The following is a 72,089-nucleotide window of genomic DNA, read 5'->3' on the forward strand; positions in this document are numbered from 1 at the left end:
TGGCAAACTAGTCTGGGCATGTTCAGGCTATGATGAAGTGCTTTCTCTTTGTGCCAAATCAGGAGGAAAATCACAGAAAAGTAATCACAAAAAGAATAGGAAAAAATTTATATTGAACTGACCATTTCAAGTTATATATTGCATTTTATCTTTTTTGGATTATTTTAATCGTTATGAGGACCAAACATTAACTTTTAAAACTTTGAAAGCATTATATATTTTGTGTATAATGTTATTTATAATACCAAATAAAGCCTAAGTTACCCTAAGAAAAACTTTTTTTCATCTTCAGTTGTGTTTTCCAATAAAAGAGTTTTTTTCCTCTCTGTACTTAGATTTTTTGAGCTGTGAAAAGTTAATTGTATGAATTAAACTTAAAACACACATACTCATACAGATAATCACTCAAGCATGCATTGAAGAGAGTCTGTGAACAGAATAAAAATATTTCCCCTTTTCTCTTTTTGTTTCCACTCTTTCTGTAGTTTTGACAACATCATTAATGTTGACATGCAAGCACAAACCAGTTGGATTTTCTTACAGTTACAGTCCCATGGTTTTGGAGATTCCTCAATTCTACTAACAATAACGATAGAAATGGTTAATGTGCCAGACACTGGGCTGCATGCTTTTTGTGCAATATTGGATAGAATAAAACAACTCTATAGGAAGAAAGGGCTGGTGATCTCCTTTCCAAAAATCAGCCAGTGAAAACTTTATGGACCCCAGTGGTTCAATCTGCCACGGATCAGCCAGTGTTTTTGTTCCATTGTGCATGGTATAACCATGAGTCGGGGCCAACTCGAAGGCAGCTGAACACAACAACAAATGATGTGATTATCCCCATTTTACATCTGAAGAAATGCAGGCAGATGGAAGGGATGTGGAGAAATTGAAACCCTCATCCATTGCTGGTGGGAATTCAAAATGGTATATATAACTGTTGTGGAAAAGTCTGCCAGTTCCTCAAAAAACTAGAGGTAGAGCTATCATACCAAAAACCAAAACCCACTGTTGTCGAGTCAATTCCGACTCATAGTGACCCTATAGGACACAGTAGAACTGCCCCATAGGGTTTCCAAGGAGCAGCTGGTGAATTTGAACTGCCGACCTTTTGGTTAGCAGACATAGCTCCTAACCACTGTGCCACCAGGGTTTCCATATGTATATATAGGTGTATTCATATGTATATGTATATTTGTATATATGTAGATGTATATGCATCTTTGTGACTATGCTCATATAGTCATATATATAATAAATCACAGTTACAGATACTACTGAGGCATTGGATTTCTGGGTTTGAAGGATTAAGACCATAGTCTTGTGCGACATCTCAGTCAATTGGCATAATATAGTTCATAAAGTTATGTTCTACATCCTAGTTTGGTGAGTAGTGTCTCGGGTGTTGAAAGCTTGTGAGCAGCCATCTAAAATACACCTATTGGTCTCTATTCATCCACAGCAAAAGATAAAGAAGGAAACCAAAGACTCAAAGAAGGAACTTCAGAACAAATAGTCTACATGAACCACAGCCTCATCTACCCTGAGACCAGAGGAATTAGATGGTGCCAGCTACCACTACCAACCATTTTAATCAGGGCCATGATAGATGGACCCTGATAGAATGGGAGAAAAACATGGAACAGAACCTTGGGTTCCTAAAAACAAACAAAAAACCCCGACTTACTGGACTGGTTGAAGCTAGAGGACTCCCCACACTACTGCTCTGAGATACTCTTCAAACTTTAAACCAAAATTAACCTCTGAGATCACCTTGTAGCTAAATAACAGAATGGCTTACAAAAGAATGAATGTCACCTATAAGTACTGTGCTCCTTTAAAAAATCATCTCTATGAGACCAAACAGTCAACAATTACTTTAAAACAAAGGTGAGAATGTAAGGTGGGGGAAGGGGGCAGGGAAATTAGAATAATGGAAACAGAGCAACCAGAACAGAAATGAGAATGTTCATGCATTGTAAAGAATCTAACCAATGTCACCGAACACTTGTGTAAAATTTGTTGAATGGGAATCTAAACTGCTATGTAAATCTTCACCAAAAACACAATGAAATATTATTTTAAAAAAAAAGAAAGAAAGAAATGCAGACGCCAGAGGTTTTGATAGTCATTTGACCAAGGCCACACAGCTAGCAAATAGCAGAGTCATGGTCCCCTTCCAGATATCACTGGCTCCAAAGCCCACAGGCTGATTACTACAGAATACTGTCTTTCAATAAATCAACAAAACAAAGAAAGGGAGATATTATCACATTTAGCAGATTCCTAATAGAAAAAAGGAAGGAAATCTGACTGCTTTCTAAATCTAATTTATTTAACAAATTGCATCCCTAAGTACTGGGTCTGTAGAGATGATGACCTGGACTCCCGGTTCAGATTCCAACAGGCGGGACAGGCATGCAAACAAATAAACGTAATTTATTTTGTCAGGAAAGTAGGGGTCCACAGAGGAAGGCACTTTCCAGCTAAGGGAGGGAGGGGAAGTAGGGGAGAAGTGATTGCTGTAGCCAGGACCAAGCAATGGGAACAGGAATGGCATCAGGAGGGCAGGTGAGCTAGCCTTAGAAAGGAGTCATCATAATATCGATATCAGCCTGTACATATTGAATATGTATTATGGGCCAGGTACTATGCTAAGCATTCACTTTCTCATTTATTCTTCTCAACAACCTATGAAGTGGATACCATTATCACCTTTGCATTGCACACGAAGAAACTGAGACAGGTTACCTAAAATTCCCAAGGTCCCCCTGCTAGTAAGCATTGGAACAAGTCAGGAACACAGGCCATCCTACCCTGCACCACTGTACAACAGTCTCCTCTTTTTCTTCTGAGAAAGAAAGAAATGAGGGAAGAGTGGGAAAAGACAGAGATATGTTTGTCTGTGGGGAGAAATTCACTTAACGATGTCTGTTTCTCTATGAAGTTGGAAGCTATTTGCCTGAAATGAGGGAATATAATTGGGTGGGTGACTTGAAGAGAGTCATAAGTATTCATGTCCAGCTAGGAACCCACCGGAGAAGAGTAAATGGTTTGCAGCACCTTGAGGAAGAAGCCCTGTATTTGTAATAGAACTCATAAATATAGAACCCATAAACAACAGTGATTGGCCAAGACACACTCAGACTAGGATCCACTGAGGAAAACTCATGGAGATAGGAGACATAGACACCCCCACCACTCATCTCTCATTTCATTCTATGACAACATAAAGAGATCTAGCTATTAGGGGAAAGGACCTGAACTTTGGGCTATACAGGTTTTAAGCTACTCCATTAGAAAGCATCATCCCTCTCCTGGTATGATCAGAGGCCAGGATACAAGCGCTTCACCAGTTCTTTCCCTGGTGTCATCAGGAGTTGAAGTCCACATTTTGCACTTACAGCTGTATGAAGTGGCAAGCTATCAGCATTTGAGTTGTGCAGCACCAGTCCCTCCCCTGGGATGATGGGGAAATCCTGGACTCCCAGCCTTGTTGCTGACCAGGAATGATCGATTGTTTCAAGAACCAGTCTGTTTCCATGGAGCTCTGCAGGACACCAACTCCTTTCCAGGGAGGCTAGCTAGCAGGAGATCAGTCTTAGACAAGATAAGCTTTACCTGTTGTTTAATTTTCTTCCCTAGTGAGAGGTGAAGCTGAGGGTGCCAGGGATTAGTACATTTACAATGATTCATCTTAGAGTCTGGAAGAGGAATCTAGAGGAGCCTGTTGACAAGAATAGAGGGGGTTCTAGTACCCACAGACTCCCATCACCATTGTCAAGTGGTTGTGCAAAACTGTAGCTTAAATCCACTTATGTTCATCAGCTGCTGGTACCATTAGTTTTTTTAATTTACTTTTTAAATAGCTTGACTGAGGTATAATTGATACACAGTGAAATGCAGACATTGATATTGTACAGTGTGAAGAGTTTGGACATATGTATACATACAGTAAACCAAAAACCAAAACCATTGATGTCAGGTCAATTCCAACTCACAGCCACCCTATAGAATAGAACTGCCCCATAGGGTTTCCAAGGAGTGACTGGTGGATTCAAACTGCCGACCTCTTGGTTACCAGTCTGATCTCTTAACCACTGCACCACCAGGGCTCCATACATACTGTAGCCCCCCACTTATCCACAGCTTCGCTTTCCGACGTTTCAGCTACCTAAGGTCAATCGCAGTTTGAAAATATTAAATGAGTATGTACATAGCATGATGAAATCTCATGCCATCCCGCTCCATCATTCATGTAACTTTTATTACAGTATATTGTTATAATTGTTCTTTTTTATTATTTGTTATTGTTATTAATCTCTTACTGTGCCTAATTTTAAATTAAACTTTATCATAGGTATGTATGTATAGGACAAATCATCGTATATACAGGGTTCAATATTATCCGAGGCTTCAGGCATCCACAGGAGGTCTTAGAAAGTATTCCCCAGGATGAGAGGAGACTACTGTATGAGAAACTATCACCACAACCAAGATAATGAACATACCCATTGCCTCCAAGAATGTCCTCATGGCCCTTTGTAATCTGGCCTATCTTTCACCATAGCAGATGTTGAGCGCCTTGATTTGGTCCTTTCACCTTTTTTGTTTTATGACTTAGGTGCTTGTGGTTTTGAACAAGTTACTCAGTTTTCATTTTATCATCTTCATAATGAAGATAAAGTTACCTTCTAAATTGGCATATTCAGAGGATTAGTGCTTGTAAAACTAAGGACTAAAGACGCAACCATTATTATAATAAAACCCCAAAAACCAAACCCATTGCCGTCCAGTCAATTCCAACTCGTAGCCGCCTTGTAGGACAGAGTAGAACTGGCCCATAGGGTTTCCAAGGAGCAGCTGGTAGATTCAAACTACTGGCCTTTTTGTTAACAGATGAGCTCTTAACAATTGGCTACATACTGAGAAGCCATTAATCTCTAAGACAGAAGCTTTGGGTCAAATTTCCACAGCAGGTTCTATGTAGCCTCTAATAGAAGTAGCGAGGAAGCCTGTCCTTTACAGGGAGTACTTCCAGCCTCCTGTTCTTTTGTTTCCATCTCAAGTCTCCATGCCTCCATTGGTAGGCTCAGATCAGCCCACCCTCAGACACAGGCCCTGGCCCTGTGCATAAGGCACAAAGACTTCCTATACTCAAATTCTAAGCTCAAAATCAAACCTCATTTTTGCTGTTGGTATCAGCATCTGTCACCTACAGAAGAGGCTCCCTAATCTTTCTGGTCTCAGTTTCTGGCCTTAGGTTGCCCAAACCTATGACTCCCCAATCTCTTATTCAGAGTCCTCTATTCCTACTGCCTGAGAACTCTTCTCTTTGCTTGGCTCATCTCCGCAGCTCAACACCTTTGCCTAACCATCGCTGCCTCACCTGAGTTACCTTGTCCAGCCTCTGATACACAGACCACTCAGCTCCCACCCTATACTAACCTCTTTGGGCCTGCCTGGCCTGCCACTGAACATTCAAATCCCAGCATGACAGTTTAATCTCCATGTCCATCTTCCCCCGGCCTAATTAATTTTGCATCTACGCAGCTTCCATGATAAATAATACTTTTTTTTTTTCTTCTTTTGTCCTCAAGAGCCAGGGCAGAACCTAGTAAAATACAAGCAGGATTCTTCCACTTAAATCCAGGAAATCTGGGGAACCCAAAATTCTGTCTTTGTACATCAAAAATCATCTATATATATTCAGCTAGTAATGCAAGATGAATTGGAAACAATAATCTCTGAATCTCATAAAAGACATGAGTGAGAACGAGATGAGTAAAAATGCCACTCTCTAGCCCCTTTTAACATGTGTACTCTTCAAAAGTCCCTGGGTGGTGCAAACAGTTAATGTACTCACTGCTAATTGAAAGGCTGGAGACCCAAGTCCACTCAGAGGTACCTTGGAAGAAAGGCCTGGCTCTCTACTTCAGAAAAAGCAGCCATTGAAAACCCTATGGAGCACTGTTCTACTCTGACACACATGCAGTTATGATGAGTTGGAACCTAATCAACAGGAACTATTTTTTTCTTTTTTTATTCTTCAACTACTGCAGATAATATAGCCCCAGTGTACTTTATAAAAGGACCCCTGGTGGTGCAGTTGTTAAAGCGACGGACAGCTAACTGAAAGGTCGGCTGTTCAAAACCACCAGCTGCTCTGGAGGAGAAAGATGTGGCAGTCTGCCTCCATAGAGATTCACAGCCTTGGAAACACTATAGGGTTTCCGCTATGAGTCAGAATCAACCCAATAGCAGTGGGTTTGGTTTAGGTGCTTTATAAGTTGGGCTGTAGCTGTGTGTGAATCACAGAAGACTACAAAAATATGCCATCTACAGTATAAAGTTGTGGCTGTATACCCCAAAGAAGGCCAAAGAACAATTGATGCCTTTGAATTATGGTGTTGGCAAAAAATATTAACTATACCATGGACTGCCAAAAGAATGAACAAATCAGTTTGGAGGAAGTACAGCCAGAATGCTCCTTGGAAGTGAGGATGGCAACACTTCATCTGACGTACTTTGGACATGTTGTCAGGAGGGATCAGTCCCTAGAGAAGGACATCGTGCTTGGTAAAGTAGAGGGTCAGCGAAAAAGAAGAAAACCCTCAAGGAGATAGATTGACACAGTGGCTGCAACAATGCTCAAGCATAACAACAATTGTGAGGATGGTGCCAGACCAGGCATGTTTCGTTCCGCTGTACATAGGGTCACTATGAGCTGCAACTGACTCGACAGCATCTAACAACCCCAAACAAAAAAGAAGTCCTGGGGGACAGTGGTTAAGCACATAGCTGCTAAGTAAAAAGTCAGCTCAAACCCACCAGTCGCTCCACAGGAGAAAGATGTGGTCATCTGCTTCTGTAAAGATGACAGCACTGGAAACCCTATGGGCCAATTCTACTCTATTCTATAGGGTTGCTGTGAGTCAGAATTGACTCAATGGCAACGGGTTCAGTTTGGTTTTGGTACCCCAAAGAAATGTTATCTATAATTGCTGAAAAACACAAAACTTCTGTTATTTACCCCCACAAAGAATGGCAACAAGAAAATTTAAGTTAGGCACATGGAAGAACTTTGAAACAGTGACAATAGTTAAACCAAGGTAGGCCTTCCATTTCACCAATGACATGGAGAACATTTTTTCTTAGATGACTTTGGAGATAACATTTGTAGACTGGAGGCTCTCTTTGGGCTATGGCAATGATTCTAAATTGGGGGAGGATTATCCTTGTAGGTGATGTTCTAAAATGAAAGTTTCCACTGCAGGTGGAAATGCATGGTTAAGAATAGGCACTTATCAATACAGGTGAATGAATTACACAAAGCTCTAAACCCTAGACATTTTTCAATTTGTGACTATAAACTTGGACATCTGTACAGGAACTTGATGTTATTCGTTCAGATTCAGGTCAGGATATTTCCACCCTAAGTGGAAGAGGGATTAAAGACTAGAGAAAGGAGAACCACCTCTTGTAACCCCAAAGGTATTCTGAGCAGAGTGGTTGTTGGCAGTTTCACCTCTCATTGGTAAACTCAAAGAGAAGGAATTGCAAATTCTTTAGGGCCACCTCTAGTGGGTTTTCTCAGTTGGTTGGAAAACCTCAAAGGTAAGGATTTAATTAGGAATTTAACATTGGCTTCGAAAAATATCTAGGTATTTCACACAGGGGAGAAGTCAAGTCACTCACAAAAGAGCTTCCTGCTGAAAATTCTTCTGTGGCATCAAGTGTGGTTCACTAATTGGGGTGATGGCCAAGATGACGCCAATGGCCAGCCCTTTGCCCAGGATGGCTGCCTCCATTAGGAATGGCAATGTGCCCTTTTTGTGCACTCTGAAAGACACCCAGTGGGGAGGCCTGAAGAGCCACTGGCGGCCTTTGTGGAGAGGGCAGGTCTGGGCAGGCCTCAGGCCAGCAGGGCTGAGCAGCCACCTGCTGACAGGGCCTTTCTTCCTCATGAATGAATCCAGGGGATTCCATTAGAGAAAGTGCTGCTTCAAGCAAGCTGTGGCCACCTTTAATAATTTCCAGGGAAGGAAATGAGTCTCCCAAATCAATTATAACACTCAATTAGGTTATTTAAGCTGATGATTCCCAGTGAAATCAGAGAATGGGATGCGTGATTCAATGGCCTGCAACTTTCTTGGCTTCAGGGCCCAGGGACTGCCCAGTTTGTATTTTGCTAATATTCCTATTGTACCTTTGTACCGCAGTGCTTAGTATCAGTCCAGTCTTCAGCACAGAGTAAGTGCCTATGAAAAATGGCTGAGTATAAAGCTCAATGCCTCTCTTCTGTCTGAGCATTCACGTAGGCAATCGGTAATGCTTTGTGTACACATTTTACATAATGAAAGAGTGCCAAACCTCTCTAGTATACAGTCTCTTTATTTCTTTACTGATTTAAACTAGTAAATCACACAGGTGCTTTCTCATAGTAAAAATATCCAAATAATTTGTTTTTATGAGCCATGCTCACTGAGAAACAGTACAGATGACGATCTTCTGAAAGAAACAAAGGTGAAATACATATACAGGAGCCAAGCAATTCCTAGGAGACAGTACCCATAGCATCTCCCTGTAATAGAAGGTGACCCACAAAGAAGTGCAAAGTTTCCGTGTACAAGTGTCATTGAAAAGCCTGGCCCATGATCAAGAGGTATTTCCCTAATACACAACATGAAGATTTCCCTGTTGTTCTGTAGCCCCTTTGGGCTCCCACCCCATGCCTCTGATTCTAACACTGTATCTAGTGTCCTCAGCCACCAGAGGTCTTATCAGTTCAGGGCTGCTATGACTGGTTGTGTCAGTGTGTCCAGCAAAAATACACCCAATAAAGGAGGCAGCATGGGTACTAAAACCCCCCTGCACCCTTCTCCCCAAGCCATGCACCATTCTCTCCAAGCCATGCTATCTGCTCACTAAATCAGTGCAGGCTATATTCACCTGGAGAGGGTGCTTTATTCTAATTAGCACAAAGGCACTACATGACCTAGCAGAGGCTCTGTAGTTATTCTTATTGCATTATAATTGTTGTCCGTGGGCTACCTTATACTTAAAACAATCCAGTAGAGCTTAGATAGATGTTCATCAAAAGAGCTTAGATAGATGTTCATGCCTGCAGACCTGTACTAGGGCAAACACTATAAAGAGATACAAAAGAGTATAGAGAAAGCCAACATCCAAAATAAAGACTCAGAATTTTCTAGAATTGAGGAAACATTAATTCACAGACACAGGGAGCATGATACATGCTGTGATGGTAAAGGTTGTGTGTCAACTTGACTGGGCCATGATTCTTAGTGGTTTGGCAGTTATGACATAGTTTGGCAGCTATGTAATGATGTAGTCATCTCCATGACGAGATCTGATATAACGTAATCACCTTCATCATGAGATCTGCTATGAGCAGCCAATCAATTGAAAGGGACTTTCCTTGGGGGTGTGGCTTGCATCCAATATTATATGGACTTTCTGGCAAAGTTCCCTGGCTTTTGCTCTGCTCTGGATCCTGCATTCAGCTCATCATCATCTGGCTTCCAGTTCTTGGGGCTTGAGCCATTAGCCTGCCATCTTACCTGCCAATCTTGGATTTGTCAGCCAGCAGCCTGCTATCTGACTTGGGGATCTTGAGTTCGTTAGCCCTTGCAGCTGTGTGAGTCAGGAGAAGCCTCCAGTCTGATGCCTGACCCATGGACTCGGGACTTTCCAGCCTCTACAATCACATAAGCCATTTTTAATATAAGTTTCTCTCTCTCTATATATATATGTATGTATATATGTAGTATATGTATATATATATTTATATATATGCTTCACTGATTTTGCTTCTCTAGAGAACCTACCCTAAGACATATGCCAAGTAAAAAAAAGAAAAATCCTCACTTGGACACATTTTAGTGAAACTGTGGAATGCCAAAGACAAAGCAAAAATTTTAAGAGCAACAGGAAAGAAAGTGATCCACAAATTACTGATAGACTCTCAACAGCAATAAGGGAAGCCAGAAAACAGTGAAATAATATTTTCAAAGTGCCAACGGAAAATAATTGCCAGCTTCCATGCTCAACGCAACTGTCCTCAAGAACAAAGTCAAAACAAAGATATTTTGGGCAAACGAAAGTTGAGATCATCCCTAAAAAAAAAAAAGACCTTGACAATAGGAACTTCCAAAGAGTGATTATCAGGAAGAGGGAATATGATCCAGGAAGGAAAATCTGAGAGATATACAGGAAGAAAGTTGGGCAAACAAATGTTTAAATGTAGAGGTAAATCTAGACAATATAGCTTGCATAAAACAGTAATAACTTCTCATTGAGGGCTTCAAGATGGGAGGAAGATGATTAGAACAACAACAACAACATGGATTCAGGTTCTCTGAATGCTTCCAGAGAGAGGCTGTGGTATAGATTACTGAACAATGGAATTAAGTTTCAAATCAATACATTAAGCCTACTTACTAAATTTCAAGGGTGATCGCTAAAAAAGAAAAAGAAGTAAAATGAAAAACTTTCAAACCAATAAGGGAAAAAATTGGAATAAATAAGTAAATATTCAATCAATCCCCAAAAGGCAAAAAAGTAAATGAAAGAAGAAAAAAAAAAGAAAAGTGAAACAAATAAAAGGGACAAGGGAAGATGATAAAAAAAAAAAAAGCTCAAATATATCAGTAACCAGAGTAAATGTAATTGTATTAAACCTGCCAGTTAAAAAGTTAGTATCAGACTGAATTTTTTTTAAAATCCAACTATACGTTATTTATAAGTTATGTACCAAAAACATACCTAAGGATTATGGAACAACTGAAAATAAAAGGGCAGAAAGAGCTAACCATGCAAATACTAACCAAAATACAGCTAGGATAGCTATAATAAAAGCAGATGAGAGACTTGGAGGCAAAAAAAAATAATAATAATTCCTGCGGGTAGAGAATGTCCCAACATAATGACAAAAGTTTTAGCTCTCCAGGAAGATATAACAATTCTAAAATTCCATACAACTAATAAAATAGCTTCAAATTATATAAATCGAAAGTTGATAGAACCGCATAGTGGGAGATTTCAACACTTGTCTCTGAAATCTTGATAGGCCAAGAAGATGGAAAAGAAAAAAAATAGTAACGATACAGTGGCATTTTTTGTCCAATAATTTATTTTTCTAATTTACTTTTGAAAATGTATGTAACTCTGAATATAATAACTTGATCTAATACCAGTGAGAAGCCTCATTCTTGTTGTATATATAACTTTTAGGAGTCATTTTGAAATTTTGACATTGTTTAGAGATATTCTACATTGCTAACTCAATCTGAGCCACTGATCTAGAGAAACCATACACTTTAAAGATATAAATATAGAAGATTTGAATACAATTCATAAGTTTGATTTAATGAACATATAGAGAAATCTGTATCTAATAACTAAAGAATACACATTCTCCTGAGGAACTTACGGAATATTTACAAAAATTCACGAACTGGCTCACCATAGAGCAATTCTCAAGACATTCCAAACAGTCTCTAACCACAACGGAATTAAGTTTAAAAATCATTGTATAAAAGTCAACTACATGTCTGTATTCAGAAGTAGAAAAAATGTAATTACCAAAAAAATCATTCTATTTCTCTTGAAATGGAATAACAAATAAAAGGAACCTAGGGATAAATAATACTAGGAGCTAACACTTAATATGGTTTTTACTATTTTCCAGACCTGTTTCTATATTCTTTACGTATATTAGCTCATTTGATATTTACAACCACACTTTGAGTAGAGTATAATTATCATCCCCATTTTAAAGATAAGGAAACTGTGGCACAGAGAGGTTAAAGACATATAACCAGTAAATAAATAAAAAAAAGCAATATTAAAATCCAGGCAGTCTGATTCTTCACTTTTAGCCACTGTTCTTTACTACTTTTCAAACAACATGCAAGATTTTTTGGGAGGGAGGAATCTATAAAGCTTCACTGAAAGACATTCAAACCTAATAAATAGATGAATTACCACATTTATGACTAGAAAGGCTACAAAACACTAAGATATCAACCCCTTCCGGAAAAAAAAAAAAAAAACTGTTCCTTAAATGTAATACAGTTTCTATCAAAATCTCAACAAGGTGTTACAGGAATTCAACAAATTATTTCTAAAATTTATAAGAACCAACAAACCGTTGCCATCAAGTCGAACCCAACTCATAGCAACCATATAGGACAGAGTAGAGCTGCCCCACTGAGTTTCCAAGGAGCGGCTGGTGGATTTGAACTGCCAGTCTTTTGGTTAGCAGCCGAGCTCTTAACCACTATGCCACTGGAACAGATGGTCAATAAAACTAAGAATCTCGGAGAAGAATAAGGAGGTGGGGGAGAGACTTGTGCTCCCAGATATAAAGGCTTATAATATTTACGCTATATTAATTACAGTAGTGTGGTAGTGGCACAGAAATAGATAAATTTAACCAATGGAACTGAATAAACAGCCCAGAGAGAGACCCACAAAACAACTGACACATACGACAGAGGTGGCATTGCATATCTTTGTGAACAGAATGAACTGTTCAATAACTGGTGCTTGGACAATTGGTTAACCATATGAAAAAAATATCATCTGCATATCATCCACAAAAATCAACCCCATGTGATTCAAGGCTTACATGCACAAAAACAAAAGAGTAAAAAATTTGGAAGGCAATATAGGGGAATATTTTATTGGCCATATGGTATGAAAGAATGTCAAATAAAACACAGGAAGTATAAACTATAAAAGAAAAAAATTGGTTAATCAACTACATTAAAATAAACACTTCTGTTTAGCCATGAAAATTTGAACACAGATTGAGTGTTAGATGATATTAAGGAATTATTAGTAGGTTTTATTAGGTATGATAGTGGTATTGTGTATGTTACCTGTTAGAGATACACACTGAAATATTTCCTAGTGAAATAAAATGATGGTGTGGGGCTTGCTTTAAAATACTCCAGGAAAGAAGAGGGGTGAGGGGAAATACATGAAACAAGATTAGGGGAAAATATTGGTAATTATTGAAGCTGGGTGATGGTATGTGGAAGTTATTTTACAATTCTCTCTACTTTTGTATATTGTTGTTAGGTGCTGTGGAGTTGCTCTCAAATCATAGTTACCTTTATGTACAACAGAACAAAACTTTGCCCAGCCTTGCACCATTCTCATAATCATTGCTATATTTGAGCCCATTGTTGTACTTTGTCAGTACATCCTGTGGAGGGTCTTCCTTTTGTATATGTTTGAAAATCTCCATAATAAAAAGTAAAAAGTGGAGGAGGAGGGAAAAGAGGAGAAAGTGAAAGCTAAGAATTCGTTCATCAAAAGGCACTGTGTTTGCATAGACATAAGCATACCCATGTTCATTTCAGCACTATTCACAACAGCAAAAAGACAGAAACAACCTAAATGCTCATCAACAGATGAATGCCTAAACAAATTATGGTACATACACACAATGGAATACTATGCAACGATAAAGAACAATGATGAATCCGTGAAACATCTCACAACGTGGATGAATCTGGAGGGCATTATGCTGAGTGAAATAAGTCAGTCACAAAAGGACAAATATTGCATGAGACCACTATCATAAGAACTCAAGAAAAGGTTTAAACACAGAAAAAAAAAAATTCTTTGATGGTTAAGAGGGTGGGAAGGGAGAAGGAAGGGAAATCACTAACTAGATCAATCACTAACAAGGATCAATTTCAGTGAAGGGAAGGACAACACACAATACAGGAGAAGTTGGCACAACTCGATCAAAGGAAAAACAAAGAAGTTTCCTAGACACACAAATACTTTGAGGGAGAGAGTAGCCAGGACTGGGCCCTGGGGACCATAGCTTCAGGGGATATCTAGGTTAATTGGCATAACATAGTTGATAAAGAAAACATTCTACATTCCGCTTTGGTGAGTAGTGTCTGGGGTCTTAAAAGTTTGCAACCAGCCATCTAAGATACATCTATTGGTCCCATCACACTCAGAGCAAAGGAGAATGAAGGAAACCAAAGACACAAGGAAAATACTATCCCAGAGGACTAAAGGACCAAATGAACCAGAGATTCCACCAGCTTGAGACCAGAAGAACCAGATGGTGTCTGGCTACTACCAATGACTGCCCTGACAGGGAACACAACAGAGAGTCTCAGATGGGGCAGGAGAAAAATGTACAACAGAACTCAAATTCACATAAAAAGACCAGACTTAATGGTCTGACAGAGACTGGAGGAACCCCTGAACCTACGGTCCCCGGACACTCTATTAACCCAGAACTGAAATCATTCCTGAAGCCCACTCTTCAGACAAAAATTAGGCTAGACTACAAAACAAAAAACAATACATATGAGGAACGTACTTCATAGTTCATTCAGATATATAAGACCAAATGGGCAGCTCCTGTTCAAAAGCAGGATGAAAAAGCAGGAAGGGACAGGAACTGATCAAGTGGACACAGGGAACCCGGGGTAGAAAGGGGGAGTGTGCTGTCACATTGTGGGGATTGCAACCAATGTCACAAAATAATATGTGTATAAATTTTTGAATAAGAAATTAACTTGAGGCATAAACTTTTACCTAAAGCACAATAAAATTTTTTTAAAAAAGACACTGTGTTAATCTGGGTCTTCTAGGAGATAGGTGACAAGATAGATGTCCAAGACATGTATTGGAGGAAACACCTGTGAAGAATGAGAGTGAAAGGGAGTAGAAGTAGGTGGGGGGAGATTCAGATTATGATGCAGGTCTGACACCAGTGAAGGACATTGGGAAAGAAGGAGGATTGGGAAGGAAGAGCCTCAGACTACAGTGCTACAATGAGAAAGACCTGGCCAGGCCAATAGGGAGCACTAAAGCAAAGATTACCCATTAGACAAGTCTCACCTCGGGCAGGTATAACCTGGCTTTAGGACCTCCACCACGCTCAGGTTTTGGCTGGTAGCTACTTGGGGGGAGTGTGAATGCTGCAGTGAATCCGCAGGTGCAGCTGAAGGTTGTCGCTTAATTACATTCCTCACAAGTTCTCTCTGACCAGCACACTCCATGGCTGCCATAGACACCAAAAAGGACGTGAAAAGACAATTACTCTACTAGTTACTTAGTGCTGTAGAAACAATTACCGCAGATTTATAATCTTACTATTCTGAAACCCTGGTGGCACAGTGGTTAAGATCTATGCTGCTAACCAAAACGCCAGCAGTTCAAATCCACCAGCTGCTCCTTGGAAATCCTATGGGGCAGTTCTATTCTGTCCTATAGGGTCATGATGAGTCAGAATTGACTCGACAGCAATGAGAGTTTTTTGGTATTGTTTTGTTTTATTTGGGATTTGGCAGGCTACAATCTTTTCTGGAGGGTCTAGAGGAGAATCTCTTTCCTACTCATTTGCATTGTTGTCAGAATTCAGTTCCTTGTTGAATGACTGAGGTCTCCATCTTCTTGTTTGCTGGAAGCTAAGGGCGGTTTCCAACTTCCAGAGGCCATCACATTCCATGGCTCATAATCTCTTCCCTCTATCTTTGAAGACAGCAACGATGGGTTGAGTCCATCTAGAGTTGCATCTCTTTGACCCACTCTTGTGCCTCCCATTTCTAATTTTAAGGACTCAAGTCATTAGATTGGGGCCTCCTGGAGAACTCAGTATAGACTCCCCATATCAAGGTTCTCAACTTTAATCACAGCTGTGAAGTCCCTTTTGCCATGTAAGGTAACATACTCAACAAGCTCCAGGGATTAGGACTCGGACATCTTTGGGGGAGTCATTATTCTGCTTACTGCAACATCATAAGGAAACTTTTGCATATGTGCACCAGAGACATGATCAGGAATGTTCATAGCAACATAGATATTTTTGTGTGTGAAAATACACACAACAGAACATACACAAATTAACACTTTTTACCATAACAGCATAGTTTATAATAAAAAACTAGAAATAGCCTAAGTATTCATTAATGGTAGAACAGTTGAATAAATTATGGTATATTCATAAAGTAGAAAACTGTAAGTAATGAAATAAGGAATGAACCACAGACACATGAAATAAACTGGTGAAATTTAAGATATATAATAGTGAGTGAGAAGAGCAAGTCCCAGAAGACTTCTATAGAATCCACCTTGGCAAAACTCAACAGCAAGTTAAAATGAAAAATACAGTGAAACCTGTGAGACCTGGAACTCAATGGAACTGCCTTGTTTTTCCAGTCTTAAGTTTTACTGCCTTTGACAGGGCACAGTCTTACCACTTTTCTATTGCTCGTTTTAGTGAAAAATATTTGAGTTTAGGAAGAATGAAGAAAGCTAAACATACACGGAAAAGATTAGTCCAAAGGACTAATGGATCACATCTTCCACAGCCTCTACCAGACTGAGTCCAGTACAACTAGATGGTGCCTGGCTACCACCACTTACGGCTCTGACAGGGATCACAATAGTGGGTCCTGGACAGAGCTGGAGAAAAATGTAGAAAAAAATTCTAACTCACACAGAAAGACCAGACTTACTGGCCTGACAGAGACTGGAGAAACCCGGAGAGTATGGCCCTCAGACAAACTTTTAGTTCAGTAATGAAGTCACTCCAGAGGTTCACCCTTCAGCCAAAGATTAGACAGGCCCATAAAACAAAGTGAGACTAAAGGGGCACACCAGCCCAGGGGCAAGGACTAGAAAGCAGGAGGGGGCAGGATAGCTGGTAACAGGGAACTCAAGGTCGAAAAGGGAGAGTGTTGACATGTCGTGGGATTGTTAACCAAGGCCGTAAAGCAATATGTGTACTGTTTAATGAGAAACTAGTTTGTTCGGTGAACCTTCATCTAAAGTACAATAAAAAATAAATATAATATTTGAGTTTTCCTTCTCTGACAGCTTTCCACCTTACATGGGTTCTGGCTTTAGCAGGTTTTACTGTACATTGTTTAGCAATGCATACAATGTGGTTTAAAAACAGGCAATGGAATAATAACAATATTCAACATAAAGATTATTTCCGGTGGAGGAAGCAATGAGTTAAGAATGGAAGGAACACATATGTAACCTAAATGGTATTGGTAATATACAAATTCTTAAGGTGTTTTGAGGTGTTTATTTTATCGTTCAGCTGAATCATGTTTGTTTTATACATTCTCTTTTTTCTGTATATAAAATGTTACGTGATTTAATTTTTTTTTTTTTCAAAGAGCGTGTTGACAAAAGAGAAGGGAAAAGCTGCAGAAGTTGAGAAATCTAAAAAACATTGACCTACAGTGTGGAATGAGTCATCAGCACAGACAACGAGGCTACCAAGCATATTGGTGGTTCTATAGATGATTCTTCCTGTTTCTTCACCGTTCTTCTGGAAAGATGTTTAAGTCATCAGTGAGTGCAGAGGAATGACCAGGAGATGACAATAATATAATAAGTTGGAGGAGAGTAATCAGATGACATGAGCCCTGCCTACACCCTGGCCTTGAAGACTGCCTTAGAAACCCACTTCATACAAACAGGCTAGTCCAGGAATGCAGGCCCATCTGATGTTATACCCTGTCTATCTGATCCCTATCCTGGAGCCTGACCCTAAATTCTCCTTCATTGTTGCCTTGCTTGTCGCCTTGTGTGGCCTGCCGAACACTTCCTCCCTGCTGGCCTTTCACCAGCTACCCAACCCCTTTCTTGGCCCACGAGAAGCCCTTCCTCCCTATCGCAGGGTCCACCCCCAAACATCTGATCTCTCTAGCCCTGCTGCTTCCTCATTCCTGTGCTTATCCAGAGTGCGGCTTAGATAGAAGCTGTTTTAGTTAAACTAGTGCTGCTATAGGCATACCGTAAGTGGGAAACTTTAACAAACAGAAATTTATTTTCTCACGGTTTAGGAGGCTAGAAGTCCAAATTCAGGGTGCCGGTTCCAGGAGAAGGATTCCTCTATCTTTTGGCTCTGGAAGAAGGTCCTTGTCTTTTCTTGAGCGTCTGCTCCTGGGCAATTTTCATGTGGCTTGGCATCTATCTTTCCCTATCTCTGCTTCCCCTGTCTTGTTTAATCTCTTTTATATTTTAAAAGGGACTGACTCAAAGTATACCCTACACTAATCTTGTCTCATTAACATAACAAAGACAATCCATTACCAAATGGGATTATAACCAGGCATAGAGGTTAAGATTTACAACACATTTTAGGGGGACACAATTCAATCCATAACAAGAGCCCATAGGAGTAGCACGAAAAAGACTTCTAGTCTTTGTGGATTTTTTTTCTTCTATATGTTGGACAAAAAGACACTGCTTTTGTGCATCCATCAGACTTGCACCTTGATCTGTTAGCTGGACTCTCAGCCTAATGCCTATGACCATTGCAGAGTTTTAATGAGGAAAAAACAAATATAACACATGTAAAGAGATAACATACCACCCAGCCCATAGTAATTGCTCAATAAGTAGTAGATGTAGTGTAGTTATTATTTCATTTTAAAAAAACCAGTTGCCATCGAGTCAATTACAACTCATGGCGACCTCCTGTGTGTCAGAGTAGAATTGTGCTGCATAGAGTTTTCAGTGGCTGATTTTTTGGAAGTAGTCAGCAGGCCTTTCTTTCGAGGTGCTTCTGGGTGGACTCAAACCTCTAACTTTTTGGTTAGCAATCAAGTGTTCGCACCCCTCTGGGATATAATGATTGTTATTACCTGGTACCCCTGTTTCAGTGGAGTATGTCTCTCTACGCTTACAAAAATAGCTTGAATGCTGCCGCTGAAACCCATTGTTTGAGCCTCAGCCCCAAAGACTACCAAACAATCCATGAGGACCCGAGGCTTACCTTCAGGACTTCAACCTGGTACCCTCAGTCAGACCCCCTTTCTGCCATGCTCTCCCTGCCTGTCTCCTAGAGACTCTGAAAGCTTTCCTCATGCAAGACAGATTCTCATTCGGATCCCTGCAGATCGACCACCTCAGGATGCTTCAGCTCACCTGTGTAGGCCTAAGAAGTATGGCCTCTCCCTGTCTCTAAGTCTCCAGTCCTTTCCTCTCTGGCGCATCTTGCTGTCAATGGCAACCATGTTATGACTTCTGTCAAGTAAAAAATATAATGTTAACACATTGCTCCATGATCATAAACAAAATGGGTTTAAAATTTGAGGCTAAAAGGTGAGGCAAACCTTCCCAGTTTCCTCAGAGGGACCCCAGCCTAGTCCAGAGCCACAAACGTGGAGGGGGTCTCATTCATCCCAGTCATCGCATAATCCACATAGATAAAGGGGCGTGATTCTCTGGAGGGATTTCCAAGGTCCTCCTTAAAGTGTATTTCCCTCACTATTGTGGTTCTAAACTATGGCCACAGGCTCAGGACCAAATTACAGCTTTTGGCAGCTGGTTTCAGTCTGGTGGTTACGGCAATGAATTTGGAGTCAGGAATCCTGGAGTCTCGGCCAACTATTCCCTGGGTAACCACAAGCAAGTTAACTGCCCTTGTCTCAGTTTTTCTATCAGTCAAATGGGGTAATTTTTCCTTTCTTCCACCTACTTCAAAAGCATATATTATGACAATTAATTACCCCATGACCACAGTAAACTTGGAAATTTCTGCGCAGTAACAATGCTATTGTCAGCTTTTTTCTTCAGAGCATAAGAATTTAATCCTGGGAATTACTTTAGGTTTTGGATGCCTGTCACAGCCAGAGGTTCATTCAGGGGAGATTTTCCCTAGGGTTACTGAGCCACATCCCCTATTGCCTTAGTGCTGACTGATAAAAACAGCATCTTCCTAAACATGAAACCAAAAAGCCTGGATTCAGTCCAAGAGAACAACATTGCTAAATCACACTGGTGGCTTTCTTAGGCTTACCCATAATACAAGCATCTGATACCATTTGAAAAATATTATAAAGAACATAGCTTGGTAGTCACAGGTAAGTAAAGCCTGGTGAAATGGTTCCCATCTCTACTTCTAGTCCTTGTGTGACTCCAGTGTCTTTCTTTATCTGACACGTTTCTATCACTTTTAGTTCTAAAGGAATACTTCTTTCACACTCCATGTGTTTAATGTTTCAACACTGAGAAATTCTATTAGCTCCTTCATATAACCATTAACAGATCTATGGGGATGGGGGTCCCCTTCCAAACACTACTTTTAGAGTAGCTTTAAGAAAGAAATAACTTTAAGTTTCAGTTTCTATAGGTGAGAAAAGTGATAGTCAGTGGGAAAAGAAGAAAATTGCTAATTTTTCCTTCTCTTTAGTATTGTTTTACACAATATCACTTCTGAATAAAAAGAATGTAAACTTTGATGATTTAGCAGAATATTAAAATGTCCCCAGATAATGTACGATATGAATACATTATACTCTGTTTTACGGAATGCTTAGCTGACAACTGAAATAGGGGGAAAAAACAAAAAACCCATCACACTCATTCTTTCCTGCTATAAAAAAAAAAAAAAAAATTATAGTATTGGGACTTCTAGCCAATTACAGGTCACAACCTTAAATAGAATGCTTCAGATTAATGCTTAAATATGTATGTCTTAAAAAGGACTCAGTGAAATTCTGTGTGGCATATACATTAGATATGGGAGATTAAGTCAGTTTGAACACATGTGGTATAGTGGAAAAATTATTCCTCAAACACTCAGAGGCCCAGCAACCAGGTTCTAGCCTTGGTTCTGCCATTAACTCTCTTTGTGACTTTGGTGAGCCCTGCATCTTATTGGGATCCAGTTTCCTAATCTTTAAATTGAGAGTGGGGACTCTGAAAACCTCATCAAGTGATACTTTTTTTATTATTCTAAATCAGAGGTCAAGAAAATTTTTCTCTTGTAAAGAGTTAGAAAATATGTTAGGCTTTGCAGGTCACATGGTTGCAATTACTCAACTCTGCCAACATAGATAACACATGACTGTGAATTGCCTATAATTTTCACATGACACAAAATATTATCCTTCTTTTCATTTTTTTCCCCCACGATTCTTAGCTCCTAGACCATACAAAACCAGGCAGGGGGCTGGATTTGGTCTGCAGGCTACGGTTTCTGAACCCTGCTCTAAGATATTCTCAAATGGTCTACTCACTTGGAAGAAATTGCAACAGAAAATCAATATGCAGCCTTTCACTCAGGACACATCAGTTGCGCAGCCTGTCTTGCTGCGGATGATAGTAATTGTATTCATGTAGCGATATCCCTTTATAAATAAAAATATTTTTTATAAAATCGTCTGAGAATTGTATTTCAAGACGCATGGTAGAGTAGTAGCTTTTAAAAAAAATCATTACTTTATCTCTTTTACTTTAGTGGTCAAAGTTATTTTAATAGTAGCACAAAGATTAATAACAAAGTCTATCACTATTTAGGAGTCCCTGGATGGTGCAAACCATTAACTTGTGCTCAGTCGCTAACTGAAAGGTTGAGGGTTTGAGTCCACCTAGAGGTCCCTCAAAAGAAAGGCCTGGGGGTGTATTTCCAAAAAAAATTAGCCATTGAAAACCCTACAGAGTACAGTTCTACTCTGGCACACAAGAAGTCACCATGAGATGGAAGTGATGCAATGGCAACTCTTTATTATTATTCATTGAGTACTTATAGGGTGCCAGGGGATCCGCTAACTGCTTCACACAATTATCTCACTAATCCTTACAATAACCCTGCAAAAAAGTACTCTTATATTCCCTTTATAGATGAGGCTTAGAAAGGTTAAGTAACATGCCGGAGGCCACACAGCTAGTACATAACTCAGCCACAAATAAACCTCAGGTGATTCTGACCCCAAGGTCCATAATTTAAACCATTTTATATGCTATTGTTAATGTCTTATTATGGTTAATTAGCAAAATTTCCAATATCAAGAATCTATAATTAATAATAAAAGACAACAGATAAGGGAAAAATGTACTTCAATCTACACACTAAATTAGATGATTTCTGTGTCTCAGATACTGGAATTACAAGAAGAAGTGACCCAGACTTAGTTAAGCTACGTAGCTCTGGGGAAAGTTTACAGTACAATGTTCAGTATCCACAGTAAAACTAGATACTGCTTATAATACACTATTTTCTTACCACCCAATGAAAGAACAGGAGGGGGAAAAACTTGACCTGTTGATAGCATATGTGATTAAGTTCCTGATTCCAGTATATTGACAGATGGCAGAAAAGAGAAGAAAAGAGATAGATGCCAGGGAGACGGAGGAGGGTGTAATCAAATACAAAACCATCTGGATCCAGTCCCTGTGTGACCTAGTGTTTGTGTTTAAGTTAAACCTTTTGTATCATCACCTGACAGATCACAGACTGAATGTCTAACCCAATGCCTTCTTTAGGCAAGCACAGAGGAGCAAACTATTCTTTGAGAAAATTATACACTTCATCTATATAAAGGTTAAGTCAATGAAATTATTAAAATGGTAGAATGGGATTTGAGGGCTTAACCCCTAAGGATGCCATCATGCCTGGCACACAGAAGGCAGACAGTATGTCCGATATAAAACATCCACAGAGTACAAAACCAGCAATCTGCTTTGTGTTACTTTCTAATAAATGTCAGTGGGGAAAGCGTGTCTATAACTTGAAATATAGGGGGGGAATCCAGTAGCTTGCCACATGGGAGTACCTCCTCCTTGTCGAATCCAGGAAAATGTCAAATCAGTACAATTGCTCCAACACGCTTGGTCTTCACTGCTGCGTTGATTAAGCTGCATGCACTACGTTTTTGGCATAATGAGCTACATTCATGGTATGTTGACATCCAATGGCTCAATGAGAATACCAGGCCCCAGAGATTTCAATGAACGGAATAGTCACAGCTATTTTGCAGCTGGGCAAATTAAGACACATCAAATAAACAACCTGCTTCACAACAAGCTAGAATTGAAAGTCAGAAATAAGATTCAAGTTCAGCTTCAGTGTCTTCTATTTACTTCTGCAGGATGGCTGGATTATGGTGCTTAATTCGGTTCCATTGTTTCATGATGGTTTCATAGTAACAGTTCTCATTTCCAAAGCTACAATAGAATTACAGAAGTTTCATTAAGTTTTATTGGAGGCCAGCTTTTACCCATTTAATTTGGTTCAGCTGACATTATTAAGAACTGTACTAGATCTAAAGGTGAAAAGATAGCCCTCACCCAAGAAAACTTTACATTTTAATGACAGGAGAAAAACAAAAAACCTCAAAACAGATAATTTCAATTAAATTTTACACAAGTTAAGGATAAGATGGAGTACCTGGGAGAGCAAAGAGTTAACATACTTGGCTGCTAACTGAAATGTTAGTGGTTCAAGTCCATCCAGAGGCGCCTTGGAAGAATAAAGTCCTGGAAATCTATTTCTGAAAAATTAGTCACTGGAAACCCTGTGGAGCACAGTTCTACTCTAGCAAATGGACTCACTGTGAGTTAGAATTGCCTCCGGGCCAGCTGGAGTTGGAAAAAGACAAGATAAAGGTATTCATCGAGTTCAACGGAAAGCTAAAGGAGCAGCACTGACCCAAACTTGGGAGTCAAAAAAAGCTTGCAGGAGAGAGTGACACCTAAAATGAGACCTAAAGGAAGATGAAGAGTTAGCCAACAGAAGAAACGAGGAAAGGGCATTGCAGCCTGGGGAAACAGCATGAGCAAAGCCAGAGGCATGAAATACTGTGGAGCTCTGGAAAACAGAGCTCCCTGTAGACCAGAATTACTAACCTGAAACTCAAATAAATTGCCATCCCAAAAAGGAAAAAATAAGTAGCTGGACAATATTATAAAACAGTTTTAAATTCACAGTATACACTACAACTGAGAAAACCTATTGTTATTATAATGCCCATATGAGCATGGAGAATCTGATCCTAAAAATGCCTTTTATAAAAATGGACTTAATTTTAGAAAGCCAAAATACTCCCTTTGTCTCATGACTCATGCTTGTTCTAAGGTCAGTGCCCATATTGGGTGAAAGCTTGTGGTGACTCCAGGTAAGACAAATAGAAACTCAATGACCTCTCAAGTATAATTCCCTAAAAATTATTTACACTGAACATCCTACAAACCCAACATTCCTTCCCAGGGCTCCTACGTGGTACTTTGCACTTCTATTCCAGAGTCACTTGCTATGAGGAAAGAACACAAGTGGGCAGGAAAGCAAGACCAGTGCTCTCTCTGCCTCAAGGTCACTGTTGGACACTGCGCTGCAGAAGGTTGCAGGCAGCCCACATATGTTTTCACCACATGCATATGCATAAGTCTCACCCCACACCCATCACAGACACACATACACACACACGAGGAAAGGGTGGAAAATAGATAATGTTTCTACCTGTGAGAAAGGAGATGATAAAACTTGGAAACTTTCTCCTTGCTCTGGAGAAAAGTGTCCTCTGGGCTCAGTACATGGCAGACTATAGAGAATCAAAAGAAATAACGGTTTTATAACTAACATTAGTTTTTAAGTATTTCACTATAAACAGTCACTGGAGAGTCTTCTTTCCTAGGTCATCCATTTCTGCCATCGCGTCTATGTATAGAGACAAGGACATGCACAAAAACATTGGGTCAGGAAAACTGGCTATATAAGTGCCTTTAGTTCTAACATTTTTTATGTCACTGTCTTTAAAGCAGTTTTGTATAGGAGCTTGGACTAGGTAATACCATTAGCAGATATTAATACCTACATCCTGTAACAAACATTTATTATTTTGTAGTTATCTAGCATCCAATCCTCTCCACACATACACTAATAGCATCCCAATCTTCCCTTAGGGATAATTCAAATGATGTGTGGTCTTAGTGGGAGGACACTAAGTACCACCTCTCACTGCCACTTCCCACTTTAGAAGCTGGGGAGCCTGTTCCTTCCTCCATCAACTCCCTGGAACAGCCAGGAGGACAGCAAATCAGACATTACTTCTGGAACTGTAAACCCTGAGTGAGTGATGCAAAGGGAGAGATCATGGGCAAAGGTCAAATCTACTGCAGCAGCACTGGGGGCCTAAAGACTAGCCTGTTCCTCGTCAGGAACTTGGGTTAACTAAGGTCCTGATGCCAGAGATGCCTTAGTTTTTGTCATTTTCTCAGCTTCTTCTTGATCTGTGGACCCCAACATCCTGCCAATAAATTTCCCTTTAACTTAAGAAATTTAGGGTTGGTCCCTGTTGCAGGCAACCAAGAACTTGAACCAGGGATGTATATACAGGCATAGGTTGTAATCTGCATGAGAGTACCCAGCAAAAGAAACCATGAAGGCTAAAATCTAGCCTGTGCTCTGCCTGCCAAACTCATAGGACTACATTCTCCTGGAGGGAGGGGTGGCTTTTTCCAATTTATACAAAGGCACTTGTCTTAGTTATCTAGTGCTGCTATAACAGAAATACCACAAGTAGATGGCTTTAACAAACAGAAATTTATTCTCTCAGTCTAGGAGGCTAGAAGTCTGAATTCAGGGCACCAGCTCCAGGGGAAGGCTCTCTCTCTGTTGGCTCTAGGGGAAGGTTCTTGTCATTAATCTTTCCCTGGGTCTAGGAGTTTCCCAGCACAGGGGCCCCAGGTCCAAAATATGTGCTCCACTCCTGGCACTTTTTTCTTGGTGACGGAAGGTCCCTCTGCTCGATTCTTTCTTTTGTATCTCAAAAGAGATTGTCACGGATTGAATCATGTCCCCCCAAAAATCTGTCAACTTGACTGGGTCACGATTCCCATTATTGTATGATTGTCTGCCATTTTGTCATCTGATGTGATTTCCCTAAAAATATATATATATATATATATATATATATATATATATATATATATATATATATATATATGCTGTAAATCCTATCACTATGATGTTAAAGAGATGGATTAGTGGCCATTATATTAATGAGATCTACAAGATTAGATAGTGTCTTAAGCCAGTCTCTTTTGAGATATAAAAGAGAGAAGTGAGCAGAGAGACATGGGGGCCTCACACCACCAAGAAAGCTGCGCTAGGGGCAGAGTGCATCCTTTGGACCCGAGGTTCCTACATAGAGAAGCTCCTAGACCAAGGGAAGATGACAGGGACCTTCCTCCAGAGCCGATGGAGAGAGGACTTACCTGGAGCTGACGCCCTGAATTTGGACTTGTAGCCTACTAAGACTGTGAGAGAATAAATTCCTGTTTGTTAAAGCCATCCACTTGTGGTATTTCTGTTACAGCAGCACTAGATGACCAAGACAGAATTGACTGACTCAAGATACAACCTAGTCCTATAGATGGTGCCCTGCCTCATTAACATAACTGCCCCTAATTCTGCCTCATTAACATCATAAAAACTAAAAAAAAGCTCATTGCCATCAATTTCATCAACATATAGGATAATTGCATCAGATCACAAAATGGAGGACAACCACACAATACTGGGATCCATGGTCTAGCCCAGTTGACATACATTTTGGGAGGACACAATTCAATGCATAACAGCACTGTGTAGGCTGGCTGTGACCCTCCCGATTTTCCAGCTGTTAAACAGAGACCCAGAGATTAACACATAAACTATGATTATGGTAGCACAATGATATTGCATTGGGCTATTCTGTGTCCTTTCTCTTCATCTGTAGATTGAGCCATCTCTTTATTCCTGCAAGAAAAATGTGAAAGCACAAGGTATGTTCTTCCAACAGTTCATCCTTCTATGATAAGGCCCACCATAGTCACAAGTACCTAGAATGTGCCTCCAATTATTTAAAAAGTTGTAATTTAAATTTAGAATATATTTACAAATATCTACGTGCTACACGGAAACCCTACTGGTGTACTGGTTAAGTGCTATGGCTGCTAACCAAAGGGTCAGCAGTTCAAATCCACCAGGCGCTCCTTGGAAACTCTATGGGACAGTTCTACTATGTCCTATAGGGTCCGTATGAGTCGCAATTGACTTGACTACAGTGGGTTTGGTTTTTTGGTTTTATGTGCTACACTACAGTTATTAATACTTTATATTAATTACCACTGGCAGAAAAAGAACTCAAGTTTTCCAAGAATCTTTGATTTCCTACAAGCTACATTTTTTTACAATTTTATAGAAGGATATAGAAAGGTAAAGGTCTCAAATTATGCTGTCCAATAGCCTATGGTTATCTTTCCAATTTTCCATGATTGTTTTACATTTCCCACATTTCATTTTCTCCCAATTTAGATCACAAATTTATCCAGAGGGGCTGTGGGCTAGTGTATACCACACCTAGCACGTGACCAGCATTCACTGTTAAAAAGGAAATTAGAGAGTCACCACTCCTTCCATTAGGAATCTAACAGTTATGCTTTCTTTTCTTTACAAAGTTTCCTTTCACCATATTAAATCCTCCCATCTTCCTTTCATGTTACTTTAAGACACTGATCAAAATCTTTTGTTCCTATTTCTCCTCCCCATAAACGAAAATTAGGTTGGTTTTCAAGCTTTAATCCTGCTAAGATAAAGTGAATCAGCTCTGTTTTCATTACTGTCCAGTCAGTTCCATCAATCACTGAAGGGAATCACTAAAAGCAATCAGTGAACAAGGTCAACAGCACTCAGCAGAGGGCCAGCACAGTGGTACTTTAGCAGATCAAAATGAAGACTGGGAAAAGGATGACAGTGCTTCACAGCCCTAAGAGACCCACTATGGCTTCTTAGGAAGTCTCTAAATGGGAAAGAAGAAGATAAGTGATAGAAGGGAATTATCTTTATTGTATAACAGGTCTCCTGATACCAAGCTTGTTAATGTAGCAAAAGACTAAAAGGCTTATTTGGGGGTTAGGGTCATCTTTTCTCAGTAGAGTGATTCAGGATTTGGACTTTGAGATAAAGAGCCCAAACTTTCATATGCCCTGCTCTTTTATAGCAGTTCATGTTGTCACATCAATAAAGACTCACCATCTCTTTCACAGATGTAAGTATCAGTTAGACTTAACTGGTTGAAGCAACAGAAACCAACTTTGGTTAATGTAAGCCAAAAAGGACTTTACTGGAAGGGAGTCAGAAAAAAAAAAAAAATTACGAGAATCAAAGATGAAGTTGAAGAGGTACACTTGAAAAGGACAGGATTCAAGATGTTGTAGTGGGGAGAGCGTCCCAGAAGCACAAACTACTCAGTGCTTTGGACAGGATAAATTCTGACAGATTTTCCATCCTTATATCCCTCTGCTTGAGATGGAGAATTCCAGGAAAAAAAAAGAGTTCAACTGACCTAGCACTACCCATATGCCTTCACCTCCTTGGTTAGGGCTGGATAGGAGACCTTGATTTTTAAAAAATTAAGGTGAGGGTAGGAAGGTGGTGGTATTAATTACCCATAGGAAATCTGAGTGTTGCTATCAATGTAAAGTGGCAATGTACTCTGGGTAGCCAAGATAGAACCAACATCCACTATCCTGTTAAAACAGAATTTGTGACTATAAAACCCTAGAGACCAGGAGTCTTCTATTTAATTTGCATTAACGAACACTGCAGAAAGCACATATAGATTTTTCACATGTAAGCTAAACAAATTAGTTTCAATCAATACCAAACTACCTAATGTATAGTAATTGCTCAATATTTGTTGAATTAATTTGTTCTCCAATGTTATTTGTTCTCATTCTTTCCTTTATGCCATTCATATTTCCTAATATCTAATAAATATTCTATATTCAAGATTGATGAAATAAGATCCCTAAAAAAGAGAAAGCTCAGTGCAGTGGAAAGAGTAGTGGATTAGAATCACTTATTGTTTCTACTAAATGTGATCTTGGGGACAGTCACCGCTTCTTTGGGTTTATTTCATCATCTGTAAAATGAAGTGGTAGAGGTAGATGCTCTTTAAGAAGCTGTCCAACTCTGTAAGTCTAACATCATGGTCACAAATGTATAGATGACAGAGACTCAGAAAACTAAGAAAAAATGTTTATAATTTTCACAGTATGAAGTGGCTGTACCCTGAATCTGGACAGAAAGTAAAACCTAACTTACTCGGTAGTATTTAGGAGAAATTGCCAATATTGTAGAAAATCTAGATCACTGTTATCAAACTTTAAACGAAAGGCTGCAGAATCAATTTTTCAAATAAAATCTTACATTGAATCCCAATGTGTAAAACAAATGAAGGTCAAACTACTCCAAGTATAACAAAGAAGGGGGTGCCTGGAGCCCATCCATGTACCTTTTCACACAAGTTCTGGGGAACATCATTTGACATTAGTCATCTAATTACTATCGCTAGGTTTTTCTGTACCTTGTCATAGTTCCAAAATGAAATTTACAATTTCATTCAGACAAAAAAATTAAGGAAAAAGCTTTATAAGGAAAAGTATATATGCCTTTTTTTAATGGCATTAAAAAAGACTTACAGGCATTTTTGTTAGTCTATCGTGAATTTCAACTTGAAAAACAAAATCTAACATCATTTAATCTCCTACACTACTGACAACTAGTATTATATACAGTAATAGTATATATAGAAATAAACACAGACTAACTGTACTAAACAGTGAAAATTTAGCTTCTAAAATATTTTGCTAGGATTATTTAACAAGTTAAATTGTAAAATATGAAGAAGCCTCTCCAATATATAAATATCATTTAAAATTTTACTTGTAATTTTGATAAGTTTTAGCAAGTCATCTTTCTCTTCCATAATTTTTTTTCTCCCACAAAGGAATGATACATACATCTCCAAAGCCAAAGCAATTATCATAGGCCCTTTTATTAGTCACCAAAGGGGAAATTACTAAAAAATATTAAATGCCATAAACATAAATTGTCCTCTTTGAAGCAATTGCTCATTTCATAAAGTCAGTGTTCCCTCCATTCCTCCACTTAGAAATATCATAATCAAAATCATTAAGACACATCGTATTAACTTTGAGCACGTGTTTCTATACACAAAACGCCAATCATGAGTCTTTGTTTCTAAGTATAAACTTTGCGAAATTCAAACGTCTTTATTTATATATGAACGTTAATGTCTAGATAAAAACATAACAGTTCACCTCAAACAAGGGGTTAATCTTGAAAATGTAAACAATATCCATGCGATCTATGTATTGAATAGCTATTGAACTTCAATGATGTCAGAGTTGGGTCAAAGCAAAGACTTACTGAAGATGTTTCTGCAAGATATTTTTACTGCAGACAGCAACAAAAAAAGCATATTTCATAGTCATTGATGATCTTCCTGATTTTTGGCAGGGCATAATGTTTGAGTTGTCTAGCTATAATCAGTTAAATACAACATGCCTTATTATATGGATTTGTGGCAGTCACGGAAACCCTGGTGGCATAGTGGTTAATTTAAGTGCTACAGCAGCTAACCAAGAGGTCGGCAGTTCAAATCTGCCAGGCACCCCTTGGAAACTCTAGGGGGTAGTTCTACTCTGTCCTATAGGGTCGCTATGAGTTGGAATAGACTTGACAGCAGTGGGTTTGCTTCTTTGGGTGGCAGTCACAGCTCTGAAAACTACTTATCATAAAAGCCTGATATGCCTTATAAATAACAAAGAAGGCAAAAGGCATCTGTCCTTATTATAAAGGGTCTCTCCTATGTTTCCAAAGGAACCCTGGTGGCACGATGGTTAAGTGCTCAGCTGCTAACCTGTGGGTCACAATTTAAACCTGCCCACCACTCCATAAGAGAGAAGACCTGGCAATCTGCTCCTGTAAAGATTTAGTCTAGGAAACCCTATGGGGCAGCTCTACTCTGTCCTATAGGGTCACCACAGGGCCACTGTGAATTGGAATCAACTCAATGGCATACAACTATGCATCCTGATTTATGCTGCTTCAGCCAATTTTTCTTCTGGTTTCCTAATCAATTGTTTCCAGATTCAGTTTATAGCAAACATTTAAGACACATAATATCCTAGAGATGTAGAAGATGGTGTTGGTGTCCTGCCCTTATCTCATCACTTACCATTTCTTAGGCAGAACAGCTCCATTTCCAATTTCCAGCACCTATGACTCAGCCTGAAGCCTTTCTCTTGGCAGCCAGAATCTGCTCTGCCTGCACAGAAGCCAGGTTGGAAGTTGCTGGGAAATAATCTCCCTCTTCACCTCCCCTCAGAGTAGCCCTCAATCAATGACTGGAGTTGGTAGATAAATACCCAAGGTTCCATTGCCCCTTGTATGGGATACTGTGAGACACATAGTATATGGTATCCCGGAGCAGTGGAAATAAACCAGTGGGATTAAGTTAGCGGAATTAAGGTCTAATTTTCTACAATGCTTAAAGTGGCTTCCCTCTCTTTCCTGTCTCACTTCCCCACACTCCTATCACCTGAGCAATAAACTACTCACACTCAAATCCTTATCTCTAGGTCTGCTTTGTAGCGAACCCAAACTAAGACAAAGGCATATAAAGATGGATACAATAGGGATTCTACCTTCAAGGAATTCACAATGTAAAACAAGAGACCAATAAGAAACAAAACAAACAAACAATGGTAACTAAGAAAAAAAAAAAAAAAGCAATATTACATTGTAAAGGTGTCCTTGCCAAGGTGAAAAATGAGTTTTGAATGTTCTCTGCATGATTGAAATGTTACCTGACAGTCATTTCTGCAACTCTAAATATTAACCTTCATTAGGAAAAAGCTTCAAGACTATCTCTAATAGTTACCTAGTTTATGAAGTCATCATACAGTGCTGCCATCCCTGATATTGTTCTAACATTTCTTAAATTGTAGACTATAGTAAAAGGGTAACAAAGAAGGGTATAACCTTCATTCCATTCCATGCCAGCTATGGAATGAAAGGAAGAGGAGTCCAGAATGATAATATAGTGACCGTACTTGTGTTACCTGAATAAGGTTTTTGCCTCTCACTGGTCAAAAATGAGCAGGTAAGAGGCGGAGCCAAGATGGCAGAATAGACAGAGGCTGACGGCAAGCCCTCTTTACAAAAAAAAAAAACCTGAAAAAGCAAGTGAAACGAGTATATTTGTGACAAGCTGGGAGCCCTGAACATCAAAGGCAAGCTTAGACAATGAACTGAGGGGCAGTGGGAGGAAGAGACCATTCAGAAGTGGAGAGGAGTTAACGAACCTGAATTGTGGGGAGCCATCAAGCACCATTCCGAAAGCGGTGGCAGTGGTGGGCTGGTACTAGAGTTTGGCCGCAGTTTCCTCAGGGAAAAGCAACCAGCCACACAGCCTACTTAAACCTCCGAAACCTGAGGAGAATGGTGCTCTCAGCAAAAGCTAAGTACTTGCGAATATTTTACCAAGCCCCCCTGCCAACCCCAACCAGCTTCAGCGGCTTAATCCCTGGGCCTGAGACAGACACTGGTGAGCACCTACAGCCATCCTCCTGGCCTAGGGGAAGGAAAAAAATTGCAATCGGAGGGAAAAGATAATTTGCTAGCTCCATTAACCGGAGGAGCTCAGGACAGAAATGGCTCCTGTCCAGGCATAAACCGTCCGTGGACCTTGAGCGCCTTTCCTTTCTGCATGGACCTGTGTGGGCCTATTTTGGGAGAATAGGCCCTTGTTGGCAAACTCCAACAATTTCAGCTGTGCGGTACAGAGGTGGGTGTTTGACATTTGACATTGCTTTGCCTATTAAACAAGGTCCTCAACTACCCACATCAGGGACCTAAGGACTGGTAGCTCCACTCAGGTCACCCAGCCACCCACGACAGGGATCTAAAGAAAACTGCTGCTTCCTAGTCCTTACAACCAAAAACTTTGGGTGCCCATAGTCCCTCTGCAGAACCCACCCACCGGCATGCTCTAGGAAACAGAGACTTATTTTCCTCAGACACTTGGGGGTAGGTTCTCAGTCCCCTGCCTTGTTCAGAGCGCGACCCCCTGCTGCAATCAGATACCGGTATATATGCCAATCACCCCTACCCCTCTAAGACTGTAGGACAGAGCCTGTACCACACACTTGATGATCAGCTACCTAGAAACCTGAGCTGAATTCGTACAAGAAAACTGAATGGACTCCTAGACTGATATACCTGATAACAGCTCTAGTCAGCTGGGGACAGGACACCAGAGCTCCAAAGGTGAAAATAATCATGCTAGCTCACTCAAGCAAGCCATAGGGGTATACCAAAACAAAACAAAGCAAGCAGCTATGACACAGTAAGCAAGCATAAACTAATACAATAACTTATAGATGGCTCAGAGACAACAGTCAATATCAAGTCACATAAAGAAACAGACCATGATCACCTCAACAGGCTCTCAAAACAAAGAATCCAGGAATCTTCTAGATGAAAGTGCCTTCCTGGAATTACCAGATGCAGAATACAAAAGTTTAATATACAGAACCCTTCAAGACATCAGGAAGGAAATGAGGCAATATGCAGAACAAGCCAAGGAACACACAGATAAAGCAACTGAAGAAATTAGAAAGATTATTCAGGAACATAATGAAAAGTTTAATAAGCTGGAAAAATCCATAGACAGACAGCAATCAGAAATTCAGAAGATTAACAATAAAATTACAGAATTAGACAACTCAATAGACAGCCAGAGGAGCAGAATTGAGCAAGTAGAAGCTAGAATTTCTGAACTCAAAGATAAATCACTTGGCACTAACATATTTGAAGAAAAATCAGATAAAAGAATTAAAAAAAAGGAAGAAACCTTAAGAATCACGTAGGACTCTACTAAGAGAAATAACCTAGGAGTGACTGGAGTACCAGAACAAGAAGGGATAACAGAAAATACAGAGAAAATTGTTGAAGATTTGTTGGCAGAAACTTCCCTGATATTGTGAAAGATGAGGAGATATCTATCCAAGATGCTCATTGAACTCCACATAAGGTAGATGTTAAAAGAAAGTCACCAAGATATATTATAATCAAACTTGCCAAAACCAAAGATAAAGAGAGAATTAAAAGAGCAGCAAGGGATAAACAAAAAGTCACCTACAAAGGAGAGCCAATAAGAATAAGCTCGGACTACTCAGCAGAAACCATGCAGGCAAGAAGGAAATGGGATACCATATATAAAAAATCGAAGGGAAAAAATTGCCTGCCAAGAATCATATATCCAGCAAAACTGTCTCTTAAATATGAAGATGAAATTAAGACATTTCCAGGTAAACACAAGTTGAGGGAATTCATAAAAACCAAACCAAAACTACAAGAAATACTAAAGGGAGTTCTTTGGTTAGAAAATCAGTGATATCAGGTATCAACCCAAGACTAGAACACTGGGCAGAGCAACCAGAAGTCACCCCAGACAGGGAAATCCAAAAAAGCAAAGCAAGATTATAAAAACAAACAAACAATAAAGCCCAAAACAGGGTATCAGTGATGTTATTACAAAAAAGAAGACAACATGAAAATAATAAAAAGGGACTAAGAAATGCAATCATACACCTTCCATAAGGAGAGAAAGATACAGCGATACAAAGAAATAAAAGACGGTTTTAAATTTAGAAAAATAGGGGTAAATCATAAGGTAACCACAAAGGAGACAAACTATCCTACTCATCAAAATAAAATACAAGGGAAAAACACAGACTCAGCGGAAACAAAATTAACAACAACAAATATGAGGAAAGGACAATATATGAAGAAAATCTATTCAGCACATAAAATCAAGTGGGAAAAAGAAACTGTCAACAACACACAAAAAAGACATCAAAAGGATAGCACTAAATTCATACCTATCCATAATTGCCCTGAATGTAAATGGACTAAATGCACCAAAAAAGAGACAGAGAGTGGCAGAATGGATTAAAAAACAAGATCTGTCTATATGCTATCTACAAGAGACATACCTTAGACTTAGAGACACAAACAAACTAAAACTCATAGGATGGAAAAAAATATATCAAGCAAACAACAATCAAAAAAGAGCAGGAGAGGCAATATTAATTTCTGACAAAATAGACTTTAAAGTTAAATCCATCAGAAAGGATAAGGAAGGACATTATATAATGATTAGAGGGACAACACACCAAGAAGATATAATCATATGAAATATTTATGCACCCAGTGACAGGGCTGCAAGATATATAAAACAAATTCTATCAGCTTTGAAAAGTGAGATAGACAGCTCCACAATAATAGTAGGAGACTTCAACGCACCACTTTCGGTGAACGACAGGACATCCAGAAAGAAGCTCAATAGAGACATGGAAGATCTAAATGCCACAATCAACCAACTCGACCTCGTAAACATATACAGAACACTCTAACCCAACAGCAACCAACTATACTTTCTTTTCTAGTGCACATGGAACATTCTCTAGAATAGACCACATATTAGGTCATAAAGCAAGCCTTAGCAGAATCCAAAACCTTGAAATATTACAAAGCATCTTCTCTGACCATAAGGCCATAAAAGTGGAAATCAATAACAGAAAAAGCAGGGAAAAGAAATCAAACACTTGGAAACTGAACTAGACCTTGCTCAAAAAAGACTGGATTATAGAAGATATTAAGGATGGAATAAAGAAATTCAGAGAATCCAATGACAATGAAAACGCTTCCTATCAGAACCTTTGGGACACAGCAAAAGAGGTGCTCAGGGGTCAATTTATATCAGTAAATGCACACATACGAAAAGGAGAAAGGGCCAAAATCAAAGAATTATCCCTACAACTTGAACAAATAGAAAGACAGCAAGAAAAGAAACCCACAGGCACCAGAAGAAACCAATAAAAAATAGAGCTGAACTAAATGAAATAGAAAACAGAAAAACAATTGAAAGAATTAACAAGACCAAAAGTTGGTTTTTTGAAAAACTCAACAAAATTGATAAACCACTGGCCAAACTGACAAAAGAAAAACAGGAGAGGAAGCAAATAACACAAATAAGAAATGAGATAGGCAATATTACAACAGACCCAATGGAAATTAAAAGAATCATAACAGATTACTATGAAAAGCGACACTCAAACAAATTTGAAAACCTAAAAGAAATGGATGAATTCCTAGAAACACATTACCTACCTAAACTAACACAAACAGAAGTAGAACAACTAAATAGACCCAAAAGAAAAGAAAAGATTGAAAACGTAATCAAAATACTCCCAAGGAAAAAAAAAAAAAAAGCCCTGGTCCGGATGGCTTCACTGCAGAGTTATACCAAACTTTCAGAGAAGAGTTAACACCACTACTACTAAAGGTATTTCAGAGCATAGAAAAGGACGGAATACTACCAAACTCATTCTATGAAGCCACCATATCCCTGATACCAAAACCAGGTAAAGACACCACAAGAAAAGAAAATTATAGACTTATATCCCTCATGAATGTAAATGAAAAAATCCTCAACAAAATTCTAGCCAATAGAATTCAGCAACATATCAAAACAATAATTCACCATGACCAAGTGGGATTCATACCAGGTATGCAGGGATGGTTCAACATTAGAAAACAATTAATGTAATCCACCACATAAACCAAACAAAAGACAAGAATCACAGGATTTTATCAATTGATGCAGAAAAGGTATTTGACAAAGTTCAACATTCGTTCATGATAAAAACTCTCAGCAAAATAGGAATAGAAGGAAAATTCCTCAACATAATAAAGGGCATTTATACAAAGCCAACAGCCAACATCACCCTAAATGGAGAGAGCCTGAAGGCATTCCCATTCAGATCCGGAGCCAGACAAGGATGCCCTTTATCACCACTCCTATTCAACATTGTGCTGGAAGTCCTAGCCAGAGCAATTAGGCTAGATAAAGAAATAAAGGGCATCCAGATTGGCAAGGGAGAAGTCAAAGTATCTCTATTTGCAGATGACATGATCTTGAACACAGAAAACCCCAGGGAATCCTCCAGAAAACTACTGAAACTAATAGAAGAGCTCAGCAGAGTATCGGGATACAAGATAAACAAACAAAAATCGGTTGGATTCCTTTACACCAACAAAAAGAGCATCGAAGACGAAATCCCCAAATCAATGCCATTTACATTAGCCCCCAAGAAGATAAAATACTTGGGAATAAATCTTACCAGAGATGTAAAAGACTTATACAAAGAAAACTACAGTAGACTTCTGCAAGAAACCAAGAGACTTACGTAAGTGGAAGAACATACCTTGCTCGTGGATAGGAAGACTTAACATTATAAAAATGTCTATTCTACCAAAAGCGATTTACACATTTAATGCAATTCTGATCCAAATCCTGAGGACATTCTTTAATGAGATGGAGAAGCAAATCAACAACTTCATATGGAAGGGAAAGAGGCCCCAGATAAATAAAGCATTACTGGAAAAGAAGAACAAAGTGGGAGGCCTTACTTTACCTGATTTTAGAACCTATTATACTGCCACAGTAGTCAAAACAGTCTGGTACTGGTACAACAACAGATACATGGACCAATGGGACAGAATTGAGAATCCACACATAAATCCACCCACATATGAGCAGCTGATATTTGACAAAGGCCCCATAACAGTTAAATGGGAAAAAGACAGTCTTTTTAACAAATGGCGCTGGTATAACTGGATATATGTCTGCAAAAAAATGAAACAAGACCCATACCTCACTCCATGCACGAAAACTAACTCAAAATAGATCAAAGACCTAATAAAATCTAAAATGATAAAGATCATGGAAGAAAAAATAGGGACAACGTTAGGAGCCCTAATACATGGCATAAACAGTATACAAAACATAAATAATGCAGAAGAAAAACTGGATAATTGGGAGCTCCTAAAAATCAAACACCTATGCTCATCCAAAGACTTCACCAAAAGAGTAAAAAGACTATCTACAGACTGGGAAAAAGTTTTTAGCTATGACATTTCTGATCAGTGCCTGATCTCTAAAATCTACATGATCACTGCAAAAACTCAACTGCAAAAAGACAAATAACCCAATTAAAAAATGGGCAAAAGATATGAATAGACACTTCACTAAAGAAGACATTCAGGTAGCTAACAGATAAATGAGGAAATGTTCACGATCATTAGCCATTAGAGAAATGCAGCTCAAAACTACAATGAGATTTCATCTCACTCCAACAAGGCTGGCATTAATCCAAAAAACACAAAATAATAAATGTTGGAGAGGCTGTGGAGAGATTGGAACACTTATACACTGCTGGTGAGAATGTCAAATGGTACAACCACTTTGGAAATCGATTTGGCGCTTCTTTAAAAAGCTAGAAATAGAACTACCATACGATCCAGCAATCCCACTCCTTGGAATATATCCTAGAGAAATAAGAGCCTTTACACAAACAGATATATGCACACCCATGTTTATTGCAGCACTGTTTACAATAGCAAAAAGATGGAAGCAACCAAGGTGCCCATCAACGGATGAATGGATAAATAAAGTATGGTATATTCACACAATGGAATACTACGTATTGATAAAGAACAGTGAGTAATCTGTGAAACATTTCATAACATGGAGGAACCTGGAAGGCATTATGCTGAGTGAAATTAGTCAGTTGCAAAAGGACAAATATTGTATAAGACCACTATTATAAGAACTTGAGAAATAGTTTAAACTGAGAAGAAAACATTCTTTTGTGGTTATGAGAGGGGGGAGGGAGGGAGGGAGGGTGGGAGACGGGCATTCACTTAGTAGATAAGAACTACTTTAGGTGAAGGGAAAGACAGCACACAATACAGGGGAGGTCAGCACAATTGGACTAAACCAAAAGCAAAGAAGTTTTCTGAATAAAATGAATGCTTCAAAGGCCAGCGTAGCAGGGGCAGGCGTCTGGGGACCATGGTTTCAGGGGACATCTAGGTCAATTGGCATAATAAAATCTATTAAGAAAACATTCTGCATTCCACTTTAAAGAGTGGCACCTGGGGTCTTAAACGCTAGCAAGCAGCCATTTAAGATGCATCAATTGGTCTCAACCCACCTGGATCAGAGGAGAATGAAGAACACCAAGGACACAAGGTAATTACGAGCCCAAGAGCTAGTAAGGGCCACATGAACCAGAGACTACATCATCCTGAGAGCAGAAGAACTAGTTGGTGCCCGGCTACAACCGATGACTGCCCTGTCAGGGAACACAATGGAGAACCCCTGGGGGAGCAGGAGAGCAGTGGGATGCAGACCCCAAATTCTCATAAGACCAGACTTGATGGTCTGACTGAGACTGGAATGATCCCAGCGGTCACGGCCCCCAGGCCTTCTGTTGCCTCAGGACAGGAACCATTCCTGAAACCAACTCTTCAGACATGGATTGGACTGGACAATGGGTTGGAGAGGGATGCTAGTGAGGAGTGAGCTTCTTGGATCGGTCAGGTGGACACCTGAGACTATGTTGGCTTCTCCTGCCTGGAGGGGAGATGAGAGTTTGGAGGGGGTTAGAAGCTGGTGAAATGGACATGAAAAGAGAGAGTGGAGGGAGAGAGCGGCCTGTCTCATAAGGGGAAGAGTAATTGGGAGTGTGTAGCAAGGTGTATATGGGTTTTTGTGTGAGACACTGACTTGATTTGTAAACTTTCACTTAAAGCACGATAAAAATTACTAAAAAAAAAAAAAAAAAGAATGAGCAGGTAACATGGCAACCATTATTGAAGAGGCTCGCAAGCAGAGGTGAGGAGGGCCTAGAGCAAGGCTTACTCTCATCTCACAGGGCAAAAGACAGGCCCGCATTTTTAAAAGTTCCTGGGTAGGAAAAGATTCATGTTTATTAGGGACACAGGCGGGGATATGTTAACTAAGGTGCCTGCAGCAGCTTTCCAAGATGGCTCCTGTCCTAGAGGCCTCTGGGATTCGTAGCAGGACTTATTATGGGGCGTCACGCCTGCGCAGTCTCCCGCTCCCTGTGTTCGATTCCCTGGCTGGGGCTGCAGCCCCTCACTGCCCCTGGTGGAAGGTCACACAGCCGTTACAGGTAGGTGCTCTGCACATGTCCCTGGGCCTGGTTTTCTCTAGCTGCTTCTGAAAGGCAACTTTGAAGAAGTTTGCAGGCTATTTTTAGATACCCTGTCCTATTGTTCTGGGGAACACCTTTGTTTCTGTGCCCTGGCCCATTTCTTATTACTTTTTTTGCGATTTGGGGGCCCCTCTGTTCCTTGTCTTACTAAGTCTCTAGGTTCTATACTCAACCCCCTATTACCTACCTGATAAAAAAATAGTCTATTTCTCTTTTACTTGCTTCTCCTCTAACCACACCGGTCTCTTCGTTATTTTTCAAACAGGCACCCTCTAATCTCAGGGCCTTTGCTCCCTGTCTTACTTGGAATCACTTATAGCTACAATAAAATGAAATTTATTCTTGCATTAACCTTTGAACAGCCCACCAAACCAATGCAGCTATATGGAGAGCAAAACCTAATCAATATTCCAGCCATTATTTGCCAACAGTTTCTGACACAGGGAAATAATCATTCGTAATGCAAAATTAATGCAAAATTAATAGACCAAAAAATCAGGTAGTACTGCAGAGCATTTTTTAGATGAAGTGTTGTAGAGTAACTGGGTGGATGCCTTAGACTGGTTCTCCGGAAAGACCTGGTTTGTGAGGATGAGAGCAACCACACCTGGGAACAACTCGTAAAAAGGCCCCTGGGATATTCAAAAACAGCATGTAGCCGAATAACTTTTTAATTAGGTGATTGATCTTTGATTTACTCTTCACAAGTGACCAAAATATGACATTACTGAATATCAAGTGCTGTGAGTCAACAAGGTAGGCAGAAGGCAGATCACGCAGGAATTTATAATCAGTTTAGATTTTACCCTACTACAAGAAGCAACTGTCAACGTGACCTAACTTTTAACAAGATCCCCTGGCTATTTTTTCCCAGAAGATTGTAGGGCAGCAAAAACTGAAGTAGGGAGACCAGTTAGGTAATCATTGCATTAGACCCAATTGGGAGATGGTAGTGGTTTAGGCTAGGATTTTATTAACAGTGGGAGTAGATAGATTCTAGATATATCAGTTAAGATATTTCTGCCTTAATTAAGGAAATTTGTAGGTATATTTTACAGGAAGTCTACTGCTAGAGCAGGGTTCAAGATAGGTTAAGTCAGCAGCTCAATGATATCATCAGGGAGTCATGTTCTTCCAGACTTTCTAATCACTTTTGCCCTCAAATTAGAATGGGTATTAGATGATTGCCACTATCAACTGAGACTAGAAGTCCCTGGATGGTACAAACAATTAAACACTAGACTACTAATTGAAAGGTTGCTGGTTCAAACCTACTGCAGAGGTGCTTCTGAAGACAGGGCTGGTGATCTTTCAAGGTCATAGCCTTGAAAACCCTGCAGCGCAGTTCTACTCTGCACACACAGGGTCGCCATGAGTCAGAATCAACTCAACTGCAACAACAAAGCAACTGAAATGGGGTCCTTCTTATTCATATCCAAAGGGAGAGACTAGTTTTAATTGGCTATTTTACAAACCAAGATTCTTTTTTCCTAGATGCCCCTATTTCCAGTCTTTGTTTAATTGGCCCAAATTTATTTAACCTTGTTCATCCTTTATCCAATCTTTGCAAGGAAAATGGGGTTATCACAATTGGCTTATGATTAAGCAGAGCTCACCCTGAGTTAGGAATGGGGTCTGAATCACATGGTCTAAGTAAAAGGAAGGCTATCTGGAAAAAAAAAAAATTTCAAGGTTCTCTTAGGAAAGAGGAAGAAGGAATGGATGATGAGTTGGCAAGCAGTGGTATCAACTAAATGGAATATGCTTTAAAAGTAAAGCTGACACGGTTAGCTAGTAAATTGAGCACTGGGGGAAAGAGAAAGGGAAGACTGAGAAGAGTTCCTGTGTTTTTTTGCTTCAGCAATTGGATAGAGGATAGGAGTATTTACTGAGATGAGGAAGACTGGAGGAAAGAACAGGTTTGAGGAGGATAATCAAGGCTTCTGCTTTCACCAAGTTAATTTCGAGAAACCCATTATACCATAAAATTCTTAGAACAAGAAGCAGGGGCAACACTGTCAGGCCTAGCTTGCAACAATGGATTATCTAATATAATTTTTTAAAAAGCACAAAGAGCAAAAGACAAAATAAATGGGACCTCATAAAAATTAAAAACCTTTGCTCATCAAAAGACTACCAAAAAAGTGAAACGACAAGCAACCAACTGGGAGAATATCTTCAGAAATCATATATCCAACAAGAATCTAATAATCAAAATATATATAAAACTTCAACTGAACTACAAAAAAGACAACCCAATCATAAAATGGGCAAAGAACTTTAACAGACATTTCACCAAAGAGGGCATTCAAATGGCAACTAAACAGATGAAAAGATGCTCAATGACATTAGCTATCAGAGAGATACAAATCAAAAGCACAATGAGGTACCATTTCACTCTCATTAGGATGGCTTAAAAAAAAACAAATGTTGGCGACAGAGAAATTTGAACCCTTATCCATGGCTGGTGGGAATGCGAAATGGTACAACTGCTGTGGAAAAGTCTGGTGGTTCCTCAAAAAATTAAAAATAGAACTCCCATCCCACTCTACTGCCGTCGAGTCAATTTTGACTCATAACGACCCTAGAACTCCCATATGACCCAGTAATTCTAGTCCTAGGTATGCACCCAAAAGATTTGAAAGCGAAGACTCAAAATAAGGCTTCTATACCAATGTTCACTGCAGCACAACCCACAACAGCCAAAAGGTGGAAACAACCTAAATGCCCATCAACAGATGAATGGATAAACAAAATGTGGTACATACATACAATGGAATACTACTTAGTAGGAGAAGTCTTGATATATGCTACGGTATGGATGGAGCTTGAAGACATTATGCTGAGCAAAATAAGCCAATCACAAATACCATATGACCTCACCTATATATATAGAGAACAAAGTTTATTAGTAGTTGCCAGGGGCTAGGAAGAGAGAGAAAAAGGAAGTAAACGGTGATGGAAAAAGAGCATTAAGGGTAGGGTTGCACAGTCAATTATAATTGCTATCAGGAAGTTGTACACCTGTAAAAAGTTGAATTGGCAAAAGTTATGTGATATACCTGCCGAGACTGCTTATGTACAACCAAAAACCTCATGGGATTTCGTTCCATGGTTTGAAGGTTTATGGTCATAGTTTCGTGGGACGTCCTGGTTAATTGGCCTAATAACGTGTTTAGCCCTTCTGTCCTACCTCCTAGTTTGTTTGTAGTGCCTGCGGTCTTAAAAACTTGCAAGCGGCCATCCAAGGCACAATTGGTCTGTATTCACCTGGAGCAACACAGGAAGGAAAGCCAGGAATAAAAGCAGAATATGGAATGTGTGGCTAATTGCCTCCATGAAAAACTGTCTCCCTTGCCATGAAACCTGAACTAGATGATGCCCAGCTACCATTACTGAAGACTTTGATCAAAGATTCTACAGAAGAATCCCGATCAAAAGGGGGAAAATACATAACGGAATTTCATATTTTCTTGGACTCCAGACTTCCTGGAGCCATGAAGATTAGATGAACCCCTGAAACTACTGCCCTTAGATAACGTTTAAACCTTAAAACAAAGATATCACCTCAAGTCATCTTAAAACCTAAGAATAGATTAACTAGTAAAAAAGGTCTGCCAGTGATTATTCTACCTTTTTAAGAACTATCTATATTGGATCAAATTGACAGCGGCAATTTGAAAGACTAGGTAGGAACCTTAGGGGGAAGTGTTTATATTAATAAGGGAGGAACACCTCAGAAGAGAATGAGAATGATTGCATAACTTGAAAGTAATCGATGTCACTAAATTATACATGTAGAAACTGTTGAATTAGTGTATGTTTATCTGTGTATATTCTCAACTATGTGTTTGTGTGTGTATATATACATATATAGCAAAAAAACAAAAACAAAAACTTAGAGAGGCCGTGAAGTTGTGAGTTGGATATATCAGCTTGGAGCTTCAGAAAAAGGTCAGAACTGAGAACAGAAATTTGAACTCATACAGACGGAGTTTTTTTGTTTGTTTGTTTTGTTTTAAGGAACTGAGACTGGATGAGATTTCTAGAGAGAATGTATGGATAGAGAAAGTAGGCCCAGGGGGGAGTCTATACTGGTGGCAAGATTTAGAGATGAAGTACATAGAAGCCATTAAAGCAGCAACAAAACCTGAGTCCAACCTCTCAGCATCATGCCTGTGGGTGGATAGTGGGTAGTGCAAATCGTCAGCTCTCTGCCAAAAAGGTGGGAGATGTTCCCTCTTTCAACTTGGGTCAAAAAACCAAACCCAGTGCCGTCGAGTCAATTCCGACTCATAGCAACCCTACAGGACAGAGTAGAACTGCCCCATAGAGTTTCCAAGGAGCACCTGGTGGATTCGAGCTGCCAACTCTTTGGTTAGCAGCCATAGCACTTAACCACTACGCCACCAGGGTTTCCAACTTGGGTAGTGTAAGACAAATAGGATATGAGCATTTGTAAAAAAAAAAGATGATAATCGATCGATCATGACATGCCATTAAAAATGTAAGGCACTATTACCAGGCTTTCAAAAAAACAAAAACACTGACCACTAGCATAGCTACAATCCAAATTCAAACTATTTCCAATGGAATTATGACTATGGAAAATTACAAGGAAAAAAGCAACTCATCAGTAACAGAAACATGTATGTATACCAATAAAAACTCCTCCCACTACTGGAAGCAAATCTATAAACTTAATTTCTCTATCCATCCACTCAATTAAAACTTAAGGAGCACTAATGTGGAGGAGACTACATTTAGGTGCTGTTGAAAGAGAAATTCAAAGTTGTATAGAATTTTCCTATCCATAAGTTTATTACCACTTCCTAGTTGAGTGGCCCTGGACAAGTCACTTAGCCTCTTTATGCTTCAGTTTCCTCATTTGTAAAATGCAGATGACAACTTTACCATTTCAGGGTTGTTGCGAAAATTAATATAAATAGCTTAGAACAATGCTGTGGTACCTAGTGTCTTAGTCACCTGGAACCGCTAAAACAGAAATAGAAGTGGGTGGCTTTAACAAGCTGAAATTTGTTTTCTCACAGTTCAGGAGACTTAAAGTTCAGTGTGTTGACTTTAGCGGGGGGCTTTCTCTTAGTGCTGGGGGAAGGTCCTTGTCTCTTTTTAGTTTCTATGCCTTGGTGATCATGGTGATCTCTCCCTGTGGCATGGCATCTATCTTCCCCTAATCTCTGCTTGCTTAATCTGCTCTTTTATATCTCAAGAGATTGACTTAAAATACATCCTACACTAATACTGCCTCATTAACAAAGAAACCCCATTCCCAAATATGATTATAACCACAGGTATACCTGTTGCTGTCCAGTAGATTCTGACTTACAGCAACTGCACAGGACAGAGTAGAACTGCCCCACAGGGTTTCCAAGGAGTGCCTGGTGGATTCTAACTGCCAGCCTTTTGGTTAGCAGCCATATAGCTCTTAACCACTGTGCCACAACACATACTTGTGGGAGGCATAATTCAATCCATAACACACAGTAAGCACCGTAATAGCATTAGTTATTAATGGGTGGTAAGGAAACTTCCCTAGTTAGTAGCATGACCTAGGACAGGTAAGGACCTTTTAGTGATCACAGCTATACTGCAGGCACACTTCTAGAAAATTCAAGTTATTTTAGTTCAGCTCCATGCAGGTTTTCTCTCCATTTTAAAGAACAGAAAAACTGTCACCATGCTATTCTGAAACCTGCCTAATAGACACCTAATAAGTGGCCCAACTCTGAATCAAACTTTGATGACACCCAAAACTCACACGCTTTCTGAAGTTATCATGCAGAAAACTTAAGAGTCAGAAACCCTAATTCTGTATCTGCCATCTTCAGCTATTTAACCGTGGGCCTTTTCACTTGCTAACTTATTTTCTAAGAGATGCAGCTTTCTATTTGATAAAATGTTTACAACAGACAAGCCCTAAATGCCTGCTTCACAGGGTTGTTGCAAGTGTCAAAGTAACCTATAAACTGTAAATCCTATATAAAATTTTCTTCAGCTGCCTGACTTGTTCAATTCCTACCTCTGATGTGCTTCATCATCCCGATGCCAAATACCAATTTTCAGTACCCAATCCTTAGAAGAAAAACCACCAAAACTAAAAATTTGATATTTAATTAAGGGCATAGCACTGGATAATTAGAGGTAACTCACTACAGCCTCTGCCCAATTCCTGAGGTTTCAAAATTGTATCTCACTAATTTAAACACAGTCACATGAGGTGGCCACCACGCTGATATCGTCAAGGCAACCACTGATACGGAGACTCTGTAACCGCTTACCAGAATACTGAGACATCAATACATCAAGATATTTCTTAACATGTTACATTAACACGACTGTCTGTGCTTTGGTATGTGATTACAAAAATATCACTTCTATGTACAATGGATTTATATTTTCCAAAGATCTTTCATGTTACTTACTCCATTTGATCCAGAGGTTCTGGAAGGTAGGCAAGGAAGGTTTATGGTTGTCTTAGGAGGAGGAAACTTGTGTTCACAATCATTTGGGGACATAACTTAGATTTCAGGTCCTCAACTCCTATTTTGGTGTCTGTACTACATCATGTTACATAAATTTTACATGTTAAATTACTCATCAGTAGTGATGATTCTACTTCTCAATGAGGGCCATTCAAGTTTGAAAAGTATTTCTACTAAAAGCTGTACATCAGCTTCTTTCCTTTATCAGAAAGAACCCTTTGCAAACCAAATCAAATCTCCCACAAAAGTAGATGTGGCAAGAGTAATTAATTTGCAAAAACTGACTTGTACTAAATGAATCTGCTATGCAGTACCTGAGAAATACACAGAAGTTGATAACGTATCTTGAGTACGCCTCCCCAGTTTTATCAGAGGATGCTGCTCTTAGCACTATGGTGAAACTGCTCTGGCCATTAAGTATTAGTAATACTCTATTAACCATTGATATTATTGGCTCAAAAACTAAGTAAATTTAAAATGGTTAATATTTAAAAACATAGGTTTCAAAGGGTCACCTTAGAAATTTCAGTAAATGTTGCCTAAGCTATCAAAATACAGATGAGATGAAGTTTGATGTGATATGAAAGTACCTTATAAAGCAGGACGAACACTGAATCAACATGATTTAAGAAAAATACTGGATTGGTATCAGATGCTAGTTCCAGATCATTTAAACTCTCTGAGCCTCAGTTAACATTTAAAAAAAAAAAAAAAATCATGCTATGAAATTTAACTGTCACTATATAATAAGTTCTGGGAAATCATCAGTAGTATGAGAAAATTTATGATTACAGGCCAAAGATCAAGACTTCTTCACCAAAGCAAGATTAGATCAAAACATTTATTTTTTGTGTTACAAGAAACAAAAATAAATCCAAGCAGATGCTGAAATAAACATTTTTTAAAGTGTCCCATCCTGGGTTCTCGGTCCTAGAATTTAGTTAACAGTTCAAGTTTCATTTGCTTCAGCACTTCTCCTGGATGCTATGAGGTCTCCATCTTATAACCATGTTTCTCTAATTCAGCTCTATAATAAAACACACAAAAGAACAACATCAGCAAGCATTCATGATAAATTAAACTTTTTCAAAAGAAATTACATAATTAATAGATTAAGTCAATGAGCTAAGCCTGGGCATCAATTTACAATACTATCTAATAACTTTACATTAGTCCCTAAAATGAAACCCATATAAGGAGGAAACTGGATAAGTCAATGTAACACTCATTAAATTTTGCTTTTTCCATCAATAAGCTTATCTTTTATCTTTAACTTTCTTAAGAATAGAAGAACTGTGAGGGACTTATTGCTATCTTCCAAATACCATACAAATGTTTTGTTTCTATTAGATACTTAAAAATAAAACTTGAGAATCATTAACTTTATGGCTAAGAACACAAGACATCCATTTCAAATCTTTTAACCAAAACGCATTGCCATCGAGCCGATTCCGACTCACAGCGACCCTACAGGACAGAGTAGAACCGCCTCATGGGGTTTCCTAGGCTAAAATCTTTATGGGAGCAGATCATCAAGTCTTTTCTCCCCCAGAGTGGCTGATGATCTTTTGGTTAGCAGTCGAGTGCTTTAACCACTGCACCACCAGAGGTCCTTTTCAAATCTTTAGAAATTTTATAGTCATCATAACAAGTATACCCTAGACAGAAAAAAACAGATTGTTTTTCATATTGACATGTATACATTACTCCAACCAAAAAAAAAAACTAATAAAATTTAAGGGTGGGTGAGAATTATTCTGCCTTATATCGATGGCAGTGGGTTTTTGGTGGTTTTAATTATATGTAGACAAATACATTAAATAAGTTATATAATGTTAAATAAGACTTTCCTAAATTTGGAGTCCTGGTGGCTCAATGGCTAAGAGTTCAGCTGCTAACCAAACAGTCGGCAGTTCGAATCCACCAGTCGCTCCTTGGAAACCCTATGGGGCAGTTTTACTCTGTCCTACAGGGTCATTCACGATGAGCTGAAATAGACTAAACAGCAATGGGGTTGTTTTCGTTTTTTGTTTGTTTGTTTGATCCTAATTTTAATGTAGATGAAAATGTCAAAGTTACACATTGGTATAGACACAACACATATAAAAAAGACACTTTTAATGATTTTAAATAATTTATTCAACCTGAGGTTTCAGTCACACTTTGAGAATGCCAACCGCAATTGCTGATCTGCCTTATATAAAACATTTCCAGTAAAAAAGCTTCGTCCTGTAATAAGCTTCAACTATGTAAACTAGCATTCCAATATATCACCAACAACTCATCTACAATCCAGATTTTATAAAAGTTTAAGAAAACTTATTGGTGGGCAAGCCTCTGATAAAATATTGTATAAATATGAAGTGTGATTAATGTACACTAAATCATTACATCCAGTAAGATAAAAAGACATTTGTTCTCAAGTATAATTTGGCTCAGAAACCATCACACTATCCAGTGCAAACATAATGCAAAAAATACATGGAAGGAATGATGTATAGTATTTGTTATTCATTTCTCCAAACTTCTTTGCTTACCTAAAACTCTAACAGTTATTTATAATTATTGACCTAATTTTCATAAATAGTATTAAGGTCAGAGATTATTCAAATGAATCATCCTTGTCTTCTGCTCAGGTATAGAACGCAGTATGAGTTGGTGCTATAAACACTGGTTAGGAGTCAAGAAACTAGTGCAAGCCTCTGACTGTGCCTCTCCTTTTGCTAAGTTCAACTAAATTGCTTCCTTTGGACTTCCCTCACTTAGGAAAATGATTATAATGTCTGTCTTCATGTATAACAACATATCTCCTCCTTTGTTGTCAGGACTAAATGAGAGAAAGTTATATGAATATGATGTAGGAATAATGTAAGAACTTACGGTCAAAGGGAGAGATTAAAAGCATCCATTTGCATTTACCACAGAAAGCTCCTCAAATATTTTCCGCAAGAACTGGTTACCAATCTTTAGCGAATATGGCAAGTCTTTGAATTTCATCTCACACTAAAATTTTATACCTTTCCTATTTAAAATGAAAATAATTTTAAAGCTTTCTTAAGACCTAAGTTTTCTGCTGCCTTTTCAAAACCAGTGTAGATTATTCACTTTCTCTTATTTTAACAAAACAAACCTAAGTTTCAACTAAGATTTAAGTAACAGATACACCAAATTTGTTCAAGGTTTGTGTCTGTCTCCCTAATAGTAGATGGTCACCAATTATGTTTATAAATTGTTTATAAACACCAAGAAATGATGAAGTGTTTTCTATTAGCTAAATGGAAAGTTATTTGCTAGAATTTATGTAAGAAACCAAAAGGAAAATAAATTAAGGCCACTAAGAACAAAACACAAAACAAAACAAACACTAACATCAGGAGGCTGGTGAATGGAAAAAAATCAACAAGAAAGAGGGAAGAACCTTGGTACAAGGAGAGCACCACAGGTATAAGACATACATCATGCATGTAGACTATCTGAAGCAAAAGCAGCAGCACTCCTTTTGTAACAACACAAGAAAAAGGCTAATAACAGTCACTTGTAGGTTTGAGGCCTCCTCTTTACCATCCAAGAAAGTACTCTGCTGATTTTATGGTGGTGGCTTTATCCCTGACATGGTAAATCAGGAATTGTACTGGCTTCTTGGAGTTTTTAAGTACGATGTGATGCAGGGTCTGGGAAATCTCATAATGCTACCTATTTCTACTGATATGTAGAAAGAAAAAAAAAAAATCAGAAGCAGCAAAAAAGAATGACTTTTAGAGACATGCAGACACAGGTGGTCTTTTTCTTTTTGCATCTACTTACTAAAGGAACAGGCAGAGAAAGTAAGTAGCTTGCTATATGGAAAGTATTAAACTATTCAATATACCCAGCATTTTTGGATGTATGGATGCTAAGCAAGTCATCTGAGCTGGGCTACTGAAGAAGAACAGGGTATCAGGACTGGAGGAAGACTCATTAACAACATGCAATATGCACATGACACAACCTTGCTTGCTGAACGCAAAGAGGACCTGAAGCGCTTACTGATGAAGATCAAAAACTACAGTGTTTAGTATGAATTATGCCTCAACAAAAAATAAGAATTCTAAGAATTGGACCAATAACAACATCATGATAAATGAAGAAAATATGGAAGTTGTAAAGGATTTCATTTTACTTGGAACTACAATCAACGCCCATGGAAGCAGCAGTCAAGAAATCAAGTGATGTATTGTACTGGGCAAATCTGCTGCAAAAGACCTCTTTAAAGTGTTGAAAAGCAATGTCGTCACTTTAAACACTAAGGTGCACCTGACCCAAGCCATGGTATTTTCAATTGCCTCATATGCATGCAAAAGCAGGACAATGAATTAGGAAGACCAAAGAAGAATCGATACATTTCAATTATGGTGTTGGCAAAGAATATTGAATATACCGTAGACTGCTAGAACAATGAACAAATCTGTCTTGGAAGAAGTACAGTCAGAATGCTGTACTCACATACTTTGGACATGTTCTCAGGAGGGACGAGTCCCTGGAGAAGGACATCGTGCTTGGTAATGTAGAGGGTCAGTGAAAAAGAGGAAGACCCTCAATAAGACAGACTGACACAGTGGCTGCAACAATGGGCTCAAACAGCAACAACTGTGGCAATGGCACAGGATTGGACAGTGTTTCTTTCTGTTGTGCACAGGGTCACACTAAGTCAGAACCAACTTGACGGCACCTAACAACAACCACCATTTAATCCTCATAGCAACTCTTTGAGTAAAGTACTAATTATCATCTGCATTTTATAGATGAGAAAAGTGAGTCACAGGGAAGCTCAGTGACTTGCCCAAGATTCATGTAGCTAAATAAGAGGCAGATCTGGGATTGGGACCCAGCAATATGGCTCTAGAGTCTGTGCTGTCTCTGCCAAGTTAGAGGACTCATGTCAGAAGACAGTAAAACATGTTCTTACCATGGTTTATGATACCACATTAAGGACTTTGAAGGCTTTTACAAAGACTAGGAAGAACATCTTTGCAGAAGGCTTGTAAATCAAGACAAGTTTTTAAAAAGCAAGGATACACTGTCTGAAGCTGCACTGTCCAATATAGTGGTCACGTGGTATTTAAATGAATTAAAATTAAATATAACAAAAAAACTCAGTTCTTCTGTTGCACTAGCCACATTTCAAGTGTTCAACAGCTGCATGTAGCTAGTGGCCACCATATTGAATAGTACATGTTGAAGAACATTCCATCACCATGTCAAATACTCTATTTGACAGCACCGGTAAAGTATTGACAACCTTAGTGGAAAAGAATCCATGACTCAAATAGGGATATAAAAAGAAAAATTTTATTCACTAACAGAAGCATTAAGATTTATAGGCCTACCGAAACCCACAAACCTAAAGGCAGAAGCACAACAGAGAATATAAGAGCATTGTGGGGGTGTGTTATAAAAAACAAGCCACAAAGAATATATAAATAATGCTCTATTTGCAAACCAGTAAAATAGCAAGATGTAGTAGTAATGAGAAATCTAATTATCAATATATTGCTAAAAGACCCTTGATAAAATGTGATAAAGTCTTGACACAATGTTATGAGAGAAGTGCCATTTCTGATCAATGACCAACATAAAAGAAATAAAACTTTAGAGAAATTTCTTTTGAATGACAAAGAGACAACACTCATTTGGCCTCAACTTTAAAAAGTAAATTTCAAAAACATAACAGAAAAGAAAAACTGACATGATTAAAAACATGAAACAGGGCTCAACAGAGATGGAATGTCTGAAAATAAAATTTCTAATGACCTGATATGACCCCAATGAGAAAAAACAGGAGGATACATATAAAGAAAAAAAGATACCAGGGTGTTCTGTGATGTGCCTCAATTTTAAAGAGAAAAATCAAAGATAAATAGAAAAAAAAGACACTGGCACGAACTTGTAAACACCCAACCAAAAAAAAAAAAAAAAAACACTAGTTAAATCCCAGAATGAAAAAAAAGAACAAAAAGGGCTTTGAGCACCACATATAGATGAAGAATAAGAAAGAATATAGGTTCAGTGCTTAGGATAGATGGTGTAATAGTAACAGATTTTAGAGGAAAAGCTCAACAGGTGTTGTTCTTATCTTATCCATAAAACTACAAAAGGAAACCCCTGAGGGAGCAGGAGATCAGTGGGATGCAGACCCCAAATTCTCATAAAAAGACCATACTTAGTGGTCTGACTGAGACTAGAGGAATCCCGGCGGTCATGGTCCCCAAACCTTCTGTTGGCACAAGACAGGAACCATTCCCGAAGACAACTCATCAGACATGAAAGGGACTGGACAGTGGGTAGGAGAGAGATGCTGATGAAGAGTGAGCTAATTATATCAGGTGGACACTTGAGACTGTGTTGGCATCTCCTGTCTGGAGGGGGGATGGGAGGATAGAGAGAGTTGGAAGCTGGCATAATTGTCACGAAAGGAGAGACTGGAAGGGTTGACTCATTAGGGGGATAGCAAGTGGGGGTACGGAGTAAGGTGTATATAAACTTATATGTGACGGTCTGACTTGATTTCTAAACGTTCACTTGAAGCTCAATAAAAGTTAATTAAAAAAAACCTACAAAAGGAAAAGCAGCATCATTGGGTGAAACTGAAAACCACAACAGATAACTCCACACTGCATTAGTTTAAAAAAGTCTCAAGGCTCTGAATAATCACAACTGGAAGTACTGAAAGAACTGATACAGTAAAAAAATCAGTCAGAAATCTTTGAGAAATCATGAAGAATTGTAAAAGGACCAGACTAACGGTGAAAGGTAAACATAAATTGGGCTATTTTTAAAAAAAGGGAAGAAAGGAAATTGGTAAAATTGTTATGTCTCTAAAATGTCTTTAGAATGTAGAGCTTGTGAGGCCTCTCCCCACATAAAGCAGTGTTACCAAGAGCTACTGTATATTTATTAAAAATAAAAGAAAAAAATCTAAATCATTATAAATTATCTTACTTCCTTTTTGAACAAGGGTCCTAGACCAGTGAATAAGAAGATTTCAATAGTTCTTCTATATCTTTATTTCAGCAAAGTATGTGACAGCCTATTTAGAAATCCTTTGGCCAAAACAGATAAACACAGGCTGAATCAAAATAAAATTAGAGAATGGAACAACCAGAATGGAAATAATGAGAATATTCAGGCACTGTGAAGAATGTAACCAACGTCAATGAACAATTTGTGTAGAAACTGTCGAATGGGAACCTAAACTGCTATGTAAACCTTCACTGAAAACACAGTAAAATACTATTTAAAAAAAAAGGAAGAAAATTAGGGGCTAAAACAAATGGTTTTCAACAAATATGCTAAGACAACTGTATACCCACATGCAGAAGAATGAAGCTGGACCTCTATCTCACACATTATACACAAAAATTAACCCAAAATGGATTGGAGACTTAATGCAAGAAGATAGAATTACAAAGCTCCTCAGGAGAACATACAGAATAAGTCTTTGTGACCTTGAATTAGGCAATGAATTCTTAAATATGACAACAAAAGCAACAAAGAAAATATAAATTGAATCTCATTAAAACTTTTGTGCAAAGGACATTATCAACAAAGTGAAAAGATAACCTAAAGAACAGAAGGAAATATCTGCAAATCATATTTCTAATAAGTACTCAGAATATATAAGGAATTTTTTTTTCTTACAGTGCAACTAAAAATGGGCAAAGGTTTTAAATAGACATTTCTCCAAAGAAAATATACAAATGGCCAACAAGCATATAAAAAGATGCTCAACATCATTAGCCATTAAGGAAATGCAAGTCAAAACCACAGGGAGATGTCACTTTATACCCATTAGGATGGCTATGTCCAAAACACTGGAAAATGACAGATTTTAACAAGGATGGGGAGAAATTAGAACACTTATATACTGCTGATGGCAATGTAAAATGGTACAACCTGGGCGGTTCCTCAAAAAGTGAAACACAGAATTACCGTATGACTCAGCAATTCCACTCTCGGGTATATACTCAAAAAAAAAAAAAAAAAAAACCCCGAACACAAGTATACAAACAAAAACTTGTATATGAATGTTTACAGCAGTGCTATTCACAACAGCCAAAAGCTGGAAAAAACTCAAATGTCATGGAATATTATTCAGCCTTAAAAAGAAATAAAGTACTGAACATGCTGTAACATAGATGAACCTTGACAACCCTATGTAAGTGAAAGAAACCAGACACGTAAGCCAGATCACACACTGTAGATTCCATTTATATGAAATAGCCAGAATAGGTAAATCCATAGAGACAGAAAGCAAGGTTGCCAGGAGCTGGGGAGAAATGAGGATGGGGAGTGAGGCTTAATGGTTTTGGTGTTGCTGTTTGGAATGCTCAAATGTTTTAGAACTACATAGAGATGATGACCGCAGGACAGGATGACTGCACAATATAGTGAATGTATTAAACATCACTGAGTTGTACACTTTGTAAGATGGTTAATTTTATATTAGGCGACTTTAACCTCAATAAATAGAATTAGGTAGGTTTTTACATGAATATGAAAAAATACACTCTTACCACCCCAATCTCCATCCCAGCTTGAGAATCACCAACCTATTAGAGCTCAGCACTTTATGATTCTAATTTCTGCTGAGATACTCAATACTGGTAGAGAACTGACGTTGACAGAATTAAACCCACAAGGATAAAAAATAGCACATTGATTCTATTTAACTATGTTTGTAAAGGGACTAAAAAATAAAACTTTTATGCAATTATGCAAAGTATTCACGCTTAGAAACACGGATGAAGGCAACATGTCTTACTTTTTGTAACTCAAAAATGTATTTCAAAGATTAATTATCCAATATAATATGTCAGTTGCATATTACATGCTAACGATTAATAGTGAGCTATATAAATCTTACCGTAACTGATTGGAGAAGTCATCCTCTACATTGTCATCGTCCCAATTATCCTCCCAGACATGTGCATCTTCATCTTCATCTAAACCAGCCCAGTCTAAAAACAGAACCAGATGCAGTCTAAATATTTCTCATACATTATTTCCATAAATAAAAAAACTCCTGGAAGTTCATCACTGAATCACCCTCACAATTCAAAAATATCTAACACCGTATCTATGAGAAATGGTAATCTTCTTCTTTAAATCTCAAAGTTTATGTTGTTTTGTTCTATCAATTCTTGAATCTGCAGATCTAAAATAGAAGTTAATATAAAAGAATTCTATTAGGCATGAGAAGCTATACTTTTAGGGAGGGTATTTACTTTCCTGATTTTTCCTTGGGCTAATTTTATAAGATCTATTTCACAAAAAAAATTTTTTTTTTTTTTTTTAAATTTCACAGTCTTTCAAAACACAGCACCAACAGCCCTAAAGCAAGCTGAGCAGCAGGAAGATATCAGCTCAGAATTCAAAGCTGGCAAATAAACAAACAAAAAAAGGACAACTCATATAAACATTAAATTAGGTTAAACTATAAGTCATCATTAACATTTGGCTAACATCAATATAAAACTTAGATTTTTTAAAAGAAAGGATAAATATAAATATGCATAAAGAATGTTAGTTTCTAGTTTTCAAAATTTTATTTTTTCTTCTTTTCCTTTTGGTGGTGGTAGCAAGGATTTAAACTGAGATTTCAGCTTTTGTTGATCACAGTCAGAAAACACATATGTAAACCAACAACTTCTTCAGGCAGTCCAGTACCAGAACACTGTGTTACAAAAAGAACACAAGAAGTCACAGACTTTCCTACACCCAAATCTCTAGTCATTTTTATTACAGAAACCAAAGGGCATATAGTGAACTACAGGCTGCCTCCCACTATATCCCTTCCCATATGCTCTTGAGTAGCATTTTATGTGGCAGAATGCCTGAGTTAGAAATCTGTCCGTGGCCCATGTTCTTCTTTACCACCTTCCTGAGTAATATATTTCAACAATGTTACTGATTTCCAAATCTGTCTCCACTGCAGAACTCTCCCTTGAGCTTTAGATCTCCAGCTTCCCCTACCTCCAACCAACATGGTTTCCTGACCTAAGAAAAAATGCAAACATATTCATAATACCAGGTGCCGGGGGAATCATCCTAAATCTCCTCTTCTTTCCATGACCATGGAGAACCCTGGTGGCGCAGTGGTTATAGTGCTGGCTGCTAATCAAAAGGTCGGCGGTTCTAATACACCAGCTGCTCCATGGGAGAAAGACGTGGCAGTCTGCTTCCATAAAGATTTACAGCCTCGGAAACACTATGGGGCAGTTCTACTCTGTCCTACAGGGTCACTACTCGAGGGCAGTGAGTTTAGTTTCTGGTTTTGCATTTCCATGACCAAGTCCTACCCATTTATCTCCTTAATCATTCTCAAATCTATCTTTGTCTTTCCATTCCTATGACCTCTGCTCTAGATCAGATATTTACATTACCCTTTCTTACCTATACAAGGTTAACATTCTTCTAACAGGTTCTTCTTGCTTCTACTCTTTTGATCCTGATAAAAATTGGCCTCCAGAGTGATATCATTATGTACCCTTTTTCATATAAGTGAGATCATACTGTATTTGTCCTTTTGCAACTGACTTATTTCCCTCAACATAATGTTTTCAAGGTTCATTCATGTTGTGGAATTCATCAGAACTTCATTTCTCTTTACGGCTGTGTAATACTCTATTTTACATATATGCCACATTTTGTTTATCCATTTATCTGCTGATGGACATTTCAGTTGTTTACACATTTTGGATATTGTGAAAAGTGTTGCAATGCATATTAGCATACAGGTTGCCACTTGTGTTCCTGCTTTCACGTCTTCTGGATAAATGCCTAGGATTGGGACTGCTGAGTCATATGGTAGTTCTACAGTCAACTTTTTGGGGAACTGCCAAACTGTTTTTCACAGTGCCTGCACCATTTTACATTCCCACAAGCAATGGATGAAGGCTCCAGCTGCTCCACAACCTTGTCAACACCTGTTAAATGTTCCATTTTTCTGGTCACTACCATTCTAACAGAGATGACATGATACATCTTTGTGGTTCTGATATGCATCTGCTAATGACTAATGGTGGCGCAGTGGTTAAAAGCATTCAGCTGCTAACTGAAAGGTCAGCGGTTTGAACCCACCGGTCAACTCTGCAGGAAAATGTGTGACAGTCTGCTTCCATAAAGATTTACAGCCTTGGAAACCCTATGAGGCAGCTCTACTCTGTCCTATAAAGTCGCTATGAGTCAGAATTAACTCGACAGCAGTGGGTTTGGTTTGGCAATGGCTAACGAACATCTTTTCACGTGCTTGTTGGTCATCTGAATATCCTCTTGGTGAAGTGTTTGTTCAAGACCTTTGCCTATTTTTTGATTGGGTTGTTTGTCTTTTTGTTGTTAAGTTGTAGAAGTTCTATACATATTTTGGATATTAGGCCCTTACCCAATACATAGTTCCTAAAAATTTTCTGCCCATCTGTAGTCTTTTTTATTTTGTTGTTAAAGTCTTTTGATGTACTACTGTACTCTTTAAGTTATGTCAAACTATCTCAGGTGCCACCACCCGTCTGTCAGCCTGTCATACTGTGGTGGTTTGTCTGTTGCTATGAAGCTGGAAGCTATGTCATCAGTATTTCAAATACTAGCCAGGTCATTCATGGTGGACAGGTTTTAGCAGAGCTTCCAGACTAAGACAGACTAGGAAGAAAGGCCTGTTGATCTACTTCTGAAAATTAGTCAATGAAAATTCTATGAATCACAGAATAGTGTTCGTGACTTCTACTTGCTTACTTTTGACGCATCATCAGGAGGGAATAATCATTGAGGGCCAGCAAAGACAATGGAAACCCTCAACGAAACGGAATGACACAATGGCTACAACAATGAACTCAAACATATCAACGATCACAAAGATGGTGCAAGACTGGACAACGTTTCATTCTGAAGTGAGTCAGAGCCCACTCGACAGCAACTAACAATAACCATCTCACATGTAAGAGTTTAGGCATATCCTGCTTTCGTTCTACTTAGGTTGACCTATCTGCTATAATCTTGACACTGATTTATGTTTTATCATTTTAAAAATATATATTACCGTATTTTTACATAAATAATGCACACCTTTTACATCTGTTTGTCAACAACACCCTCCCCACCCCCCACAAGGTATTTTGTAAGTGCATTATGCTAATTTTTGTTTTGTTTTTTAGAGAAACGTAAAAAAATTGGCATAGTGGCACTCAAGGAAATCAACTGCAGGGGAAGGAGGACAAACATAGGGGGAGGGAGGGCAAACACAGAAAGTAAGCATAACTTGAATAGTATACCACATAATGAATGTTTTAAAACAAAAATATTTTAAATTACTTAACACTGAAATCCACTGGGAAGATGCCCCCAAGTTAGTCATATAGCTTAAAGTGCTAATACACAACTTCCCCAATATGAAAACCACAGCAATGAAGCACAACCACAAAATCTTCATTTTTCTTCAGCCCAAACTTTACACTTCATGTTTTAAAATAGCTTAAAATTTTCTGTTTATCAAGTATTCTATGTTGCTCCTCTTCTCTCTTTCGGTTTGCCATCTTTCAGACCTAATACTTAGCTTGACTTGGACTTACCCTGAATTTGCTCAAATATTCATTCTCCATTTAAAGCATACGTGGCTTCCTGGGGAAATGGCTGATTCCAGATCTGGGAAATTACTAGGTGAGTCTGGAATATCTTTTTATGCCCAAAAGCATGTCAAAAGCAGACAGAAACCAGCTTAAAACCAGATCTTGGACAACTCAAGAATCAAAAAGAATAGCTGTAATGGATTGTACTACATTGAATTTTTTAAAAATCTTTGAGAAAAGGAATGTTTTCCTTTACAATTTTCAGGTGTATAAATATAGAAAGGTTGACAGAATTTGAAAATTATACAACCCCCAATGCAATTTAGGCAAGGATCAACAATGGTTGCTAAACTAATGGGCAAAAAATGGCTAGACAACAGAACAGATTACTTACTCATTGTTGTTGTTGTTGTTAGGTGCCTTCGAGTCGGTTCCGACTCATAGCGACCCTATGCACGACAGAACGAAACACTGCCCGGTCCTGCGCCATCCTAACAATCGTTGTTATGCTTGAGCTCATTGTTGCAGCCACTATGTCAATCCACCTCGTTGAGGGTCTTCCTCTTTTCCTCTGACCCTGTACTCTGCCAAGCATGATGTCCTTCTCCAGGGACTGATCCCTCCTGACAACATGTCCAAGGTATGTAAGATGCAGTCTTGCCATCCTTGCCTCTAAGAAGCATTCTGGCCGCACTTCTTCCAAGACAGATTTGTTTGTTCTTTTGGCAGTCCATGGTATATTCAATATTCTTCGCCAACACCACAATTCAAAGGCATCGACTCTTCTTCAGTCTTCCTTATTCACTGTCCAGCTTTCACATGCATGTGATGAAATTGAAAATACCATGGCTTGGGTCAGGCGCACCTTAGTCTTCAGGGTGACATCTTTGCTCTTCAACACTTTGAAGAGGTCCTTTGCAGCAGATTCACCCAATGCAATGCGTCTTTTGATTTCTTGACTGCTGCTTCCATGGCTGTTATTATGGATCCAAGTAATATGAAATCCTTCACAACTTCAATCTTTTCTCCATTTATCATGATGTTGCTCACTGGTCCAGTTGTGAGGATTTGTTTTCTTTATGTTGAGTTGCAATCCATACTGAAGGCTGTGGTCTTTGATCTTCTTTAGTAAGTGCTTCAAGTCCTCTTCACTTTCAGCAAGCAAGGTCGTGTCATCTGTGTAATGCAGGTTGTTAATGAGTCTTCCTCCAATCCTGATGCGCCGTTCTTCTTCATATAGTCCACCTTCTCGTATTATTTGTTCAGCATACAGATTAAATAGGTATGGTGAAAGAATACAACCCTGACGCACACCTTTCCTGACTTTAAACCAATCAGTATCCCCTTGTTCTGCCCGAACAACTGCCTCTTGATCTATGTAAAGATTCCTCGTGAGCACAGTTATGTGTTCTGGAATTCCCATTCTTCGCAGTGTTATCCATAGTTTGTTATGATCCACACAGTCGAATGCCTTTGCATAGTCAATAAAACACAAGTAAACATCCTTCTGGTATTCTCTGCTTTCAGCCAGGATCCATCTGACATCAGCAATGATATCCTTCGTTCCACATCCTCTTCTGAAACCAGCCTGAATTTCTGGCAGTTCCCTGTCGATATACTGCTGCAGCCGTTTTTGAATGATCTTCAGCAAAATTTTGCTTGCATGTGATATTAATGATATTGTTCTATAATTTCCACATTCCACTGGATCACCTTTCTTGGGAATAGGCATAAATATGGATCTCTTCCAGTCAGTTGGCCAGGAAGCTGTCTTCCATATTTCTTGACATAGACGAGTGAGCACCTCCAGCATTGCATCTGTTTGTTGAAACACCTCCATTGAAATTCCATCAGTTCCTGGAGCCTTGTTTTTCACCAATGCCTTCAGAGCAGCTTGGACTTCTTCCTTCAGTACCACTGGTTCCTGATCACATGCCACCTCTTGAAATGGTTAAACATCGACTCATTCTTTTTGGTATAATGACTCTGTGTATTCCTTCCATCTGCTTTTGATGCTTCCTGCGTCGTTTAATATTTTCCCCATGAAATCCTTCACTACTGTAACTCAAGGCTTGAATTTTTTCTTTAGTTCTTTCAGCTTGAGAAATGCCGAGCGTGTTCTTCCCTTTTGGTTTTCCATCTCCAGCTCTTTGCACGTGTCATTATAATACTTTATTTTGTCTTCTTGAGAGGCCCTTTGAAATCTTCTGTTCAGTTCTTTCACTTCATCAATTCTTCCTTTTGCTTTAGCTGATCGACGCTCAAGAGCAAGTTTCAGAATCTCCTCTGACATCCATCTTGGTCTTCTTTCTTTCTTGTCTTTTCAGTGACCTCTTGCTTTCTTCATGGATGGTGTCCTTGATGTCATCCCACAACTCGTCTGGTCTGCGGTCACTAGTGTTCGATGCGTCAAATCTGTTCTTCAGATGGTCTCTAAATTCAGGTGGGATATACTCAAGGTCATATTTTGGTTCTCGTGGACTTGCTCTGATTTTCTTCAGTTTCAGCTTGAACTTGCATATGAGCAATTGATGGTCTGTTCCACAGTTGGCCCCTGGCCTTGTTCTGACTGATGACATTCAGCTTTTCCATCGTCTCTTTCCACAGATGTAGTCAATTTGATTTCTGTGTGTTCCATCTGGCGAGGTCCATGTGTACAATCGCTATTCATATTGGTGAAAGAAGGTATTTGCAATGAAGAAGTCGTTGGTCTTGCAAAATTCTATCATTCGATCTCTGGCATTGTTTCTATCACCAAGGCCCTATTTTCCAACTACTAATTATTCTTCTTTGTTTCCAACTTTTGCATTCCAATCGCCAGTAATTATCAATGCATCTTGATTGCATGTTCGATCAATTTCAGACTGTAGCAGCTGATAAAAATCTTCTATTTCTTCATCTTTGGCCCTAGTGGTTGGTGCATAAATTTGAATAATAGTCGCATTAACTGGTCTTCCTTGCAGGCGTTGGATATTATCCTATCACTGACAGCGTTGTACTTCAGGATAGATCTTGGAACGTTCTTTTTGACGATGAATGCAACACCTTTCCTCTTCGAGCTGTCATTCCTAGCATAGTAGACTATTTGATTGTCCGATTCAAAATGGCCAATACCAGTCCATTTCAGCTCACTAATGCCTAGGATATCGACATTTATGCGTTCCACCTCATTTTTGATGATTTCCAATTTTCCTAGATTCATACTTTGTACATTCCAGGTTCCGATTATTAACGGATGCTTGCAGCTGTTCCTTCTCATTTTGAGTCATGCCACATCAGCAAATGAAGGTCCTGAAAGCTTTACTTCCCACATGTCTGTCAGTTTGTCGTACTGTGAAGGCTTGTGTGTTTATGCCACCGGTATTCAGATACCAGCAGGGTCACCCATGGAGGACAGGTTTCAGGTGAGCTTCTAGACTAAGACAGACTAGGAAGAAGGACCCGGCAGTCTACTTCTGAAAAGCATTAGCCAGTGAAAATCTTATGAATAGCCGCGGAACATTGTCTGATATACTGCTGGAAGATGAGCCCCCCGGGTTGGAAGGCACTCAAAAGATGACTGGGGAAGAGCTGCCTCCTCAAAGTAGAGTCGACCTTAATGACGTGGATGGAGTAAAGCTTTCGGGACCTTCATTTGCTGATGTGGCACAACTCAAAGTGAGAAGGAACAGCTGCAAACATCCATTAATAAACACTTACTCATTACGAAGGGGAAAATGAAGAGACCTGGTAGTCATCATCTAAGCCAGGTGATGAAACTTAGCATCACCAATAGATGGCACAACTTAACATGTATCACTTGATTTGATGCAATAAGAAATACACCCATGCAGTACTCTTGCTAAAAACGTCGTCCTGAATCTAACGATAAGGAAACTGTTAGGCAAATTCAGATTGTACTTTCTACAACTGGCCTCTTCAAGTAAGTCAACGTCATGTAAAACAAAAAGAGAAAAAAAGAAGGAAACTGTTATGATACTAAAGCGATATAATAACCAAATACGATGCGTAAGTAAAGTGACTGAACACTGGATTGGCGAATACGGCAGTAAAAGGCATCTTTGGATTATATATGTGGATGACATTATTGAATTAATGTTAATTTTCTTAGGTGTGAATGTAAAACCGGTTTTATGAAGGATATCTTCTCATGATATTTGTGTTGCAATATTTAAGTGACATGTTATTTCGTTGACAACTTACTTGCAAACATATATATATCTACACATACATATGGAGAGATAATGAATGATAGAAATAAAGCAAATACGTTAAATGTTAACAATTAATTGTTCTATTTGTTTTACTATTCTTTAAAAAACTTTTCTAATAGGGTTGAATGTGGAAAATGTGGAAAAAATAGTTTTCTAAACATTGATTGGAAATAACCTCCTCTGAAAGTCTTCCCTAATCCCTTTTCCTCTGATTAAAAAAAAAAAAGTCCATTCCAAGTCATGGCGACTCCTTGTGTGTCAAAACTAGAACTGTGCTCCAAAGGGCCTTCAATGGCTGATGTTTAGAAGTAGATCACCAAACCTTTCTTCCAGGCTCCTCTGTGTGGACTCAACTCTCTAACCTTTCAGTCAGCAGCTGAACACGTTAAGCGTCTGCACCACCCAGGGTTTCGTTTGTGTAAAATTTCTACCACAGTATCATACAATCATAATCATCAGTTTATGTCTGGATCCATTACTAGTACCTGAGCTCCTTAAGAATAACAACTACATTTTACTTCTCTTAGTCTTCCTCGGAGATAAACAGTACCTAGCATATCCACAACAAAGGTGTGTACAACAGGTGCATTAGAAATGGGTATAAAAGCAGCAACAGAACTCTAAAAATAAAAAACTGTACATTTTTTATTCCTGCCACTCCCCAAAAGACAGTAATTATGAGTTATAGACCCTCTAAAATAGGCCATTAGCTTCATCATAGCAGTTACCTTACTAGAAACATGGTTGAGAACATTTCAATCTGAGTAGAAAAATCATGAAACAACAAGAGGCCTGATTTGGGTTTTCCTTATGCACATAGAGACTTAAAACTACTTGGGGTAATAACTCATAATATAGGTATTTTATTCCAGTTACATTATGTACCTGGATATGTCACTGCCCAGATTTACAAATAAAGGAAAAGTACCTCTGTCTACTTGCTTCCCCAAACCAGAAACTTGGGAGGCATCTTGGCTGCTCTTCGTCCTTCAACTATCACAATCATTATGTCCTTTCCATTTCAATTCCTAAGTTTCTACAGAGTTAGTCACTCCCTCCCCATTCTTATTGCTGTTAATTTAGGAGTGATGGTTCCCCTTGGTGGGCTATTATTGTGGCCTTCTTTCTGACCCTTCCACTTGCTCCTCTCTTACGTAGCTTAGACCCATCCTCCACTGATGCCTAAAATGAACACTGCCATTCCTCTTAGTGACCATTCAAAACCTTCAGGTAAAAACCACATCTTATTAAATTTGAAACCCTAATGACAATAGCTAAGTGCCTGACAACGTAGATAATAAAAAGCTGGGTAAATGTAGCTACATTTCTAAAGTTTCCCTCCTTTTTGAGCCCAGAAATGGGAATTGTCAAATTTTTTTTTTTACTGATACTTGAAGGAGTCTTTGTAAAGACATCTAACAGAGCTTAATGTTCCATGAAATAATTAAAATACATAAAAACTGGAAACTATGTTTTGAGTAAAGGGAGTAACGTAACTCAAGTCACAACTGAACTGTTTTAAGGTTCTGAAACACTAAGCTTCAAGTTTGGCTGAACCAATTTCAACTAACCAGCTTCCTACATTATTAACCAGATAGCTTCTATGCCTACTGGTCCTTAAAGAAGAAAAAAGCTGATAATGTACCAAAACATTCAAGTTAGCAATGTAAAATAATATTATTTCACATTTATCTGCTAGCTAACATTCAAAGTTTTTGAAAAGTGCTATAGGGCCTTAATTGTTTTTGAAAACATTTTAAACATAGCCTTTCCACAACAGTAAAAATATAGACCCCCCAGGAGCTTTCAATCTAATCGTGATTTGATTCAAAATATTGATTTCAATATAGTTATTACTTGATGTCACTCAAATGTCTTCAAATTGGCTTTTATTCTTTTAACAACTTACTATTTTAAATTACTTAATAAATGCACCATTAATAAAATTGGTATTCATACTGACAAACCAAAATCTGTAATCTATTTTAAGGGAAAACTTTAAAAATGTTTTTGTTTACTAACTAGGATTATACACTGAACCATATTAATTAAAAATATTGGGCCATATTATGTAAAAAGCTTAAGTGATAGGATGTAATATGCTAAAATATTATTTCCAACACTTAAAACTTTACTAGGAAAATGTATACAATAAAAAAAAAAGTTGTGCCTGTTGTAATCTCTGGGATTCAGGTGACATCAAATGGCATCTATTACAAAACATTTCTGAACTGTATTTTAATTTTCAATTAAAACACTCCACTGATAGCTATTCATATTTAATCACTCATTTTTAAAGCCTTACACCCAGAAGTAGGTTTTTTTTTTTTCCCCTTCTTTTTTCTAAAGGCAAAATAATAAAATCAAACAAGGATACCTGACTGATGTCTAATTCCTTTCTGGAATAGGCAAGTAACCTTATAAATACCTTCAACACTAAATGCACTGCCAGGATTGTGATTAATCATTAAATAGCCCAGCTGTGTTTACTTCAGTGTACAGACCTCCAGACGTTTACTGGTAAAAAAAAATTACCATATTTTTAAAAGTCAGAATTGGAAATTATCAATAACAGATGACTGATACATAAGTTTTTAGCAATTCTAGGTTATTTAAGACTTTGTCCCAAAATCTGGCTTTGTTCACATTTTACCAGTGAGAATTACATCTGTGACTAGTTTTAAATATCAAAAATCTGAGCCATCAAAAATTCCCAAATCTAAGTATCACCTTGATATTTAAATATGAAAAAGGTTTTCTCTCAACTTAGAAAATGTTTATAAAATTACTTACACTTCCCACTCCCAACATACATTCCTAAATCTCTTAAAGTATGAAGCATACAACTTTGGAGAAAAGTAAAAAGGAAATTCCATTTATACCAAATAGGGCTGCAAATGTTCTATTCTATACCTATTTTCAGGAACATAAAATTCTTATTCATTCTATAACAGTAATGCTACTCTGAATATAAACAAATATTCAACAGGGATTCTTCAAATAAAAACATGCATGTATATGGAAAATATCATATGAACGGAAAAATAAAACAGCTGATGGCTCAAAAAAAACATCTAGATTGTATTTAAATCCCACTCACCACCATTGGTGACTAAAAAAGAACAGCAATAGCTGCGAACTGCATCATTACATTCCTGAGTATGAAAATGAAGCTACATCAAATCTAGTCATTCTGAGATAAATTTACATATGCCCCTACTTAAAAACCAAGCAAACAAATAAAAAACCTGGTGCATCAAACTGATTCTGACCCACAGCAACCCTTGCACTGTATAAAACAGATTAACATTATTTTTCTAAAACTTCATTTTCTGTAGATTATCATGATGCAAACACACATATATATACTCTACAGATTTAATGTCTATTCAATGGCTAAGAAATCAGTATCTAACATAGTATTCTCATACTACTATATTTTCTCCAACAAGGACCAAAAACTTCAGCGGGGAACTTCAAAGCAAACATCCAAACCAGCCCCCTGCCCCCAGACCTGTTGCCATCCAGTTGATTCCAACTCATAGTGACCGTATAAGACAAAGCAGAACTCCCCATAGGGTTTCCTGGGCTGAAATCTTTACTGGAGCAGATCACTGGGTCTTTCCTCCCAACCACCAACCTTCTGGTTAGCAGTCCAGTGCCTAAACTATTGAGCCACCAGGATTCCTCGATAGATCATAGATGTAAAAATGTGTATGTGTGTACACATACATAAACATTTAAGAGGGCCTATGAGCAGAGATATCTCAAAAGCAATGAGCGCAATCAGAATACAGATCTTGTGTTCTAAATACCTTTTCCACTAAAACGAACCCACGTTGAAGTAGGTGATACCAGAGCTGGATCAGGGAAAATACAAGGTCATTTTGGAACATCTTGTGCCAAAATGCTCAGAAATAAAGAATGATAGATACATGTCAAAAAGGTCACAGAGACAGCTTAAAGAGGTTTCCTGGGTTCAAATGCGGGACAATTTGAAGATTAAAATAAGTAAGAGTAACAAATCATAACATACTGAATAAAATGAGAACCCATGAGTCCATAGTGATATATATAAGCAAATGAATAAACTGAAAGTTTGATGATAAAAGAATGCTGTATTTACATGGTTTCTAAGTCCTTTTCCACAAAATACTTACTAATTTTGAGGAGAAAAGAGTGGCTTCACAATGGAGAAGCCTGACAGATATCACCTTGAAGTGTTCAAAGTGAGCATCATTAGTAGTGGTACAAATGAGAATCATGTTCCACTTGATAGGATGCAACAACAACAACGCAGAATCACAACTGTGACATTCCTGCCAAGATGCACAGCCTGAATCCAATCATGTGCAAACACGAGACAAATCCAAGTTTAGGGATATTCTACAAAATAATTGGCCTGTAATCTTCAAAAGTATCAAAATTATGTGAGCTCTAGACTGAAGAAGACTAAAGAGACACAGCAATTAAATGCAACCCGTGATTCTGAATCAAGACGTGACCAAGACAACTAGAGAAACCAGAAAGGAATCTGAGGATTAGATGACAGTAAAGTATCACTGCTAAATTTCCTGATTTTGATGGTTGTACTGTAGTTACATCTTTGCGGAAATACACATTAAAGTATTCACAGGTAATGGGACATCGGGTTGGCAACTCTTAAATGGTTCAAGGAAAAAAGTTGTACTATACTTTCGAGTACTTTGTAAGTTTGTGATTGTATCAAAACAAAAAAACTCTACTAAAAATAGAAATAATGATGAACTTGCCAATCTGACCTGACAATTTCCTCTCTGGGAAGTCATCTTATGGATAAGTGCACACATACAAAGATGTAAAAATATACACTGCAGCCATATTCCGTAACAGAAAAAGAAACTAAAAAACCTAGATATTGATCAATAAGGGACTAGTTAAATTATTTAACATACATACAATGGACTAGTATGCAACTATTAAAAAGCATAAGGCAGATCTTTACATTAATACCAAGAGCTTTCTAAATACATTAAGCAATAAAAAACAGGCAGAATAGTGTATATATAGTATATGGTCCTTGGTGTGTATATTTAAAGGATATATACAAACAAATTCTGGAAGGATACTTAAAAAATCATTTAGCAGTGGTTACCACTGAAGCACGAGAAATAGGGAGAAAGAGCAGAACAGTGCTTTTACTTTTCAATTTATACTTTTTATAGGTTCAATTTTTTATCATAAGCAGTTACCTGTACAACTATTCTACGCTGTAAAGATATTGTAAAGGCTAATGAACAGTGACTTGAAACCTAGGTCTTATCCTAAATTCATCATGCTTATTTCATCCTAGGGTTCAAAAACTTTAACTTACTAGTTGCACATGGTTACCATTAATGGAATTCAACAGGCACACTGCTATCCATTATTCAGTGAAACCTGTGAAAGCCAGAACTCAACGGGACTTTGTTTTACAGGTCTCACAAGTTTTTCACCTTTCACAAGGTGCATTCACCACTTTTCTATCACTCTATGTAGTGGAAAATATTTTGTGTTTCCCTTTTCTGACAGGTTGCCACCTTACATAGGTTTTACTGTATATTTTTTTCTTAAAAAATTTTTAGTAACATGAATTCTCCATCTCTTGCTATCACCATGTAACTAAATTAAATGTTTGATGTTATTATTTACATGTCCACTATATTGGTGAAGTGCTCGGCTGCTAACAGAAAGGTCCGTGATTTGAACCCACCAGCTGCTCCAGGAGAGAAAGATTGAGGCAGTCTGCTTCCGTAAAGATTTACAGCCTTGGAAACCCTATGAGGCAGTTCTTCTCTGTCCTACAGGGCTGCTATGAGTTGGAACAACTCAACGGCAATGGGGCTTGGGGTTTTTTTTTGGTATGTTATATTTAAGGAGCCATGGTACGGTAACGGTTAAGTGCTTGACTGCTAACCAAAAGGTTGCTGGTTCGAAACAACCCAGTGGCTTCGTGGGATAAAGACCTGGCCATCTACTTCCTCAAAGATTACAGCCTAGAAAACCGGATGGACAGTTCTACTCTGTCACATGGGATTACTATGAGTTGAAAATAAACTCAACAGCACACAACATATTACATTTTATAACTACAAACAGCAAAGCCCTTTTTGCACCAGGTAAACAGACTAGAGCAGTATCTGACATATTTGTTACGTCTACCTTCTATATTTAAGATTCTAAAGAACACTTCTATTGATTGTTTAGTATAGTTGGTATCTAATGCTCATTAAATGTTTCTCGGTGGCATTTTTCATAGGACATTCTTCATTGTGCAGGACTGGTGCATGTTGTTGCTGGGTGCCATCGAGTTGATTCCGACTCATAGCAACCCCACGTGACTGAGTAGAACTGCCCCACAGGATTTTATAGGCTGTAATTTTTACAGAGTAGATTTCTACATCTTTCTCCCAAGTCCTGCACTTGCTAAATTCTGGTAGTTACTTCACACTCCCTCCCAGCGAGTGAATGTCGACGAGGATTTAAAAAAAAAAAAAACTCCCCTGGTTAAGGACCACTACAAAAAGGTGTACTACTTTGTTAGGCACAGGTGAGAGTGCCTCAGTTACTCCAGAATGCTGGCAGCATTAGGGGACCACCAGCCTTTGTCGCCTCAACAGACAGATTCCCATCAATAACAGTTTCTCCAGAAGTGTAGGGAGGTGAGTAGTACTGTGCACCTGATTTCTTTAGACAATATAGCAGTTTCATTGGTTACAGGAAAATTATACAATACTTGGAATAACAGTATTTTTATACAAATACTATTATTTCTGGAGGCAAAGTCAAGTTCATTTTAAATAACCTAAAAAAAAAAAAAACCTCTCAGTTGTGGCACAGAAAGAGGAGAACAAGAGAATCTAAAGGGCTATTTTCTTCTCACCTAATTGTCAGAAAAAGAAAATTAATGAAAATATTTTTTAAAAACTTTCAATATCTGATATGAAAAATTGTTTCAAGTTTCAGATGAATTAGAGTACATGGATTAGTTTTAGACCTCACTCTACTATTACCTCATTTCCACTAAACAAAATTATATTAAGTATGCTATAAATAAATAGAACAAGTTATTCCAGCTATGTGGTTTTATGCACAATAAGATCATGACAGAGTACAACTTAAGACAATTTTAGTGAAGGGATAATTGCTTAATACTACAGACAAGTACACCATTAATCACAGTTCTCTTCCTACTAACCACCTGCAGAAATGCTACCCAACAGTAATCTCCTTTGCTTATAAGATAAATATGTGAATCCTACTCATAACCATTAGCCAATAAAGCAAATAACTCTGAAAATGTAACTGGCAACAGCTATCTAACAAGTAAACAGAAGCAGTACAGCTTCAGGGCTTCGTGTCCCAATTTCAGTTCCCTAATTTTTAGCCATTGTGTGGCACTGGGCAAGTTTACTAACCATCCGAAGCTTCACTTTCTTTATCTGAAAAATGGTAATACCAGTACCCACTTCTTCCTAGAGTTTGAGAATGAAATAAATTAATACAATTAAAGCACTAAGAAAAGTGCCTGACAACGTGGTAACCACTCGATAATGTTAACTATAGCTATTTGCTATTATTAACTACAATGAGAAAACTAAAGGTCCTCTAAGTAACCATGAAACTAATAAAAAAGTACACGTTTTAGAATCTTATAAACTCTTAAGTTAGCTCGAAGATAAAAAAGCTAAGTGACCAAAAATGATGAGCAACAAGGGTGACCAATATTTGTACTAACCCAGTGCCGTCGAGTCGGTTCCGACTCATAACGACCCTACAGGACAGTGTATTAGAAAAAACCTAATCCTCTCAGCCTACTTAATAGGTTTCATCTGTAACGTCCTAAAAGTAACCAGCATTGGCATAACCAGGTGCAACAAACAACTTAATTCTGGAATGGTTTAAGAGCAAGGGAAGGCCAAGAAATCAAAAGAAAATAAACGGAAAAAGACACTATGTAGACATATACGGGGAGCGGGGGGAAGGGAAGAAACTGAACAGGGTCAACGTGGCTCCTCCCAATGAGGAAGCAGAAGCCCTTTGGCCTCGCCAGTAAGTTCCACCGTGACCCGGGCGCCAAGACCCGGAGGCGCACAGGGTCGCGCGTCCGGAGCCTGGGGAGCCCGCTGCTGAGGTCCAAGCGTCCCGCGGAAACCCCGAGCCGGGTCCGAAGGCCCGCGCCTCATCCACCCAGAGGCCCCAGTCACCGACCGCGCGGCTCTGAGGCCAGCAGGGCCCAGCCGATTACCTTCGGCAGGGAACTCCTCGAACTCGTCGTCCTCCTCCAGGAGACCCAAATCTACCGGCTGCTTTTTCTCTGACATCGCGACCCTCTGCGCCAAAAGCCACCGAGCCAGTTAGGAGAGTGGATCTCTCACTCTTTTTCTCCCAACAGCCGCAACTGCCGCTACCGCCTCCGAGGCCGGCGCTACCATAGAGACTCGGGGCAAGAGCTACGGGAACAGCGCAGGGGATGCTGGGATACTGGAGGTCGGCCCCGCGCCTCCTGAGAATTTAGCAATCCTTTAATAAAAAAAAAAAAAAAGGTGGATTATTTTGTGTCTTCACCGTTTTATGCGGACTCTCTGAATTGCCAAAGTTGAGATCAGAGTAGGTTTCCTTGAGTAGAAAAGACTCAGTATGTAGAAAAATTAATCACCTTTATTTAGTGTACAGCTGAGGAAGGAAATCTAGAGAGATGAAATGGCTGCTAAAGGGCCTGGTTTACATTCACCAAAGGCCTCCCAAGTGCAAAGCCTTTAACATAGGTTACCTCCTGTCCTTAAACCAGTTCCGCAAGCATGGGGTTAGGAATTCACACCACAGAAAATTCAGGTTCAGAAAGCAACAGCCAAAGATAGATACGTAGCGCTAGACAGTTTACCTGACTTTTCCATTATGCAGTGTTCCTCAGTTACTTTGTGGTAAAATAGCCTGTTAAATTAGAATATGTATATTTTATAATAATGTGTTAGAGTTTATATATATATAAATTCTAACATGTT

General features: G+C 38.6%; 1 protein-coding gene and 1 long non-coding RNA gene across 2 annotated transcripts; both read right to left on the minus strand.

Moving 5' to 3' along the window:
• Positions 1–14,897: 14,897 nt before the first annotated feature.
• On the minus strand, positions 14,898–24,349 carry LOC126081913 (uncharacterized). Its single transcript, XR_007518465.1, has 4 exons — positions 24,272–24,349; positions 22,590–22,980; positions 18,958–19,056; positions 14,898–15,070 (listed from the first exon to the last, which is right to left on the minus strand). It is a non-coding gene; the product is annotated as an uncharacterized LOC126081913 (long non-coding RNA).
• Positions 24,350–47,079: 22,730 nt separating this feature from the next.
• Positions 47,080–71,541, minus strand: SEM1 (SEM1 26S proteasome subunit). Its single transcript, XM_049894023.1, has 3 exons — positions 71,333–71,541; positions 55,159–55,252; positions 47,080–47,283 (listed from the first exon to the last, which is right to left on the minus strand). Exons 1-3 carry the CDS (start codon positions 71,406–71,408, stop codon positions 47,241–47,243), a joined length of 213 nt encoding a protein of 70 aa, XP_049749980.1. The 5' UTR covers positions 71,409–71,541; the 3' UTR covers positions 47,080–47,240.
• Positions 71,542–72,089: the final 548 nt, after the last annotated feature.

This window comes from Elephas maximus, chromosome 8, assembly GCF_024166365.1.
Source record: "Elephas maximus indicus isolate mEleMax1 chromosome 8, mEleMax1 primary haplotype, whole genome shotgun sequence".
NCBI classification, from domain to species: Eukaryota; Metazoa; Chordata; class Mammalia; order Proboscidea; family Elephantidae; genus Elephas; species Elephas maximus.

Excerpts from the sequence above, each read along its gene's own strand:
- SEM1 (XM_049894023.1), bottom strand. The coding sequence starts at position 71,408 with ATGTCAGAGAAAAAGCAGCCGGTAGATTTGGGTCTCCTGGAGGAGGAC. Across the intron at positions 55,253-71,332 it reads CGAGGAGTTCCCTGCCGAAG|ACTGGGCTGGTTTAGATGAA; the intron begins GTAATCGGCTGG and ends TTCTGTTTTTAG. Across the intron at positions 47,284-55,158 it reads GACTTCTCCAATCAGTTACG|AGCTGAATTAGAGAAACATG; the intron begins GTAAGATTTATA and ends GTTTTATTATAG.